This window comes from Thamnophis sirtalis, unplaced genomic scaffold (genome assembly GCF_051295495.1).
Source record: "Thamnophis sirtalis isolate CommonGarterSnake01/CBP01778 unplaced genomic scaffold, rThaSir2_p1.2 scaffold_14, whole genome shotgun sequence".
NCBI lineage: Eukaryota > Metazoa > Chordata > Lepidosauria > Squamata > Natricidae > Thamnophis > Thamnophis sirtalis.
In genome coordinates this window covers 41,065,096-41,126,425 of record NW_028261394.1, presented here as the reverse complement: position 1 = coordinate 41,126,425, position 61,330 = coordinate 41,065,096, and the positions used below count along the sequence as shown (strand labels likewise).

At 43.2% G+C, this 61,330-nt stretch overlaps 4 protein-coding genes across 4 annotated transcripts in view; 2 read left to right on the top strand and 2 right to left on the bottom strand.

Moving 5' to 3' along the window:
• Positions 1–606: 606 nt before the first annotated feature.
• On the bottom strand, positions 607–10,742 carry ORC6 (origin recognition complex subunit 6). Its single transcript, XM_087728586.1, has 7 exons — positions 10,641–10,742; positions 8,804–8,933; positions 7,936–8,099; positions 6,437–6,526; positions 4,122–4,234; positions 2,292–2,366; positions 607–1,142 (listed from the first exon to the last, which is right to left on the bottom strand). Exons 1-7 carry the CDS (start codon positions 10,703–10,705, stop codon positions 1,021–1,023), a joined length of 759 nt encoding a protein of 252 aa, XP_087584712.1. The 5' UTR covers positions 10,706–10,742; the 3' UTR covers positions 607–1,020.
• Positions 10,743–11,083: 341 nt separating this feature from the next.
• VPS35 (VPS35 retromer complex component) lies at positions 11,084–32,427 on the top strand. Its single transcript, XM_014073751.2, has 17 exons — positions 11,084–11,137; positions 15,314–15,415; positions 15,958–16,054; positions 16,423–16,546; positions 17,747–17,929; positions 18,736–18,949; positions 19,956–20,039; positions 20,558–20,667; positions 22,590–22,686; positions 24,206–24,354; positions 25,592–25,799; positions 26,811–26,966; positions 27,597–27,719; positions 28,684–28,863; positions 29,125–29,364; positions 29,952–30,095; positions 31,377–32,427. Exons 1-17 carry the CDS (start codon positions 11,135–11,137, stop codon positions 31,554–31,556), a joined length of 2,394 nt encoding a protein of 797 aa, XP_013929226.2. The 5' UTR covers positions 11,084–11,134; the 3' UTR covers positions 31,557–32,427.
• Positions 32,428–33,991: 1,564 nt separating this feature from the next.
• LOC106554989 (histamine H3 receptor) lies at positions 33,992–41,735 on the bottom strand. The gene is made up of 4 exons (XM_087729320.1): positions 41,664–41,735; positions 41,029–41,304; positions 36,858–37,024; positions 33,992–35,000 (listed from the first exon to the last, which is right to left on the bottom strand). Exons 1-4 carry the CDS (start codon positions 41,677–41,679, stop codon positions 34,119–34,121), a joined length of 1,341 nt encoding a protein of 446 aa, XP_087585446.1. The 5' UTR covers positions 41,680–41,735; the 3' UTR covers positions 33,992–34,118.
• Positions 41,736–61,305: 19,570 nt separating this feature from the next.
• The window catches only part of SHCBP1 (SHC binding and spindle associated 1), a 45,014-nt gene continuing 44,989 nt past the window's right edge, over positions 61,306–61,330 (top strand). Inside the window, exon 1 of the mRNA XM_087728571.1 lies at positions 61,306–61,330. This exon is cut by the window's right edge and continues 193 nt beyond it. The gene's annotated coding sequence lies outside the window, so the exon portion shown is untranslated.

Genomic DNA, 61,330 nt, shown 5'->3' with positions numbered 1-61,330 from the left:
CTTGGCACAGAGTCTCTTATAGTTACAAACAGAACTTTCCACACTTGAACCAACCAAATGTATACGAATTGTTTCCTGCAAAAGCCCCCTCCCCATTCGCTCCTCTTTTGAGAGGGGCCAATCACCTCCGAGGTGTGGCTTTACTCCTAAGTCAGCCCTGCTTTCTTGCAACTTGATTTGGAAATGCTTGGATCCGACTGGACAGTTTGATGCTGGCCGAATCCTTGTCTTGACTTCAGTTTGAGATCTTGTTGCATTTTTCTTTCACCATCTAAATCCGTGTTTCTCAACCGTGGCCATTTTAAGTTGTGGACTTCAACTCCCAGAATTCTCCCAGCCAGTCATACTTAAATGGTTAACCAATTGCCTGCTCCGCTCACTTATGATTAGGATATCATTATGGAGGCGACAAAGCTGTAATAGCCGTTCTATTCTAATAATCCGGAAGCTGGTATTTGGATTTATAGAATGAAACCACAAAGAAGACCGTTGCATAAATAAGTTTATTGATGCTTCCAGAGAGGAATTAACACTGGTTATGGTTACAAAATTAAATAATCAAAGGGACCAATCTTAAAAAGAGATAATGGGACGTTCTGTATGGTTGATTATGTCATTCCCATTAATTACACAAAGGGAGATAAAAAGCAGGCATCTTAGATTAACATATATTCTTAATTTATGCAGCTTATAAAGGTGTTAGATTTTATTTTACTGCTGCATTAAGCGTGTGCTATAACTGACGTGGAAATATCTTGCTGCCCAAAATCAGAGCCAAATCACGAAATTATCGGAAGTATAGTTGTATCAACCCCAAAACACGACTCACATTTTGCTGAAGTTATTAATGAGCTGAACACATTTAAAAGCAGGTCAATCTAGGCCTCAAGGTGGCCTTATCAAGGAATTCAAGTTTTCGGGGTGGTGGTGGTGGTTCCTCCCTCTCCCAACAGACTAGTTCTCCAGACAATGGCCAACAGACCAGCCTGATGTTTGCGCTCACTGGGAGAACAACTCCACTCACACACTGTTGCTTTGCAATTTTGCAGCATTTTCTAAGATTCGTCGTTTCCATTCTTCATAATCTTCCTTGGGCTCAATTTCATTTTTGGGACGTTTGCGGGAGACTTTTGCTTCCAGAACTAACAGGGAAAAAAATAAGATATTTGTGTGTGTCTGTCTGTCTGTCTGTGTGTAGGGACAAACACAAACCCACAGTTTTAAGAATCAGGTTTTTCTTAGGACGTCAGAATTAGTGGAGCCCTCTTGCTTGTTAAGAATTTGTTTGTGGCACCTTCTAGCTGGTATTTAAATATGCTTTTTGGAATCGATTCAGACGAACGACTTGGGCATTAAACCAGCTTGGTGGTTATGAGAATTCTGGGGTTCGGTTTACAGAATTTCCAACTAGGATGGAATACCGTGTTCCAGCTATGAAAGCTGGGAATTATTTGAGGGCAGCAGGATGAGGATATTTCCTAGCTGAGGAACCTGCCCATAAATAGGTCCATCTTACAGCAGGGGTCACCAATCTTTCGGACCTCGGGGACCACTAAATTCATAATTTTAAATTCCGCAGACCACTAATATGATCTGTCTAATGACTAGCTGGGTGGGCGTGGCAAAGTGGTCATGTGACTGGGTGGGTATGTCCAACTCAATGTCACTCATGTTGAGGGGCGCCTTGCTAGCCTCTACTCACCACTCCTTGACTGCCTGCCCGGGCTCCTTAGGGCCCCAACAGGAAACAGTTGTGGGAGCTAAGCAGCCACCAGGAGAAAGAGTTGGCAAAACAGCTCAGTTCAAATTGGATCTGACTGAGAAGGAGGCTCAACAGAAGCACCTCACTGAGGACTAGGAGCATAGGCTTTCCAAGCAGAGGGAAGACCTGCGGGAGTGCAAGGCCAGGTGTCAGCGACTGGAGGCTCAGCGGGCTGAGATGGTTAGCCACTTCCAGGCCAAGATGCAGTCCCACTGGAACGAGGCCCTCCGGCTCTTTGCCACCAGCAGTGCTTCCCTCCAGCCTTTGCCCAAAGCCCCCCACCAGGAGGCCAAAGCAGACCCCAAGTCGGAATTTCAGCCCCACTCCGACCCCACAAAAAGACCCCAAAGGGGAAGATTCTCTGCAGCAACACAAGCGTTCATTGCAAGTATCCATCCCAGGGGCCGTAGTTTGAGAACCCCTGATTTAGTGCAATATAAAAAATGCAAATAATGTTGCTCCGGACCACCAAAATTTTCTTGCGGATCACCAGTTGGTGGCCACTGTCTTATAGCATGGTTGCCCTTACCTTCTTCCTTTGCAAGATCTTCCAGGAAGGATTTTTGAGGTTCTTCAAGCTTCATTGACAATGAATCACCTTCTCCTTGAAAAGAAGAAGAAACTATTGTCACGTTGGGGCAACATTTGAATGCACAACAATGGCTACATTCAGTTGAATAAGCCACAAGAGATAAAACTGAACTAAGGAACTGGTTTGTAGGAAACAGGACCCTGAAGTCCAGAACATTATCAACTTAAGGTGGTGAGCATAGCTAATACCTGCCACCTATTTTCCCCACCGCAACCTTTGGAGGTGGGTTGGGATGACAAAAAGGGACTGGCCCACCTATCCAGGTATTAGCCGAGGTGGCGCAGTGGTTAAATGCAGCACTGCAGGCTACTTCAGCTGACTGCAGTTCTGCAGTTCGGCTGTTCAAATCTCACTGGCTCAGGGTTGACTCAGCCTTCCATCCTTCCGAGGTGGGTAAAATGAGGACCTGGATTGTTGTTGCGGGCAATATGCTGACTCTGTAAACTGCTTAGAGAGGGCTGAAAGCCCTATGAAGCGGTATATAAGTCTAACTGCTATTGCTATTTCTGTCCACAACTGAAACTAGCCGTAAATAGTTGATTCAAACTGATTATCTCACGTTGATAATTCAGGTAATAACTGCAGCTAGGATGGCATTTGCACAAAATTGGAAAAAAATGAAGATATGGATGAAAACGTAGTTTGGAAAATATTAGAATCTGCAGAAATGAATAGGTGAACACTTGGAATTAAAGAGAAGGAGCAATCTGATTATTATACCATGTGGGAATTATTTTATCAATGGTTAAGAGAATAAATATGAAAACTGGAAAAAAGCAAGACGAGTGAAATAGAGAAAATGTTTTAACCACGTTAAATAGGTAAAGAAGAGGATTGTTATAGTACATGTGATGGCGAACACAGGTGGCACTCGGAGCCATTTGTTAGGGCACGCGAGCCGTTGCCCTGTCAGCTCAAGTATACATGCGTGCGCTAGCCAGTTGACTTCGCCCTTCTTTCGAGGCCGTTTTTCGCCCTCCGGAGTCTTCCTTGAAAACCTTGAAGTTTTTGCCAAAGGGCAAAAACCAGCCCTATGAGCAAGTGGCCTCCGCTTTGTCTGGAGGGCCGTTTTTTGCCCTCCGGAGCCTTCAGCGAAACCTCCTGAAGGCTCCAGAGGTCGAAAATTGGCCCTACGGACAAACCGGAAGTCACCATTCCTGAAATTCTGGGTTCCCTGTAGGTCTGTTTTTGCCCTCTGGAGGCTTCAGGGGAGCTCCTGAAGCGTCCGTAGGGCCTCCGGGAGGGGGGTATTTTCACCCTCCCCAGGCTCTGGAGCCTGAGGAGGGCAAAAAACCCACACCAAACGTGGCGGGGGGAGGGGGAGGCTGCTGGTCGCACGGGAGCCAAAAAAGGTTAGCCATCACTGTTATAGTAGGTTCACCGACAAAAGGGCGAACGACAAAAGCGCGGTGACAAAACCGCAAGTTCTAAAGCGCGCCGACGAATGAGCGCTGAAGCGCGCCGACAACAGCACGCTGATAGAAGCGCGCTATAAACCTAAACCTAACCTTAACTTAAATCGCGCTGTTGTCGCCACTTTGATGACGTCGTGTTGATGACGTCGTGTTGATGACATCGTGGTTTTAGCACCACGGTTTTGCCGGCGCGCTTTTGTCGCGCGCACATATGTCGCGTCACGGTTATAATATTAGCAGTGGTGTGTTCCTACCAGTTTGGCTTACAAAAAAGTGGAGGTGAGGTTTTTTTTTTACAAGTTGCAAGAAGCGAAAACAAGACAAAAAAAAAAAAGCACAAAGAAAATCATACGGTTGATTTGTTGGCTAATCTTCTCTAACTGGGCGTGGAGACGGTCGAAGATGGTTTTCTTAACCCCCGATACGGACACCATTTTCGTTTTATCCACTTTAAGCTTCAAGGTTCTGCAATGGGAAAAGATTGGATTCATGAAAAGAGCCCAGTGTTTTAAACTTACACCATAAACAGTTGCTGCTGCTATCAAATCTCTCAATTAGAGGCTCCCAGTTCGAATTTACATCCCACCAGCTTCTCATCATTAACAAGCGGCAAGGGCGTGAAATCTAGCAGGCATTTGGTTTTAAAAAATCGGGCTAGCTAGATATTCTTCTAACGAAAAGCATCTCTTTTATATATTAAAAAAAAATAACTTTGGGTTCTTTTGCATCATTCTAGAAATGTTCTTTTTTGGGGGGTGGGGGTTCAAAAGTTTTATTTCTTTTAAAACAAACATTTCATCATTCCTCAATCAGTGAAACATCGAAGTACATTTTTTTGTGTGTCAAAATAGTTCTAGTTTACCACCAAATTCTTGTCTAGCCTAATGTATACCCCTCCCTCCCCCCTCCTCCTTCCCCCCCCCCCCGACTTCCCAGAACCCATACCCGGTATGGATTTTTAACAAACACAGTCTAAAATCTATTGAGAGAAAAAAAGAAATAAAGAAATTAATGACATCTCTACATTGATCTTAGCTTCTTCTTGCTGAACTAACTTTAAACAATTTAAATCATTTCTGATCTTAAGCATAGGCTAACTGGAATTTCTTGGTCCCGTATTTATTTTGTGTATAGTCAATCCATTTTTTCCAGTCTCGTTTATATCTCTCATTTGAGTGATCTTTAAGATATGCCGATATTTTAGCCATCTCGGCTAAGTTTGTAACTTTCAGTGTCCATTCTTGAGTTGTAGGCAAGTCTTCCTTCTTCTTCCAGTCTTGCGCCACCAACAGTCTTGCTGCCGTTATTAGGTGCAGAATCAAGTTAGTCTCTACCACTGTAAAGTCAGTACATATACCTAGTAAGAATAACTGAGGAGTAAACTTTATCCTTCTTTTAAAGATATTTTCCATAATCCACCATATTTTTATCCAGAATGCCTTAACCTTTTGGCAGGTCCACCATATATATGTTCTTTTTTTTTTAAAAGAGTCTGTTTTTTCGACAAACAAGAGCAGACCGTGAATCGACAATCCTTGGTAGACAAAAAGTATTTTAAAACCAAACCACATCTTTAAACTATAGCTGAGCCCCTTCACTGCCTCCCTAAATATTCCCAGGATGTGATATTTGGAGGAAGAGCTCCTCCCTGTGGAAGGACGGGTTAGAAGCTAGCATCAAACAATGGACCTTAGGAGGACCAGATAGCTTAGGAGTGCTACAACTAGCAGGTTCTACCATATCATACCATACTATAGGTTCCCTGGGGGAAGAATATTAAGCAGACTTAAGTGGATGGGGTGTTTCATCGTACCTAAGGCTATTTAATTCTGTACTCTCTTCCCCTTGGAGAAGAAAACATGACAATATTTGCAAAACAGAGATGGACTTTTGCAGGACATTCAGTTCATTTTCTAGGTTCTACCATACCCCAAGACCTAAAATGGACACAACATCAAAAACGTCATCAAAAAAGCACAACAAAGGATGTTCTTTCTGTGCCAACTCAGGAAGCTCAAACTGCACAAGGAGCTGCTGATTCAATTCTACAGAGGAATCATTTGAGTCTGTCATCTGCACCTCTATAATTGTCTGGTTTGGTTCTGCAACCCAACAAGACAGACACAGACTTTGATGGATAATTAGAACTGCAGAAAAAAACAATTGCTGCCAACCTGCTTTCCATTGAGAACCTGCATACTGCAGGAGTCAAAAAGAGGGCTGTGAAAATATCTACAGAGCCCTCACATCCTGGACATAAATTGTTTCAACTCCTACCCTCAAAACGAGGCTATAGAGCATTGCACACCAGAACAACTAGACACAAGGAGAGTTTTTGACAGCTGACTTGGGAGTAAGGCCACAGGTGGACGATGAATGGTCCCTCCCAGAGGGAATAAAAGAGGAGGGAAAGGGGAGTGGAGTTTGCAGGAGACCATTAGTTCGCTTAATTGGTTCGTGACTCTCTGAAACTCCTTGCCAAGTTTTGCAGATATCAGCCTGGCAGCTCTCCAAGCCAGATAAGATCTGTGACTGTAAATCCTCCCTGGAAAGACTTTGCTGGATGTGAATGAGCAGAATTCACAGTAAATTAATAAAAAAACGAGTTTTTGTCGGGACTAGAAGTTTGTTTCATGCTCTTGGGAAGCCTCGGTCAGAACACTTTACCTGCAAGCAGTAAACAATGCCACAGTGGTGAACAAGGGTTTCGACAAATCGAGAGCCACCTGTTGAATTTCTGGCAGGCTGGATTCGTACCTGAAAGGACAAACCTGTTTACTGAAGCCCCCAACAATTTTAATTCCATCCGAGATTCGGTTCATCTTTACCTATGAAACCTTGCTATGCGTAAACCCGTACGCTCTTAAAATATTCAGGAAAATCCTTCTACTGACTGTGTTGCTTATCCTTTCCTAATTTTAAATATGGCAGATGGAACAAACTACCCAAACAGCTTTGTATTTTTTTTTTCAGTATATTACAGTTTAGATTATTGGCCGAGGATTGTCAACTCCAAAAACCATCCACTTTGTACGTCTAGACCAGGAGTCAGCAACCTGTGGCTCTGGAGCTGCATGTGGCTATTTCATCCCTCCGCTGTGGCTCCCTGTCGCCAGTCAGCACCACAATTTTGATAGGCACTTCCAGTTGGATGGGGGGGGGGGAGAGCAGGGTGTGCCAGGAGGAGATTATATGGCAAGGGGCTGGTTTTTTGGTCAGCTCCACAATTGATGGGGCTTTTGGTTAGGACAGGTAAAGGAAAAAGGATGCCGCACTAGGAGGAGACTCTATGGTGGGGAAACCGGACTTCCGGTTGGCTCCAGAATTGAATGGAGAGCTTCCGGTTAGGACCTTTGTGCCTCTTTGAGTGTTTAAGGTTGTCTAGACCAGGGGTCTCCAAGCCTCCAATCTTGGCAACTTTTAAGACTTCTGAACTTCAACTCCCATGATTCCCCAGCTTTAATTCTCCACACGTCTTAAGGTCGCAAAGTTTGGAGACACCCCCCCCCCCCGGTCTAAGATACAATCTTCAAATTCTTGCCTGTAATGGATGAATTCCCTCCAAATTACAGCACAGGAGCATCTGAGACAGCAATATCTTTTAGCCCACTGGTGATTATTTCCCAAGAGCTGTTCCCGATCTTGTTTGCACCGAGGATGATGAAGGATTTAAACTAGGGGTTGGCAGCTTTAAACACTCAAAGAGTCATTTGGACCCATTTCCCACACAAAAAGAAAACGCCGGGAGCCACAAAACTCTTTCCCTGCCTATTTTCTGAGTGCCCACAAAACTAGCATATGTATTTGAATTAAAGGTTCTGTTTCCTTCCGAAACTTTTTCTTCTCTTGCATTTATCCATGGTTGGCCTACTGGGGGCTCAAAAAGCTAAATCAATCGCGTGCTGGCGGGTGTGACACATATTTTGAGCGACAGGGAGCTGCAGCAGAGGGATGGAAGAGCCACATGCAGCTCCAGAGCCACATGCAGCTCCAGAGCCACAGGTTGCTGACCCTTGACTTAACCAAACATATTCTGTAAAACGTCTTAAAAGTTGCTAAGGTTGAGAGACCCCTCGACCTGAGGGTTTTGGAGAAGCAGCACCATACAAATCCCCATTAACATTTTTAACCGGAAGCAGAAACGGTCTTTCAAAACGTCTTCCTACCTCTGCAGGATTTTGGATGCCAGCTTTTCAGCTTCCAAGCAGGAGAACTGAACTGCCACCTCTCTGATGCCAACATTTGATTGCAGAGCAAGGAGGCTTTCAAAGGATCTCAGGTAGCGCTGGTAAGTGGCTCTGTTCAAGCCGGAGAGTTTCACAAAATAACCCTTCAAAAGAAAAAGGACAACGAAGCCATAAAGTATTTTCCAAACCTATTGTCAGGCCTGCAATTATATTCCTTTTAGAATTTTGGCCTGCCACACTTTCTCTTATTTCATTATGCTGTTTCATTAGTATAGCTGATGGGAGGGGGGAATAGACAGGAGTAGGATTGTGGAATGTATTGTTTTCATTCTTTACTAGAAGCCAAAGTCATCTTTTGTTCTCCGTACTTTTACACCTGACCGGAAGCAGCTGGGTGGAGCCGGAAGCAGCTGGGTGGGGACACCAGCGTGGAAGAAGAAGATTGGACCATGTGATGGATTGTGGGTGTGGGGACAAGATCATGAACTTTTAACTGGGTGGAATTCTGATGTAATTTCCAGAATTGGGATTAACACAGATGTGGGAGAGGGGAGTGGTAGAGGGGGAGGGGAAGTAGGATAGAGGGGAATGATGGAGGGAAGATGGAAAGTTGGAGGGGGGCGAAAGAAAGGGTGTATGGAGGGCCGAAGAGTTACATTGGGTCTCTATTTTGGGGGGTTTTGTTGACAAGAGGAATGGCTGTGTTTATTGTTTAATGTTATATGACCCCGGTTATGCACAGTATATATGTGACTGTACGAAAATGAAAATGGAAAATAAAAAAACACATTTACAAAAAATTTTTTTTAAAAAAATAAAGAAATTATACTAAAAAAAGATATTTTACTTTGTCCACTGGATTTCTTGTGAAGGTAGCAGCCAAGTCCAGGCAGATGATGGCACTGCTTGTGGGGCTCATCTGGGCTAGCAGGGGGCCACACTTCACTTGAGAAAGTCGGAGGTATTCCTCTGCTTTTCTGCAGAATGACAAAAAAGATTATTCCTCAGTAGGAAAGGCAACAGAAGAGACGACATTAATTTCCTAGCACTTACATCCACAGCTATATAATTGCAACACCTAACCTTTAGCAATTAGATAATCTTTCCTACACAGAAGCCTGTGATAATATGAACGAATATGAGATGATACGGAAGATCTTAGAATGCACAGAGATGGATAAATTGCCGAAGGTAATTCAAGGAAAGGACAAAACAGAGTACTCTTTAATTAGGGGGAAACGGTATAAGTGGTTAGAGGATAGAAATAGGAAATAAAGAGTTTTGGAAAATGTAGCTTGTATTATAGAAGGGGGTAGGAATTAGCGATAAGAATGTAGGAAAAGTAGGACTTACAAAAGTAGGAAAACTTATATATTAGTAGAACAACAACAAAAACTGTCTAATATAAATAATCAAACATAGACTGATAAGCCAAAGAGCAAGAAATAATAGGATCATGTGTAAAATTAGAATGTATTGAGAGGGAAATAGTGTTTGTAAAGATACACCGATGGATATCTGCTGTAAGAAGGAACATGTAGCTCCGATGTTATTTGTAAGTGTGGTGTATGTCTTTGTCAATGTGTATAAGTGTTTATAATAAATGTTACATTTTTTTAAAAAAAAAGAAGTCTGTAGAGATTCTCAGTTATCCAGGTCATGGTTGTCCCAAAGGTGCTGGAGGCAACTGGACTTTTGTTAAATGCAGTTTTGCCTCGTGTTTACAAACTTGCTCTGTTTGTTCAATGAAGCATTGCAGTTGCTGAGTTAGTAGTACAGCCATTAAGGGACTCTGGCTTCCCCATTGACTATGCTGGTTAGAAGGTCGCAAAAGGGGATCGGCATGATCCCAGGACAGGGGCAACCGTCATAAATATGAATCAGTTGCAGAGGCATCTGAATTTTTGGTCACGTGACTCCATGGGGATGCCACAACGGTCGTAAGTGTGAAAAAAAGTCACATTTTCTTTCTTTTTTTAAATAAAATTTTTATTTTATTTTAAAATATATAAAAATTCCATTTTTATCTAAGCAGTGTGTTGTCTGGGCACAGATATTTTTAGGAAACAATAATCGAAATGTTTACAACAATATTCATTGTATTGGTACAATAATAATAATAATAATAATACGCTTATCCATTTTAATAAACCTCCCTTATATCATTAGTCCTTTTATAATAATAATAATAATAATAATAATAATAATAATAATAATAATAATAAAAATAAACATATGCTTATCCATTTTAATAAACCTCCCTTGTATCATTAGTCCTTTTATAATATCTACAAGTTTCTAACTTCTGTTTTTATTAGTTAGCCATTGATAAAATAAGTCCCATGTCAAAAAATATTCAGTTTCTTCCTTTTCCGCCATCGGTCATTTATTATTCACTCAACCCAGCTAAAAGTAGAACCTCCATAGCCAGAGGCAGTCTACGTCTCATCCTAAACCCTTTCAAAATCTTCTGCTGGGGCCAGAGGCGAAGTAGGAGCGGATAAGGACACTGTTTCCCCCCACCCCGCCCCGATATGCTAAGTCTTCCAAGGGCGATGGACTACACGGCCCATAATCCCCGGCCAGCAAAAATAAATAAATAAATGGGGCTACTCCTTGGGGGGGGGAGAGAAGATTACGGTCCAGCAACATCCAACTACAACCCCTCGCCCCCCCCCCATTACCTGATAACTCCGGGCGTGGAGACCCCCAACTTGGCCGCCCAGCGCTGCAGAACCTCCCGCTCCATTCTCCTCCGCGCGGCTTTCTTTTCCCGCGCTGCCGGAAACCCATTCAGAAAAACCCCTCCCTCGGCCACGCCCCTTTCCAACGTCGTTCTTCCTCCTCCCCCGACGTTCTCAGCCCCGCCCTCCTTCCTTTTCTATGACGCGCTAAAAAAGAAAGGGCGGGGGTAGAGAGGACTCGAAGTCCGAAGGGGGAAAAAAAAAAAGGAAGCAGGGTTTGGCTTCCGATTGGTCCGTGGCGCCCTACACCTCAGCCGTTCCGCTGTCAGCCGAGCCAATGGGGAAGGCGAAGGGAAAGAGTGGCGGGCGAAGGCGCGCCTAGGAGGGAAGAGGGGGCGGGCGCAGCGGGCGATCACATGACACTAAGGGAGGAGGGGGGGGAAACCGAGGTGCAGGGCGTGCAGGCGGTGCGGCCGGGCGAAGGAGGTGCCACCATGGTGAGTGGAGGGAGGAAGGGGGCGACCGGTGGTACGGCCTGTGAGGGGGGGGGGGGGTTGTCAGAAAAAAACCCCGGGATAGGATGGAGACGTCCGGGCATCACGGCTCCCGAGCGGGGAAGGCTGACGGGCCTGCCCGGCGCGGCTCCTTTGCCTCATGAGGGGGGAAAAAAAGAAAAGAGAGAGAATTTCTCCTCAGGAACGGCTCCCTTAACGCCAACGCCGCCGCACAGGAGGCCATTCCACTCCCATAGACCATGGTTCCCATCATCCCCAGCCGGCAGGGTCGGCAAGGGCAGGAGCAGGGATTTCCTGACAGGGAAAGCCGAGTCACGCGCACGTGAGAAGCCCTACACGCGTGTAATACGGGGAAGAACGGGATGTGTGTGGCGGGGAGGAATGCCAATGGATGGTGGGGCCTGGCTGGGCCCCGTCTGAGGCGGGTGGGGGCAAAGGCCGTTGAGGGGGGTTCCTTTTTAGAGGTTTCTATGAAGGGGGGTGTTGTTTGCAGGATATGTTGTGTGTGTGGGGGGGCAAAGAGGCGAGTAGTCCTCGACTTACGACCACAACGGAGGTCAATGGGAGGCTGTTGCAAGAAAACCTTTTATCTCCCTGAATGAAAGGCTAATCTAAGGGGTTGTGATTATGTTGTTAGTAGTGAAGTAGTGTCCAACCCATCGTGACCCCATGGACAATGTTCCTCCAAGCTGTGATGATGTTGTTAGTTGTGAAGTCGTGTCCGACCCATCGCGACCCCATGGACAGCATTCCTCCAGGCCTTCCTGTCTTCTACCATCCTCTGGAGTCCATTTAAACTCATGCCGACTGCTTCGGTGACTCCATCCAGTCACCTCATTCTCTGACATCCCCTTCTTCTTTCCCAGCATTAGGCTCTTCTCCAGGGAGTCCTTCCTTCTCAGGCCAAAGTATCTGAGTTTCCTCTTCAGGATCTGGCCTTCTAAAGAGCAGTCAGGGTTGATCTCCTCTAGGACTGACTGGTTGGATCGCCTTGCAGTCCAAGGAACTCGCAGGAGTCTTCTCCAGCACCAGAGTTCAAGGGCCTCCATTCTTTGGCACTTAGCCTTCTCCAGCACCATTCTTTATGGCATCCCCTCAAATATTGGAAGACTGCTATCATGTCACCCCTCATCCTTTTTTTCATTAGACTAGACATACCAGTAAAGGAGAATACTTATAGCTCACGGTTGAAACGAGGTCCTGGTCCAGCATGAGGCTCTTCTACAGTGAGTCCTTCCTTCTCATTAGGTGGCCAAAGTCTTTGAGTTTCCTCTTCAGGATCTGGCCTTCTAAAGAGCAGTCAGGGTTGATCTCCTCTAAGACCGGTTGGATGGCCTTGCAGTCCAAGGGACTCGCAGGAGTCTTCTCCAGCACCAGAGTTCAAAGGCCTCCATTCTTTGGCGCTCAGCCTTTCTCATGATCCAACCTTCACAGCCATCCATTGCCACTGGGAAAACCATCGCCCTGAGTAGATGCACTTTTGTTGGCAACCTTGCAACACGATAAACCAATTCGGAGACGATCCCTTAGCTTGGCCAAGTTAAGATGTAACATTTCTGTCGCTCAGCGAGACGTTGGTCAAGGGAGTTTTGCCCCATTTTCCTTGCCACAGTTGTTAAGGGAATCACCGCAGGGGATAAATCACTAACCCAGTGAAACCAGTTTCCCCATCGACTTCGCTGGTCGGAAGGTCGCCCAAAAAACGGATCACGTGACCACCACCACCCCCGGGACGCTGCAACGGTTATAAATAAGAACCTGTTGCTAAACTTTCTGATTTTTGATCCCATGATGATAGGGATACTGCCAAGGTTGTAATTCTGAAAAGTGGTCATAAGTCACTTTTTTTCAGTTCCATTGTCACTTGAAACAGTCACTAAATGAACTGCTGTAAGGTGAGGACTACCTGTATGGATACGACCACAAGTGAGCCCAATGTTTCTGTTGTTAAGTGTAACATTGGTTAAGGGAGTTTTGCTCCATTTTGCAACCTTCCTTAACTTCCCATGATAGTGAATCGCTGCCATGGTTAAGTTAGTGAAACGGTTGTTCGGTGAATCTGACTTCCCCATTGATGTTGCTTGTTTGAAGGTCACAAAAGGGGATAATGTGAGCCTGAGACACTGCAACCATCATGAGTCGCCAAATGTCTGAATTTTGATCAGCCAACAATGGAGGATGGTGCAACGGTCAAAAATGGGAATAATGGTCCCAAGTTCTTTTTTTCAGGGCTGTTGCAACTTTGAGTGGTCACTAAATGAACTAAGTTGAGGACTACCTGTAAAGATGCCCCCCTCCCAACTCTTGACAGCTCACTGAATTCTTCAACCCCCCCCCATTCAAACATTTTATATGAAAATTTAATACATACTACTTTAACAATGCTACCAATAATAATAACAATAATGGATAGTGCTATTGACCCTTGAAGGGTTATGTTGACCACTTTGAGGAATCTTTCCTTAGACAATATAGTCATTGAGAGCTGACAAGCATTGGACTCTATCCACATTTAATCAATAGTTACATTATTTTTTTAGCTTGCACATGTTGGGGGGTCCTCAAGTTACAGCCACAGTTGGGGACAGAATTTCTGTTGTTAAGCAAGTCAATTGCCCCTGAATGTATGACCTTTTTTAGCCATGGTTATTAAGCGGATCACTGCAATTGTTAAATGCGTCCTGCAATTGTTAAGCATATCCCGTTTCCTCCATTGACTCTGCTTGTTGGAAGTGGGCTGGGAAGATCACAAATGTTGATAACATGTCCCCCGCATGCTGCAGTTGTAAATGTATGCTGGTTGTCAAGTGCCCAAATTTTGACCACATGATCACGGGGATGTTGCAGTGGTCATCAGTGTGAAGACCATAGCACTTCCTGACCTATGTTTTAGAATAAAAATTGATTGGTGTGCCTTCAAGCTGGTGTCAGCTCTTAATTATATAAATCAATATTCCCCATGATGAATTGCCTCTAAACTGATCTTCCAGTGGTGCACCCATCATTGCTCTAACTGGGTCCATCCACTTGGCTGCTAGTCATCCCTTTAGTTTCCCAGCATTACAGCCTTCTCCAAAAAGCGAGGTCTTCACATAATATGCGTCCAAAGTAGGATAATTTGAGCCTGGTCATTTGTGCTTGAGTGAAAATGCTGACTTGATCTAGTTGATTCATTTGTTTGTTTTCTTGGCTGTCCCTGATAATTCCCAGAAGTCTCCTCCAACACAGAATAATCATTTGTTGTTTTTTTGTTCATATTGGTATTTATATATTGTTCTTCTCCAAAGCTGCTCTGACTGGCATACAACCAGAATAAAGATTTTAAAAACATCAAAGCAGCAGCTTGTATTTTTGCTTCTATATTTTTGGTTTTTGACCATAAAATTTTAAGCAGTACCATTGGGAAGAAATTTAGGATTTTTAATATAAGAACTGATATATAAGCCTGTTTAATGATCCAGTAATAGATATACAAAATTAATAAGTCACAGCAACTTTAAACCAACATCAAAAGAATCATTTTAATATTTCTTTCTTCTAAACCAGAGAGAGAAAAGCATGGAAAACTCAAGTCCTTTTCACGTTCACTATATTTTATGTATCTCTGCCTCAATTGTGTCCCTGATAGATAGATAGATAGATAGATAGATAGATAGATAGATAGATAGATAGATAGATAGATAGATAGATACTTTATTTGTATGCCGCCCTTTTCCCTGAGGGGACTCAGGACGGCTCACAATTTAGGGGGAGGGAAGGACAAACAAGTTACAAACATGAAGACAATACATCATTAAAAAAGCACAACAGTCATACTATTCGAGTGGGGTTGGAGTCTTTAGCCCCAGGCCTGTCGGGACAGCCAGGACTTAAGGGCTACACGGAAGGTCTGGAGGGTGGTGAGGGTCCGAATCTCCACGGGGAGTTCGTTCCAGAGGGTCGGAGCAGCCACCGAGAAGGCTCTCCTCCGGGTAGTTGCCAGTCGACATTGGCCGGCAGATGGAATTCAGAGGAGGCCGATAGAACAAGTTGCTCACTTGTGTTTTTAATACAACTGGTGAGGAGGAATATGGTGTGGGCTGCATGACTCCTTGGCGCCTTTTGCACAGGCTGGCCCTGATAGTCTTATCAGAAAACATTCCTCTCCTTGTTTTCCAGCCAACTACTAGCCAGCAGTCTCCGCAAGATGAGCAAGAGAAGCTTCTGGATGAGGCCATACAGGCTGTTAAGGTGCAGTCTTTCCAAATGAAGCGCTGCTTGGTAAGATTTCTTCTTTTCTTTCCCCTCACAATGATTAACTCTGTCAATCCGGTAAAGCAGCAACATAGTTTTGTAGTCTTGTGTGTATTTGTCTGAGCATAAGCCACATTGAATGAAGTTTTTTTCTTCTCAGCAAACATCCATTGAGCTGCTCTCTATAACTCATAAATATGCCAGTTGTACAATTGTTTATTACTTAAAAACTTGCTTCCAAAACCTTTTAAATGTAAAATGTTCAATAATGTTTATGTTTAAGTTTAAAAAAAATATGGCTATAGCAACAATCCAAACTCTCAATTCCCCCAAATTTGGGATAGAAATTTTTATAAATTTACAAACATATTTCCAGCTTTGTTTTAACGGCTTGAATATTTCAAGAAGTCTAGTAGCAATAATAATCTGAATATCTTTTTTCAGTTGCTCCTTAAAGGGGCTATAATCCTGGTCTCTGTGATTTGTTTGGAAAATAAATTTCTAATTGATAAAGAGAATATGCATATTTCACGTCAGAAAATCGCATATTGTTGTTATTGTTTTGATAGGACAAAAACAAGCTAATGGATGCCCTGAAACATGCCTCGAACATGCTTGGTGAGCTGAGGACTTCAATGTTGTCTCCAAAGAGTTATTATGAATTGTGTATCCTCTTTAATTGGGTCTGGGGCTCATTTAGTTGATAATGCTTCTTAGTGTCTGTGGATGTCTCTCTGGTTGTGGGAAAGTTGCGATGGGAGCTTCACGCATATGTCAAGACCAGCAACCTTTTTTTTTTCTTTTTGATCTGTGACTTGCTCATGTTTCTCCATTTGCAGCCGCTGCTTCTGATCCAAACTCCAGCCTTGTCCAACCTGATTCTCGTGTTCTTTAATTAGGTTGGGCATTAGCTCCATTGTTTCCTTCACATCTCCTCCTTTAGGTTCTAAGCGATGGGTTTTTTCCTTGGTATTGAACAAACAATGATCAAAGTTGTGTTGCGTTAATCTGTGATCCTTAATTGCAAGGAAAAGATATGGCCATCTCTGATGAGCTCCACTACCTGGAGGTGTACTTGACGGATGAGTTTGCTAAGGGAAGGAAGGTGGCTGATCTGTATGAGCTGGTTCAGTACGCTGGAAACATCATCCCACGGCTGTAAGTCCATTAAGAATCTCCTGGTCAGACATTCAGTTCTGATGGTTGGCTTTGGCTTTGTGTGTGTGTGTCTGTGTGTGTGTGTGTGTGTGTGTTTTATTGAATTGAACAAAATGCTTCCAAACATGGATTCCTGTCCACTTCTGCCTATTGGCATTAACCCACAAGATATTATAGGTAGTCCTTGACTTATGACTGGTCACTTAACTGCGCAGAGTAGTAATGGACTTCCCCAGGAGTACTTACAAGCCAATTCCAAAGTTAAGACACCCCACCCCCACCTTTACAGCCAATTGCAGTGTCCTACAGCTACGTGACCACATTTAACAACAGTTTTGCAAAACAAGCCCACAGTGAACTTTTTTTTTTTTTTTTTTTTTGCTGATCAACCTTCGCAAAAATGGTTGTGAAATCAGGTTGGGTCACGTGGGTGATCCATTTTACAGCCATCGCAACTTATGACTATGATGAGCAGACTGCACTGTGGTCCTAAATCAAGGACTACCTGTGTGCTGCCTTGTAATCCTTGAAGAAAAGAGAACATTTAAATGACTGTTCAGTCCTTCAGTCAGTTTTAAAAGGGTTAGGGTTATGATGGACTTTTGCTGTAACAGAACTGCTTCTTTGTAGCAGTGATGGCAATATGAATAAAAAATGAAATTGGAAAAAAAACATAGGAAAATAGGTATTTTATTAATATATTTAATACACACATGCTTTCTTCTTAGCAAATTCTAGGTGGCTATTGCTTCAAAAGGGGAAAACATGGAGACAGGAGTTAAAGAAATGAGCCAAAGTTGTGAAATAAACCTCCCTTTGGAGATGAGACTGAGCTCCACTTCACAATTTTTTCAACAACTTTTAAAATCTTAGTTGTTTTGTGAAGTTTTTCCTTGCTTTGATGTTGCCATCTGTTTTAATTTTCTGCTTTTATGATATTCTGCTTTTCTTTAATATTGTCCAGCTCAGGGCTGTTGGGTTTTTCGATTGATTTCTGTATACTTTAACCGTATTCTTTATGTAAACTGCCAAGAGCCTTCCCTGAATGGTGGTGAGATGACAATACTATTAATAAAATAAATAAGCAAATAAGAAAACCCTTAATCGAACGGAGTGTTGGAATGGAAATTAGCAGCCTGTTTTTACACTAGCCCACTTGTGGGAAGTGAGTCTCGTAATACTGTCTCCCTTATTTCTCAGCTATTTACTAATAACTGTTGGGGTGGTCTACGTGAAGTCTTTCCCTCAATCTCGAAAGGACATCTTAAAAGACTTGGTGGAAATGTGTCGTGGGGTCCAGCATCCTTTAAGAGGCCTGTTCCTTCGCAACTATCTTCTTCAATGCACCCGGAACATTTTGCCTGATGATGGAGAGCAGATAGAGTAAGAGCTTTGAAAGATTGAATATGTGTTAATGCTTTCATCTGTGAGAAACATGTCTCTAATGAGGGGTGGACAGATAGGGCAAACTAGTGGCTCAGTTTGAAGGCCTGGAACAAAGTCACCTGCTGAAGAGTTAGAGGCTCTGTGCCTTCAAGAGGGATGGTTTTGGAATTTGAACATTACAAGATATTTCAAATCCAAACCCTTGAACTTGAAACGCCCTGTTTTGAATTTGAAACGGGGCTTTCTGGAAATCTTTTGAGTGTTGGGAAAATGTGAAACCAGTTGGAAGAAAACAATAGTTCTAAGAACCTAAATGGATGTAATTACGAGTAGATTATAAATGTGTCGAGTTGTGAGTAGGATTAATATGAACATTAAAATAAAATTAAAAAGAGTGAACTAGGTGACCAGTGCTTTTCAGAATTTAAGCAACCTGAGATGGTGGAAATGTATTTTAACTTTCATAACTGATTGAAGTGCAGCTAACTGAATCTTCGCAATTGTGAAAAAGTTGCGGTGGCTCAGCTCAGGTTGCAGTTTTGTTTCCATGGAAAGGACAAAGAGCCCTTCAGCCTGAAAACAATATATTACATACTTTTTTTCCTAATGCAGAATTGGTGTCGGGCTGGATTAATTCCGAGACGATATAAAATCTGAGGTTCAAATCCTGTCCCCAAAGAGAATTATTTTCATGATCCTTTCTCTCTACGGTCGCAAATGCATGCTGTCCCTTGGTTCAAAGACATCCCATCCACTTCCTGGAAATGCGTATTCTTGACATGACTCCCTTTGTTGGCCCACAGTGAAGAAACCACCGGGGACATCAGTGACTCCATGGACTTTGTGCTGTTGAACTTTGCTGAGATGAATAAACTCTGGGTGCGAATGCAGCACCAAGGGCACAGTCGAGATCGGGAGAAGAGGGAGCGTGAGAGGCAGGAGCTGAGGATCCTGGTGGGAACCAACTTGGTCCGGCTCAGCCAGCTGGAAGGCGTCAACGTAGAGAGATACAAACAGGTGAAATTACCCCCCTCTCTTCTCAATTAGTGCATCTTACTTTACTGCACCTCAGTTAGTTTAATTGCTCAATTAATTACTCAATAATTGCATCTGAATTAGTTTAGCTTATCACTTCTCTAGAAAAAGGCATGTTTAGGTGAGGAAGAAATTCCAGAGTTTGTATTACATGATGAATGACTGTAGGAAGAATGCAGATAACAAACAGTCCTTAACTTAAACAGCTCTGTCAGGGTTCCAAGTAACATACCCATAGCAAACAAAACTCTTAGGCAGCCAAATTCCTCAAAGAATAGGTTTATTGGATATGTCATATTGGCACAAGCTGGTGAAAGTCGGCTCTGAATATTTCCCATGGTTTTCATTAATTAAAAGGGGGGAAAAAACCACTTTCTTAAAACAGTCACATGGTCCAATCAGGAGGCTATCCAGTTGCTAGATGACTCCAGTTCCCTCCTCCTGAGCACCTGCAGGAATGTCCTTGGTTCCCACGAGAAAATGTTTTGTTTTGGCTACAACCCCCCAACTCTCTATTTCCCCCTCCCTATCCCCCTTCCCTGCTGTGTCAGCTCTGAAATATCAAAATTGCTTCAGTCAGGCCAGCTTCAGGGTTGACAGATTCATTTAGTGACCGTTCAAAGTTACAACAGCACTGAAAAAGGTGACTTGTGTCCATTTTTCACACTTATGACCTTTGTAGCATCCCTCTGATCATGTGACCAAGATTCAGATGCTTGGCAAGTGGTTCATACTTACCACCCTTGCTGTGTCCCAAGGTTATTGTGATGGTCTTTTGAGACCTTCAGAAAAGCTGCATCAATGGAGAAGCCAGATTCACTTAAAACCAGGTTACTAACTAATCAACTGCAGTGATTCATCTTAACAACTGTAGCAAGAAAGATCATAAAATGGGGCAAAACTCACTTAACAAACGTCTCATTTAGCAACAGAAATTTTAGGCTCAGTTGTGGTTGTAAATCTCATTTTCCCCCCCTCTGTTTTCCAGATTGTCTTACCTGGCATATTGGAACAAGTAGTTAACTGCAGGGATGCGCTAGCTCAAGAATACCTAATGGAATGCATCATACAGGTAACATGGCTTAAGGGAAGGTTAATTGGCAGGTCAGTACGGAGGATCTGATAGGCTGGAAAAGAAAGCCAATCATGAGAAGGCCACAGTGCCGTTCTTGAGCTAGCAGAATCAGTACAAGAATGGACGTGTTTGGCTTTTTTTTTTTTAGATCTAAATGAGCTTCCAAAAACCTTTGTGTATGGATCGTGTTCAACAACATGGTGTATGGTTTTTTTATGTTGTTTATTTAAATGTTACGATGACCATATTTTATGTCAGTTGGTTATTTGGTTTTAGAGACAGGGAATCTGTTGTTTTAGCTTTAGTTTTTATTATTTTAACCTTCCTGCAATCTTGACAGCTGGGGGACTATATAAATAACAAATAAGCAGAAATTGGCTGAGTTTATACAAGTTACTAAGTTGAAATGGAGCAAATATTCTACCATGCTTTAGCACAATGATCAAAGGTCTGTTTACTAAACAACCTAGAATAATAATTGATCTAATTCTCCATCATGTCCTCCCGTGTCTTAGGTTTTCCCAGATGAATTTCACCTCCAGACTTTGAATCCTTTCCTTCGAGCGTGTGCGGAATTACACCAAAATGTGAATGTCAAAAATATTATAATTGCATTAATTGACAGGTACGTAATGAAGCAAACATTATAAACACTGTGCTGGAGCAAAGGAGAGGGGGAATCTTAGGCCCTCATCCAGAAGGTTTAGAATATCTATCTTTCTATGTATCTGTCTGTCTGTCTGTCTGTCTATCTATATATGTAGAGAGAGAGAGAGAGAGAGAGAGAGAGAGAGAGAGAGAGAGAGAGAGAGAGAGAGAGAGAGAGAGAGAGAGTGTGAGTGTGAGTTTGGATAGGAAAACTGAAGGAAAAATTAATAGAGATTGAACAGAAGAAGTGATAGTGTTAGTAGGTCCACATAGGAGGAAAAGATGAATTAGTAAATACAAAATGTAAATTCAAAAAGTGTTACATTCTGAGGTGTCCCATGCTTGAAATAGAAATGTCAAACTACTTTTGACCAGTTTCAAATTCAGTATGTTTCATATTGCCTTACGGCAAAGAAGCAAAATATGCATTTTTGGGGAATAACTTGAGAATTTGAAATTGGAAGCAGCTAATTGCCTCCAAAATGAACAGACAAGGATATTCTCAAGGATGCAGGTTGTGAACCATGAGGACTAGTAACATGATTAAGGTAGATATGTGGAGCTTTGGTGTGAAATACAGAGGCTTGATTTCACACTGATTTGTACTGGATGCCAACTAAGTCCTTTCCTATAGATTTTTGGGCACAGCTCTTGTCTCCCATCATATTTTTGGAGACATGTGAACAAATATTTTGTATCGCCAACATTTTCCTTCCTCCCACCTTCCTTGTGATATTGGTTTTTTCTTCTTCCAAATAGTAATTTATGCCGGCATATGTTCAGAAAACTACAATATTTGCATATACTTGGTATATGTATGTTTATAAATGTACATTTTAAAATAAACATTTGTAGAAGCTAGTTGTTCACTGTCTGTACGAGAGATGTATGTAAATCAGCTTTCTGGAATGAGCTTAAAGTGCCATTTTTGTTTGTATAGAGCTGTGAATAGAGGATTTCTCTGAAATGTAGTTTTAGGTAGTTTTCAAAGCTTGTTATATCATGTAGAGCAAGCATTTTTTTTTATCCTTCTCCCCACCGTTACATTTGACGTATTTTTCACAGCACTAAATAGTGAAAGATGTGGGTGCTGATAGGATCCCCCCCCCTTTGTTTAGCTACTTTATACTATGGGCAGACTGATTACGCAAATTAGCTGTGATTCATTTCATCAGTTTGGACCGTGAAATCATTTCAGAGAATGTGTCCAAAATCTTTTCTGAATTGTCCTATCAATTCGAAGGGCATTTGATGATTTGATTTAAAGTGTCATTTGCAAAGGATTTGATTTGGACATTAAGTCAAATTGTCTTCAAACAGAATCCTTGAATTAGACGTTTGTCCAACTCTTATGATGACTAGGAATCCCCCTCCTCCTCTTCCTCCTCCTCTCGCCCGCCTAGCTCATATTTAATTCTTATCTGGTGGTAACCATCTGCTGGTGAAAAGCTGTTCCATCTGTTTGTGATTTCCAGAAAAAACAATCCTTATTAATTTGCCTTTCCTAATTGCTTTCCCGGTTTTTGGAAGAGATTTGGGAGCATCATAAGGGAAAGGTGGCATTAGCCATTGTGTTAATAAAAGCCAATTTGGATCAAATAATAGTTTATTATGTTTGTCTGGCTTCTTGGGCACACTCTGTGGTCAAGGAATGTGAGTGTGATGGTGTGTGTGGGATGAAATGTATTTAGCCAGGGAGGGATTTCATGCATGCCAACCTGAATTCCATGATGGGAGAAGAGCAGGGTGTGGATCTGATGGGTAAGGAGATTGGGGACATGTCCCATTTTTCTCCCAAGAGAAATCAAACACTGACTGCAAATATCTTGATTTGGACAGCATAATTGCCTGTTAGACAAGTTTGCAAGCTGCATCTCATATGTCTTGTTCTATCTACAGACTTGCACTCTTTGCCCACCGAGAGGATGGACCAGGGATTCCAGCGGATATTAAACTCTTCGACATTTTCTCCCAGCAGGTGGCTACAGTCATACAGGTAACTGGAAAATGATTGAACTTTATCTCGTGTTGCTTATCATAAATGTGTTTGCTGGGTTATGTCCTTGAATCTGATCACCTGGCTATCCAAGAGAAAAAATATTGTTTGTTACAGGCCCTGCGAAGTAGCAGAAAAACCTGGCTGACATAGAGTGCCGACACACACACACCCTTTCATGTTGCCTTAATCTCTAGAAAAAAATGGAGAAGTATAGGTTGTAATAATATGCTTCAATTTTTTTTCAATCAGAAGTGCAGGGTATTAACAGGGACATATGTTTGCAGTGAAAGTCTTGGAGCATTTTCTAATTCTGGGTTATAAATTAAAAGAAGACCAGGGTGTTCATTGCCTAAAGAATCTGTTAGAAAGTCACATAGTAATAGCAATAGCACTTAGATTTATGTATCGCTTTACAGCCCCCTCTAAGCCATTTACAGAGTCAGCCTCTTGCCCCCAACAATCTGGGTCCTCATTTTACCAACCTTGGAAGGATGGAAGGCTGAGTCAACCCTGGTGGGATTCAAACTGCCAAATTGCAGGCAGGCAGCAGAAGTAGCCCACAGTCCTGCACTCTAACCACTGCGCCACAACGGCTCATAGCTATTCATTTCTTAGCTGTGACTTTGTATGCTGACAGAACTGCCTTCACAAACTGCTTATTATTTCCATCGCCTCTGCAATCAACAGACTTTCAAGAAGTAGAGAGATTTCAACTTGCCTGGGATTTGAATTTTAATTGAGTATATCATCTTTGGCAAAGTTAGCATGCCGCTAAAGCCTTGACCCATTGGAAATTGGTTTATCTCAATACTGTGAGCATTGCAGATCGGCAATTTCAGGATTTTAGGCTGGAGTTTTTCCCCAGTCATGCCTTTAAATGTTAAAAGTTTGAACGTGAGATCTTTTGTATGCAAAGGAAGCATTTACTCCCACTGTAAAATAAGAGCGAAGGTGAATCTTCTAGAAACCCAGTCTAGCTAAAACTAAGTGCTTCTTTGACTGTTTCAGGTCAAGATAAGTGACTACTGGTAGTCCTCGACTTAAACAATTCTTTATTGATTGTTCAAAGTTACAACATTACTGAAAATGACCATTTTTCACACTTACAACCATTGCAGCATCGCCATGATCATTTGATCAAAATTCAGACTCTTGTCAACTGCCTCACATTTATGACCGTTGGGATCCCCTTTTGTGACCTTTCTAACAAGCAAAAGTCAATCGATAAACCAAATTCGCTTAACAACTCTGTCACTAACTTAACAACTGCAATGATTCACTTAACCGCTGTGACAAGAAAAGTTGTAAAATGAGGCAAAATTCACTGGGCAAATGTCTCGCTTAGCAACATAAATTTTGGGTTCAATTGGTGTAAGTCAAGGACCACCTGTACTTGAGTTTGGTCGTGGGCCATAAAAAGCAAAATGCGATGTTCATAATTAGAAATATCCTTCCTGTTACCTCTAATTCCCAAATGCTCTTCTTTCGCTTCCATTGTTGACCATCCAACCTTCAGTCGAGACAAGATATGCCTTCGGAGGACGTAGTGTCATTACAAGTCTCGCTCATTAACTTGGCCATGAAGTGCTACCCAGACCGCGTGGACTACGTGGACAAAGTGCTGGAGACAACAGTGGAGATTTTCAACAAGCTTAACCTGGAGCAGTAAGTTGATGTGAATTTCTTGGCCTTGTGTGGAAAAAAACCCCCTCTTGGATGGAGAAACAAATTCCTGCATTGTTTGATACTCCAAATTTTGAATTTGAATTTGAATTTTAATAGATTTCTATGCCGCCCAATCCCGAAGGACTCTGGGCGGCTTACATAAAAACAATTAAAAGATTAAAAAGTTTAAAAACACAAAACAATACAATTTAAAACAGGAAAACACAACTCGCACTCAGTTATAATGGGGCTGAAGTTCAGTCAAGCTCAACAGCCCCAGGCCTGCCGAAACAGCCAGGTCTTAACAGACTTACGGAAGGCCAGGAGAGTGGGGAGGGTCTGGCTCTCAGGGGGTAGCTCGTTCCAAAGGGCCGGGGCAGCAACAGAGAAGGCTCTCCCCCGGGGAGCCGCCAGACGGCATTGTGTAGCTGACGGTACCCGGAGAAGGCCCGCCGTGTGCGATCTTATTGGGCGCTGGGAGGTATGTTGCAGGAGGCGGTCACAGAGATATCCAGGTCCTATGAAGTGCCTTTACCTGGTCTATGACAGAATTGAAGGGGCCTGGCTTTGGGGTGATGGAGATTGATTTCTGCCAGTTCTGACTTTTTTAGAGATTTTTCCCGTAAATATTGTGGCCTGCGGAGCTGGCAGCAGATTCAGACAGTGAAGAGGTTGGGGAGGAACATGGGCCAGTCCTGGAGTCTGGGGAAAGCTCTGATGAGGGAGATGGAGATGGGGCCAGGGCCATCCGACAGATAACAGCTGCCTTCAGAGTCAGACATCAGTGGGGCAGACGAACAGCTGGAGCCTGTTCCCAGTGTGCGCATGCGCAGAGTTGCCAGGCGAAGGGAACAGCTAAAGAACAGGGGTCGACTTGGGATTAAGGCCACAGGTGGTCAATGATTGGCCCCTCCCAGAGGGAATAAAAGAGGAGCAAAAGGGGAGTGGAGTTTGCAGGAGACAATTTGTTCACTTAATTGATTCATGACTCTCCGAGACTCCTTGCCAAGTTTGGCAGATATCAGCCTGGTAGCTCTCCAAGCCAGATAAGGTCTGTGACTGCAAATCTTTCCCTGAAAGACTTTGCTGGATGCGAATGAGCAGAATTTACAGTAAATGAATAAAAGGGGTTTTTGTTGAGACAAGGAGTTTGCTACATTCTCTTGGGAAGCCTCGGTCAGAACAGTAAATTAAGAAGCTGGAGACCCTCATGCATCACCCGCTCTCGTCCTTTCAGCATTGCAACCAGCAGCGCAGTTTCCAAGGAGCTGATGAGACTCTTGAAGATCCCTGTTGATACCTACAACAACGTCCTCACTGTCCTGAAACTGAAGCATTTCCATCCTTTGTTCGAGTACTTCGACTATGAGTCCAGAAAGACCATGAGTTGCTACGTGCTTAGCAACGTGCTGGATTACAACACAGAAATTATCTCCCAAGACCAGGTAGGGCAATCACAGGAACGAGCGTCCATCTCAGCGTTCCAAATAGCATCCTCCATAAAATAAGAGTCCGAGGCTAGAGTTTCCTCAAATTCCAATTTATTAGAAGAGCCATGTTGGCACATCTGGGAAAACCCGAATTCTGAAAGCTTCCAGGTTTTCCCCACCCAGTTGAAAGTTCAAAACCCTGTCCCAGCACCCACATGTCCATCACATGGCCCAATCAGACAGTATCACGAAGGAAGATTCCTCCCATCCAAGTCGGTCCAGATGCAGGGGCAAAACGACCTTGACTCTCTGAGGAAGAATGTTATTTTGGCTACATATCTCCCATACGCCATACAATCCCCTCTCCCAGTTTCCCACAGTAGAATATGTTTGAATATGTGGCAGGCTTGAGGCCCACTGTAAAAGATTGCTTTGAGGCCTGACAGTCCATTTGTATGATTTAAGGGAAAAGGGATGGGGATGGTTATGGTTCTCAAAGGAAGCTAGAAGGGAATGCAACAGCATGCTGAAAAACGGTCATCAATAAAACAAATTAGCAATAGCAATAACACTTAGACTTATATACTGGTCCATAGGGTTTTACGGCACCCTCTGGGCAGTTTACAAATGTCCGCCTATTGCCCCCAACACTCTGGGTCCTCATTTTACCAACCTTGAACGGTTGGAAGGCTGAGTCAACCTTGAGCCCTGTCAGGATCGAATTCCTGGCTGTGGGCAGAGTTTGCCTGCAATGCTCATCCTAACCACAGCTCCTAACAAATTGCTGTAAAGCAACAGCTCAAAACAGAGTTCATTGAAATAGGGTTGGAAGTTCTTCTGAATTCTAAAAATTGCCTTTCCAAGCCTGTTGCCCAGAATTCATTGCAGCTGCAGTCCCTGGAGTGGTTGGCATGACAGGAAACGGAATGAGTAAATGGAGGCCTGCTAGCAGTTCCTAGCCATACCGGCATGAGTTCCTTTTCTTTAAGAGACATCCTTGACCTGGATGTGGTTTGCCTTCTGTAGGTAGATGCCATCATGAATCTGGTTTCAACGCTAATTCAGGACCAGCCAGACCAGCCGGCAGAAGATCCAGACCCTGAAGACATGGCTGACGAACAGGGTCTTGTAGGCAGGTTTATCCACCTGCTTCGTTCAGACGATCCCAATCAGCAGTATCTGGTATGGAGGCCTTCCGAGGCATTTGGGTCTTCCTTCCACAACTGAATGGTTACCACAGGGGCTAGAATTCCTTTTATTTCATCTCTGGCCATTAAGATAGTTGGAATCCAGCACACCGAAGTGAATCAAGTTTGAGGTAGCCAGAATGAAATTCAGTACATTGAGTGACCATATGCGATTGTTGGTCTTCTTCCATCTTTGGTACTAAGTCATTATTTGTTTTAACCAGAATTTGTAGGCCCAGCCTTAACTAGATGAACTTATCTAACAGCGTACATTACAAATCTTGAATTGTTTTGTCCAAGCTTTTGTCCTACCTAGGAACTCTAGGTAGGTAGGTATTTATTATCCTCAACCCCCCACCCAGCAAAATCCATCCATCTAATTCATTCACTGCCCATTTCAGGTAACTGTTCACAGCTTCTGAGACCATGTTGGTTTGTGCATACCCCCCCCAAAAGGTTGAAAAGTGTGAAACTGGACACTTGATCTCCCTTTTCTAGTGATTTGTAGTCAATTCCCCCCCCCCCTTTAAAAGACAGTTTTCTAATTTGTAAGTTAGGTTGTTCCTTCGTGATATGTTATGATATTCAGCGCATATATCAACATGGGAATCTTTGCATATTTTAGATTTTAAATACCGCGCGGAAGCACTTCGGTGCTGGTGGGAACCAGCGCATCCGTTACACGTTGCCGCCATTGGTGTTTGCTGCGTATCAACTTGCATTTCGCTATAAGGAGAATGAGAAAGTGGTGAGTGCATCTGCACGTGATACGTTTTGCTTCAATGGCAACTTAAGCTAAAAGGGATTGGTTGGAAATTGCAGAATAGAAAAGAAAGAAATGGCAAATTTTATGAATCTGGGGCTGTTAGAAAGTTTTGACCAATGAGAGGGAATAAATTAAGTCCAGGCCCTTAAATTTGGAATACGCAATAAGGAATAAATTGGCTGAAAGTAATCTCTAAGGCCATGGTGATAAACCTATGCCATGTGGGCCAGAAGCAGCACACAGAGGCATCCTGTGCAGGACGCGCGGCCTTGCTGGCTCTTGTTCCACATTCCTATGCACATATGTGCGTCAGTCAGATGGCCTTCACATGCGTGGAAGCATCGGAAGAGCAGTATTCCGACATGCTTGCGTGCGCTGGTGCCCAAACCTCTGGGTTTCCATTGTGCAGATGCGCAACGGCCAGCTGTTCATCGGGCGTGCACCTGAAACCAGAGGTTCGGGTGCCGGTGCGCATATGTGTCAGAACGCTGCTCTTCTGGGTTTTAGCGCTGCTGCGCGTGCAAAGGCTAGCGAGGCTGCATGGTCCAGGCGAGATGGTTTTGTATGCCATTTCCGACACACGGTGACATAAAAGGTTAGCCATCACCGCTCTAAGCCATTGTTTGCCAATCTTGTCAACTTCAAACTGTGTGGACTTCAACTCTCAAAATTTTCCAGGCAGGAAATTCTGGGAATTGAAGTCACCCATCTTAAATGGATTGGCAAATACTTATTTGGATCTGGCTGGATTGGATAGTATAAAACCTTAAACTGTATATTGGGAAAAAGAAAGAGGTTATTTATTAAATGACATTTTTAGTTTTACATGGTCACACACCTGTTTTTTCAGATCTAGATAGAGTTTGATATGAAATTCTACATAGAAGAATGCAGATTTTGTTCTTTCCTATCTGGGGTGACTTCTGATTTGTTCCCTTTCCCCTAGGATGACAAATGGGAAAAGAAATGCCAGAAGATCTTCACTTTTGCTCACCAGACCATCAGCGCTTTGATTAAAGCCGAGCTGGCGGAACTTCCTCTCCGTCTCTTCCTTCAGGGAGCTTTAGCCGCTGGAGAAATTGGCTTTGAGAACCATGAAACTGTGGCGTATGAATTCATGTCTCAGGTGAGGTCCAGAAGACCTTTTTCTTTCTTGAGGCCCCCTCCCCTCCTTTATTTCTCCTTGAAATATTTCTGATCGCCATCGAGAGAACAGCAAAAATACCCTTGTTACAACAATCGAGATGATTTCTACTAGTTGCTGAAATTCTTGTTTTTTAAAACTTTCAGAGGAATAAAAAACACAGTGCATAACACTTCTGTTTTTCTGTCTGTCTGTCTGTCTCTCTCTCCTGTTTCCTCTGCCCGTATTTCTTGTCTGAATCAGGCATTTTCTCTCTATGAAGATGAAATCAGTGATTCAAAAGCCCAGCTGGCTGCAATCACGCTGATAATTGGGACATTTGAGCGGATGAAGTGCTTTGGCGAGGAGAACCACGAACCTTTGAGAACTCAGTGCGCACTGGCGGCTTCAAAATTGCTGAAGAAGCCAGATCAGTGCCGAGCCGTGAGCACCTGCGCCCATCTTTTCTGGTCTGGCCGGAACACAGACAAGAATGGAGAAGAGGTAAGGCCAGTCCAAGACTTGAGGAAATGGTCTTCTGTAACGGGCTGTGAGAATAACCTTGAGAGATGGAGGAAACAGACAACAGATAAGAGTTATCTTAGCCCACATAAGGCATTGAGGTGGGGAAAGTATCTCAGGAAGGACCCTCCCTAGTTCTTTGGAAAGTAAAGGCAGGGGAAGGGGGTAAGTACTTTCAGCCTGGAAACATGATGTTCCTGTATTATCACAATCAAGGTAGAATTTGATTCTTGGTTTTGATTTTCTAGTCTGGACTATTTTGGAGGGAATGCTGGCTGGGGAATTATGGAATTTAAAGTCCACATATCTTGGTAAATTTGGAAAACACTGTTTAATGAGAAATTCAGCCTTGGCATATCTTGGCAGGGTTCTGGAGGGATTCCAGATTCTGCTTGGTGTATCAGAGGTGCAAATGGATTGAATTTTCTTAGGAGTTTTGTGAATTCATCCTTCCTAAATTGGCTAAATGGACATGTTAGCCATGCAGCTTTCATTTGGGGAAAACCATTAGGTAATTGTGCTGATGTGGGGAGTGCTAATCCCCTCTTTTTCCTTGTCTTGTCTCTCAGCTCCATGGAGGCAAGAGGGTCATGGAATGCTTGAAAAAGGCGCTGAAGATAGCCAACCAATGCATGGATCCCTCCCTGCAAGTGCAGCTCTTCATAGAAATTTTAAACAGATATATCTACTTTTATGAAAAAGAGAACGAGACGGTAAGGAGCAGCCCGTTGTGTTTCGTGCGGAGGTGCAAAATCTGCCTCCCTTCCATCACCCTCACGATCTCTCCAAAATTTCCATCAAAATGAGAGCTTTAATGAGACCAAAAAGAAGGAACCACCTTCTCCATTCTCCATCCAACCACAAAAGGAGGCAATCCTTTCTGACTTGAATTAAAATTACTGGTAGTCCTCGACTTACAACAATTCATTTAGTGATCGTACGAAGTTGCAACAGCACTGAAAAAAGTGACTTGTGATTTTTCATACTTACAACCATTGTGGCATCCCCATGGTCATGTGATCAAAATTCAGGTGCTTGGCCACTGACTCATACTTATGACGGTTGCACTGTCTCGAGGGGGGGGCATGCGGTTACTTTTTGCAACCTTCTTGAGAAGCAGAAGTCAATGGGATTCACGTAAAAACTGCAATGATTTAATAAATATGGCATGAAATGTCATAAAATGAGGCAAAACTCACTTAACTAATGTCTCACTTAGCAACAAAAATTGTGGGCTCAATTATGGTCATACGTCAAGGACTACCTATAATTTTCTAATGATCTCTTACAATGTAAGAGTGCTCGACAGAGGCTAAATTCAGATTTGGAGCTTCCTTCGGAGAATCCCTTCTTTGTCTGAAGCCCAGTTGTTTTGCACAGCAGCGCATCCTTGTCTTAAGATGTCAGACTACATGTTACACTTAGTCTGTGGTCCTTTACTTCTCTGCAGAGCACTGGGAAATAGCAGGGAGGGAGGCCGAGCATCTCATTTCCCAACAGCTTTTCTACCATCGGAGTGCGCCCAATATACAGTGCATAACTGAAGTTGAACGAGAAAAAAGAGAGCATAGGTTAGCTAATGTGAAAGAGATTAAGCAAGTTACAAAGTGGTGGAGCATCATTATGGCCTCAGGTGCCTTGTTTTCTTGAATCTTCACAACCATCTTGAGATCTTCTCTGCTTTCCTCTCTACAATTAAATTGCTAAACTCTGATCTGAGATCAGCCATTGGGTGAGTGGGGCACTGAAAAATTCTGCCAACTTCTAGTTTCAAGGGTTGCAGTCCCACATTTCGTTGCCACCGTATGATTTGCTTCTTTCTCAGTTGTTGCTCAGCAACAACTCCCTGCAGCCTCAGTCAGCGTGGAAAAGGATGAGGGATGATGGGAGATGTTGTCCAGCAACGTCACGGTGGCCTTGGCAACAAACCAGATCATGCATTGTGTAAACTTGGTCTGTTTGACACTCTTCTCTCTTCTCTTTTTTAAACCTAGGTGACAATTCAGGTGTTGAATCAGCTCATTCAAAAAATCCGGGAAGACCTTCCTAATCTCGAATCGACCGAGGAGACAGAACAGATCAACAAACATTTTCAGAACACACTGGAGCATTTGCGTTTGAGGAGGGAATCCCCCGAATGTGAGGGGCCAATTTATGAAGGGCTGGTCATTTAAACAAAAGACACCCGCACTCACCCACCCACCCACCCACCCACCCATCCCGGTCCCATTCTGTGGGCGCTTGTCCTCTGTCTTTCCATGTACAACACACATGGCATTTTGTTGTTCATTATCATTCTTCTTGCATTAGAGATCATAGACTTTTGTGCCTTTTGGGAGTGCCAACAATAGGCTTTCGGTTCACTCTTCTTCTCTTGTGCGTGCGTGTGAATGTGTGAATATGTTCCAGGCTGCTGCTTCCAAGCATTTGGGATTTAAGTATTCCTGTCAGAATTTCCAAGGTATGGACTAGCAGACCAATAGAAAATTAGCATGACTGAATCCGTTCTTCTAAAAATTCCACATGGTTGTACATCCCTCCCCCTCCCCCCTTGTCTTCTTTTTCTCTCCTGCTCTTCTGTCCTCACATTTCCGCCCAAAAGCCATATAATCTCTAATCCACCTTTTCATCTGCAAGTGTTACTAAGGCTGTGGACTATTTTTTTTTTAAAATAATGTTTCATTTTCTTGTCTGTCAGATTCCGCTTTCTCTCTCCCTTTTTTTTCCATATTTGTCAGAGTTCTGTCAGATTCCCCCCAGCCCAAATATCTTCATGCATGTATTTGGAGTTATAAAGCACCATTCTTTTAAAAAAAAGGAAAGAAATTAAACCAAGAAAGTTATATTTTGCATATGGGGACTCAAGTGACATACAGTGAGGGTTCAGTATAGTACACAGGGCATATTTATCAAGATAATAGTAAGAAAATTCAAATCAGACGGTGGTCTATAGAGTATATAACCTTCAGTACTGTCAAATTAGGGGGAAATGCAATCTGTATCCTTAATTTGTGCCAGTATAACAATAAAGTTGCTATTAATGGATATGGCCTCAACTATCTCCTGTTGCATTTAATGATCATTCTAGCTCTTTTTTAAAAAGACATTGCAATTGATGATTGTATTAAGAGCGCTGGTTGTTGTGGTCCGCCAGTGGCCAGCAGAGCTGGCAGCAGATTCGGACACTGAGGAGGTTGAGGAGGAACATGTGCCAGTCCCGGAATCTGGGGAAGGCTCTGATGAGGGCTCTGGGTTGGAGGCAGAGAGGGAGCCAGGGCCGTGTGACAGTTATCAGCTGCCTTCAGAGTCAGACATCAGCGAAGCAGACTAAAAACTGGAGCCTTATCCCAGTGTGCACATGTGCAGAGTTGCCAGAAGAAGGGAACAACTAAAGAACAGGGATCGGCTTGGGAGAAAGGCCACAGATAGACGATGAATGGCCCCTCCCAGAGGGAATAAAAGAGGAGCGAAAGGGGAGTGGAGTTTGCAGGAGAGAATTAGTTCGCTTAATTGGTTCATGACTCTCCGAGACTCCTTGCCAAGTTTTGCAGATATCAGCTTGGCAGCTCTCCAAGCCAGATAAGATCTGTGACTGTAAATCCTCCCTTGAAAGATTTTGCTGGATGTGAATAAGCAGAATTCACAGTAAATTAATAAAATAGTTTTTTGTCGGGACGAAGAGTTTGCTTCATGCTTTCGGGAAGCCTCGGTCAGAACACCACAGCTGTTTTCAAATGGGTGAAGCTATGCATTCAATTGTTACGGCTTGGTGTATTGACTGGAGATTGCCTGATGAAGCCCGTCTTACTTTTTGACCCAACTTTTGCAGAAGGTTTGTTTACAAGTAGGACGGTGTGTTGCCTCAGCAGTTAAGACGCTGGGCTTGTAGGCTGGAAAGCCGGCAGCCCACATTCGAGACTCAAGCTCTATGTGACGGGGTGAGCGCCCATCCTCGCCTCCGCTCCTGCCAACCTAGCAGTTCGAAAGCATGCAAATGCGAGTAGATAAATAGGTACCACTTTAGTGGGAAGCAACCGCTCTCTGCGATGTCACGCTGGCCACATGGCCATGAAATGTCTTCGGACAGTGCTGACTCAATGGCCTTAAAATGGAGATGAGCATGAATAAAGTCCGCAGTGGCACCTGTACCTTTTACCTTTGCTTATGAGTGGCATTTTGCCAAGTGGAATTGGAATAATTCCTTGGAACTGAGTAATCCTTGGGAAAACACCACTGCTCATGAGCAAGACCACAGACTAGTACATCTAGCAAGAGATGCTCCATTGCACTGTGTTTTCTGCAATATAAAGTGGACAAGTAATTCTTTAAAAAAATCCACATCAGTGCAAAACGAAACTCCCTTTTTAAAAAATTTGCAATTACTTCAACACAAGTGTACAAATGTCCTCTAGTTAAATTGCTTTATCAGAATTACATTGTTTCTTAAGAATGAGGACTCGGTTGGGAATTTACAAAGCGTGTTGAGCTTAGGTAACGGAGAATAAATTAGTCCTCATTTGCATACACAAGCACTGCAAAATACTGCAAATTTCTTGCATTTTCTGAAATCAAGGTTGAGCTTTCTCTAATTCATTTTTGCCCACAAAAGATGTAGAAGTCTAAATCTCTTGGGATCGAACATTTGAATTTGCCTTTCCTACTTGGAAGGAGAAGTTCGTGTTCAGTGATTCTATGTCAAAGGTACCTATGCAGAAACGTCTCCTCAGTATTGTCTCTCACATAAAAACATTTGGGTGGATTTTTGCCTTGGCCGGGCAGAGCAATTTCAGAAAGGCTTTTCTGAAACTGATGTGGCACAAAGGATATAATACGGGATTAATAGCTGAATTCAACCACAGCAGCCAAAACGATACTTCATAGAGGTCATGGTGGATGCATCTCCCGTGACAAACTGCTCTGATGATCATTAGAAGAGTGTAGGGTGCCCAACATACAGCAAAGATGCAGACGACAATGGCTAAAGATTTGGCTATTTTCTTATCTCGGGAAAGCCTAAACTGGCTAGCTGCAGTATTGGCCACCTCTGCTTCCCGCGTGGTGCCAGATAGGTTCTCCAGAGCTTTGTAGACACCGTCCCACGGTGATTTGGTTTGGATGTCTACCTGCCAAGGTGGAAAGTCTTGATTGATGTTAAGCTCCACTGAGGGAGTCTGGAGGTCATGGGTGCCGAGCTTCCCCACCGCAGGTTTGCTACGGGTCAAGCTGCTTACCTTTTCGTTCCTCTTGTTCTCTCTTTTTGTGAAAGCTACGACGTGCTCTCGTTTCTTCCTGCAGCAAAAACGTTCGCAGTCCTTTCGGGCTTCTGAGGAGCTCTCGCTTCTGACCGATGTCCGCTTGCGAATGTTGAAATAGATGCGCAAGTTGAAATAGGTGACACTGATGAACGGCGTGAAGAACTCAATGGTGGAGGCGATCATGAGGAAGTACCAGTTGTAGTGGAACTCGGCATAGCACTTGTTCTCAGGGATGATGCTCTGCTGGGCTATATACTCCCAGCTGATAATGGCTGGACCATAGAGGAGAAATGCTGCAATCCACACCATAACCATCTTCGCCGCTGTGCTTTTGGTCATCCCTTTCTGAACTCTGTAGCTCACCTAGAAGAAAATGTAGATTTCAAGCTCAGGAAAACAGGAGCCCAAGCAATTCAAATGAATATACCGGTTTATTGTACGCGAATGCTCTCTACAAGTATCTGAACTACTAATGGTCAAGTCAAATTGGCAGTAGATAAAGAGTCAACAGAATTCAAGGTGGACTTAGATCTCTTGTGGACGTGAAGGGGCTTGAGGTGGCATGTTTGACTCCCTCAGGCTCATCTTGGTCATCTACAACAGGTAAAAATCTGATTTATTATGAAAAGCTTGTTTATCAGATGGAAAACTCTAAGGAACAACTGTTTCCATGGCTGGTGGCCAAGCACAAGCTTTCACTCTTGGACTTTCACAGTTACACCTCCTCCTCCTGTGTTGGATCATCATGCTAAGTTGTAAACTTAGTTTCACATCGTCTATACCAAGCTATGCTTTGCTTTGCCACACTTGTTCAATAAAGCACAATTACCATTGTTTTCGTCACATGCTACCCTAAAACAGAGATTTACGTAGCTGGTTTTCCACAATTTAGGAAATTGTGCCAAGAAATCCAATCTTTAGTGTGATGTGTGAATACAGCGTGCTGTTGACAGCTGTAGTTTTTGAGACTATGCCATGCGTCTTATTCTGAATGCGTTGCGTGTATCTATGGAGTTGGAGTGGATTTAAAAAGCCATTGTTAAGCAGATGCTGTATGGCTTCACGTGTAGAAAAGTTCAATGTTTCCCTTTAGTGTGATGTTGAGGAAAGTTTCGACTAGTGTACGGGTGTTCCAAGCTTGGCAACTTTTAAGACATGTGGACCAACTCCCATGTGGAGAATTTCCCACCCATCAAGGATTGATCCTCCTAAAATTGGTATTGAGGTTTCAGAATATTAGTTTTACACTTCAAAGAAGGAAAAGATGGCAGTTTCCATGTCCTTGTTCACATAAAGGAAAAGAATTGTGTGATGATGTCAGAAAAAGAATGAGTCAGAACATGTTGGGAGACTGAACAAGTCTCTTCAATCTGCTAAGGCAGAGAGACGGGTGGCTATAGTTGAGCCGATCAAACAGGTCAGTCCTAGAGCAGATCAATCCTGACTGCTTTTTAGAAGGCCAGATCCTCAAGATGAAACTCAAATACTTTGGCCACCTAATGAGAAGGAAGGACTCCCTGGAGAAGAGCCTCATGCTGGGAACGATGGAGGGCAAAAGAAGAAGGGGATGATAGAGAATGAGGTGGCTAGATGGAGTCACTGAAGCAATAGGTGTGAGCTTAAATGGACTCTAGGGGATGGTAGAGGACAGGAAGGCCTGGAGGAACGTTTTCCATGGGATTGCAATAGCAATAGCAATAGCAGTTAGACTTATATACCGCTTCATAGGGCTTTCAGCCCTCTCTAAGCGGTTTACAGAGTCAGCATATTGCCCCCAACAACAATCTGGGTCCTCATTTTACCCACCTCGGAAGGATGGAAGGCTGAGTCAACCCTGAGCCGGTGAGATTTGAACAGCCGAACTGCAGAACTGCAGTCAGCTGAAGTAGCCTGCAGTGCTGCATTTAGCCACTGTGCCACCTCGGCTCAGTGCAATGGGTCAGACACGACTTCACAACTAACAACAACAAGAAGAAGAAGTTATAATTCATGGTAGTATTTCCTAAGCATCTGGAAGCCATCAATTAACTAACGGAGGCCCTCGGTTACCTAATGAAATTTCATAGCAGTTTGACTTATTTAGTTGCAATTGGTTGGTTGCCCAGCAGAATGTGTGGCTTTGTGTTACCTGCCTAGAGTTGGCGCAATTGGCACTCGAATTCTTAGAAGATGCCCCTGGCTGGAGGTAATCAGAAACCCATGGAAAGCGATTTTTCTTACCGCCCTCGTTACAGAGATGAATCGGTCAAAACTGATCAAGACAATGTTGAATCCGGAGGCGGTGCAGACTAGGTAATCGACCACCAGCCAGAGCTTACACAGGCCTCTTCCAAATTTCCATTCATCAGTCAGAATGTACGGGATGTATAGGGGAATACAGAATCCACCTGGGAGCAAAGGAAACAACGTTGGTGAGACAGCCATAAGCTGAGGCCAAATTGTAGGCAACTTTAACGACAAGCAGTGATTCCACCACACCCTCAACCTTTCACTCTCTGGACATTTGAAGTGGTACAGTCGCATGGAAATCAGGCATGACTTCATAGAAATGAAGACTTGAAAAGGAATGCAGAGATGATCCCATTCAAACCACCTGCAATGTGTGGGAAAACTAAGCAGAGTTGGCTGTGCAGTGTCTTCTTAAAAAACACACCAAGAGATGGAGCACTCACAATCTCACTAGGGCACTGTTTCTGAACCTTAGCAACACCCCTCCCTATTGCTTCCTTCCTTCTTTCCTTCCTTCCTTCCTTCCTTCCCTCTTTCCCTCCCTTTCCCTCCCCCAGCCCTCCTCCTATCCTCCCTTCCCTCCCTCTTTCCATCCGTCCATCCCCCTCCCTCTCTTTCCTTCCCTTCTGCCAGCCCTCCTCCTATCCTATCCTATCCTATCTTTAATTAATTAATTAATTTTAATTTTTAATTTAATTTAATTTCCTTATTTCCTTTATTTCCTTTATTTATTTCCTTTCCTCCCTCCCTGCTTTTCTTCCATCCCTTCCCTCTTTCCCTTCCTCCCCCTCCCTTCCCTTCTCCAGCCCTCCTCCTATCCTATCCTACCCTATCCTTTACCCTATCCTATCCTATCATATCCTATTTTCCTTCCCTCCCTCCCTGCTTTCCTTCCATCCATTCCCTCCCTCTTTTCCTTCCTCCCCCTCCCTTCCCTTCCCTTCTCCAGCCCTCCTCCTATCCTACCCTATCTTCTATCCTATCCTATCCTATCCTCTTATCCTATCCTATCCTATCCTATCTTCCTTTCCTCCCTCCCTGCTTTCCTTCCATCCCTTCCCTCCCTCTTTCCCTTCCTCCCCCTCCCTTCCCTTCTCCAGCCCTCCTCCTATCCTACCCTATCCTTTACCCTATCCTATCCTATCCTATCCTATCTTCCTTCCCTCCCTCTCTGCTTTCCTTCCATCCCTTCCCACCCTCTTTCCATCCCCCCTCTCTTCCCTTCCCTTCTTCAGCCCTCCTCCTATCCTATCCTATCCTATCCTATCTTCCTTTCCTCCCTCCCTGCTTTCCTTCCATCCCTTCCCTCCCTCTATCCCTTCCTCCCCCTCCCTTCCCTTCTCCAGCCCTCCTCCTATCCTACCCTATCCTTTATCCTATCCTATCCTATCATATCTTCCTTCCCTCCCTCCCTGCTTTCCTTCCATCCCTTCCCTCCCTCTTTCCATCCCCCCTCTCTTCCCTTCCCTTCTCCAGCCCTCCTCCTATCCTATCCTATCCTTTATCCTATCCTATCTTCCTTCCCTCCCTCCCTGCTTTCTTTCCATCCCTTCCCTCCCTCTTTCCCTTCCTCTCCCTTCCCTTCCCTTCTGCTGCCTTCCTATCCTTCCCTCCTTCCCTCCCTCCCTTCCCGAGTTGAAAGTGTTAAGAGTGCACTGGAACCTCCCAGTCAAAGGCAAACCATGGAGGTTTTCAAGAGAAGCAGTGGGAATTTTCAGTCTCAGGTTTAATGAACAAATTCTGCCTCCTTTCAAATGTAAATAAGTTCTGTCTGCCTAGTTTGGGGACTCCGGATTAAAAGGGATGCCGGAGAGCAGTTGGGAATTGTAGCTGCCCCCTTCTCCACTTTAGATTCCACATGAAAAGCCACCTTCCAGCCCTCACTGGGAGGAAGAAAAATTAATGCCATTTGTACCTCTAAGCCAGGAGTTTGCCACTATGATATTAACTAAATTCTCATTTATAGCCCACATGCTTTTTTTCCTTTTCTTTGTGCACATTCTATCCCTGTGAAGTAAATTCCTTTTTTTAAAAATGAATACGAACTGAGCCAAAAAGTGATAAAACACTGCAGTTGCCATGTCACTAGAACTACACATTGTCTTCGCTGCAGTTATTCTTTGTATTCTAACCCAAGCGGCTTCCGTCTTTTGATTTTGCCTTCCTTACCACTTTCATTCATTTTTACACAGTATTTTTTTTTACATAGAACTGAGACTTCCCTCTGAAGAACACAGGCCCACTTGTGCACGGATCTCTCTGACTTCTTCCACAGGGACTTTGTACACACAACACATTTAACCAACTCACAAACCCAGGGGCTGCATCCACACAGCTTGTCAAGTTCGGGGCTTCCGTCTTTTGATTTTGCCTTCCTTACCACTTTCATTCATTTTTACACAGTATTTTTTTTTACACAGAACTGAGACTTCCCTCTGAAGAACACAGGCCCACTTGTGCACGGATCTCTCTGACTTCTTCCACAGGGACTTTGTACACACAACACATTTAACCAACTCACAAACCCAGGGGCTGCATCCACACAGCTTGTCAAGTTCGGGGCTTCCGTCTTTTGATTTTGCCTTCCTTACCACTTTTATTCATTTTTACACAGTATTTTTTTTACACAGAACTGAGACTTCCCTCTGAAGAACACAGGCCCACTTGTGCACGGATCTCTCTGACTTCTTCCACAGGGACTTTGTACACACAACACATTTAACCAACTCACAAACCCAGGGGCTGTATCCACACAGCTTGTCAAGTTGGGGGTAGTGGTTTGTGGTTGAGGTTGATTCGATTTATATGCCGCCCTTCTCCCAAGGACTCAGGGCGGCGTACAACATTAAAAGAAACACATAATACAAAAGTTGAAAAGAAATTAACCCAAACCCAATTAAAATTGACAATGACACATTTTTTTTAAAAGAATTAAAATTAACAGTAATCAATAATTTGATTTGTTTTGTTCAGGCCAGGCTGGCTTGCTGGAAAAGCCAACTTTTTAGGGCGCGTCGGAAGGACCGGAGGTTGGGGATTATACGAAGCTCCGGGGGCAGCTCATTCCAGAGGGAAGGCGCTCCCACAGAGAAGGCTCTCCCCCTGGGGCTCGCTAGCCGACACTGTCTGGCCGACGGCACCCTAGTGGGAACCTTGAGTAATTATTTTCTGACTTATTGTGCTCCGTAAATCCAGCTCATTTTTCCTTTGGTTTACAGTTCATTGTATTGTGTGAATAATCCACAAATGGGTTAATCCAACCATCTGGGCTGAACATATTGGATTAATGCAAAGTATCATCCCAACAAACCTATGTCAACTTTATTGTTGCCATTGAGACTTCGGATCACGTTCTCTAGCAGAAATTAATTCTGATCATTTCAAAAACCCATCACAACTGGGGGTTTGGTTTGGAGTCCTAAGTAAACCCAGCCCAGTCCATCCAACCACCGCACACTGGTGGCCCGGTGGTTAAAGTGCAGTACTGCAGGCAAACTCTGCCTACAGTCTGAAGTTCGATCCTGACAGGGCTCAAGGTTGACTCAACCGTCCATCCTTTCGAGGTTGATAAAACGAGGACCTAGATTGTTGGGGGCAATGTGCAAATAATGCTTTGACCTTGTAATCTGCCCAGAGAGTGCTATAAAGTGCTATGGGGTGGTACATAAATCTAAATGCTATTTCTACAGCTACTATAGCTTAGTCAACAACCAACTGGTTAAGGAATAGAAATAGAAATATAATAGAATATAGAATATAAAATAGGATTTGAAATAGAATGGAATCGAATGGAATAGAATAAAATAGAATAATTTATTGGCTAAGTGTGATTGGACACACAAGGAATTTGTCTTTGGTGCATATATGCTCAGTGTACATAAAAAGACAAGATACATTTGTCAGGAATCATAAGGTACAACACTTAATCATAGTCATAGGGTACAAATAAGTAAACACCAAGAAGTGTGAACACTGCTTATTACTCAGTTCAATCATACAGTGTTTGCTCTTGGGTTACAGTGAAGGAAGACCCCTTGGCTTGCCCTTAGAGGTGTTTTGAGTTCAGAGAAAAAAAATCAAACAACCCTCCATCCTACCCTGGCCCCCTTCCCATCTTTTACTTTCCCCTGGCTTGGCTCACGTCCCAGAGGGCTTCACTCACCCACTAAAAAATCTGCCAGGGCCAAGTTCAGGAAGAAGAAGTTCCCTTGGGTCCGTAGGCTTTTGTCCACCGCAAACGCCAAGATGACCAACGCGTTGCCCAAGACGGTGACCAACACTAGGAATCCCATGAGTATTGCCAGCAGGACAGTGACGGGTGCTGAGAACTGTCCATGGTGCTGAAAATAATGTTCTGCAGCAGTCACACATCCGTTGCCCAAGCAGACAAATTCCCAGGTAGACAAATTCAGTCCGACTTGAGTTCCTCCGGACAAAGCTGCAGGGCAAAGAGACAAAATGGATTAGCATTATTGTTATGCTACTGTGACTATAAACAACAGGCTGGAAAGTCTGATAGTTGTTATTACTACTGTTATTCATGTATAGATCATTCCTAAGCATGGGGGTATCAACTGTTGGAGAAAACATGAAGCTGCGGGCAGCTAGAGCATATAAATTGGATTGGTTCCTAGAAGCAGAGGACAGAAAATTAGCAGAAGGGACAAAAAATAGAATAAAAGGGAGCGTCAGAAAGAAAGAAAGAAACAGACACAAAGGCAAGGCGGATAATAACCATTGTTTCTCACAGGGAAGATTTCCACCGAGAGAAGGAGAAAAAAGGGGAGAGCAAATTACCAGCTTGGTGTTCCATTCTTTGGGTGCTCAAGCTAACGTCCTTTTTCAGAGTTTCCTATCCTTTTCTGCAGTCCCCATAGCTGTCTTTTGGACAAAGACGTTGCAAAGCAGGAGAATCAACTCCCTGGAGTCTGTTAAAGCACTGCCAGTTGCATTCCTTTTCTGTTTCAAACAAGTTTGGGTAGGAGTGTGTGCGTGTGTGTGTGTGTGCGAGCTTGTGTGTGTGTGCATGCGCAGGCATGTGTTAGAGAGGGGAGGGAGGACGGATGGAGGAAAAGGCTGCCCATGTGAACGGCAATGAAAAACCACATGCATTTCGAAACAGCATTTCAGACTAATCCAGCTGGCTAAATTACCAATAGATTTGGAGGCGTCTGGGTTGAAATGCATTTTTAATCAGGGACTTAGTTTTGTTCACCGAATTAAGCTCAAGCCCACATTTTTCATTAAAAAAATATATGTTCAGATAGATCCTGAGATAATGTTGTTTAGTATCATTAAAATGATTTAGTGTTATTTTAAACTCAGCACGATGAGGGTATTTTATGATTATGATCATGATTTATCACTTATGGCTTGCATGTACACTCAGAGCTTATGCACCAAAGACAAATTCCTTGCGTGTCCAATCATACTTGGCCAATAAAGAATTCTGTTCTGTTCTGTTCTGTTCCATTCCGTTCTGTTCCGTTCCACTCCACTGCACTGCACTCCACTCCACTCCACTCCACTCACATTCTGCATTCTTCTATCCTATTCCATGCCACTATTCTGTTCTGTTCTATTCCGTTCCGTCCCATTCTGAAGTTGCCCAGTTGAGATTGTATAGTGGTTTGGTTCTCTGGTCTGGAAAAAGTGGGGATGTGAAGTGTTGGTGTTAATATCTTTAATCTGTGACATTTCCTGCTTCATTGAGACTCAATACCTAAGGTGGTGTTCTCGAAAGCCACTATTCTGGCTGGGAACGAAGGAAGTTGTAGTCTATCTCATCTGAAGGACACCAGATAGAGTATTAGTTTGACCCCAGCTGTCAAAATACTCTCAGACTCTTTGTGCTGTGTGTGTGTGTGTGTGTGTGTTTCTAAGGTAGATTGTTAAGTCTTTTATTTATGATGGAGAAAAGGCATTGGAGTGAACCTGCAAAATGAAGAAATTGTGGATAAAAAAAGAATCTAATCCCACTTTTCTTTCCCATTCATCTTGTGAAGCAATTTAAGTAATATAAATCATCAGCAGTTTATGTAGCCAGTTGCTGAGTGCTTTCTTGAATGGAATGGAGCCGAGGTGGCACAGTGGTTAGAGTGCAGTACTGCAGGCTACTTCAGCTGACTGCTAGCTGCAGTTCAGCAGTTCAAATCTCACCAGGCTCAAGGTTGACTCAGCCTTCCATCCTTCCAAGGTGGGTAAAATGAGGAGCCAGATTGTTGGGGGCAATATGCTGACTCTACAAACTACTTACAGAGGGCGGTGAAGCATTGTGAAGTGGTATATAAGTCTAAGTGCTATTACTATTGCTAATAACATCCCACTGTTTTCTTTCTTTCAGCTTCAGTGCTTTATTTATAAAATAAAGTTGTACTGATTCATCTCATGCAGAATGCAAATGAGGTTCACCCATCACCTTGCAAAATGCAATGATTTCTATAGCATCTTTTCCAGATCCAAGTGATCCTCTGTAGAAGAGGACCTGGATATCTGAGAGACCGCCTCCTGCTACATACCTCCCAACGTCCGATAAGAACCCACAGGCTAGGCCTCCTCCGGGTGCCATCGACCGGACAATGCCAGCTGGTGACCACTCGTGGGAGAGCCTTTTCTGTAGCTGCTCTGGCTCTGTGGAACGAGCTACCAGCAGAGATCCAGACCCTTCCCACTCTCGTGGCCTTCCGAAAAGCCACCAAAACCTGGCTGTTCCGACAGGCCTGGGGTTGTTGATTTATAAATCAAGTCCAACCCCCAGCTAAGCCAAATGTATGTTGTGTTTTTTAAACTGTTTTTGTTTCTCTCCCCTATTTGTTATTTTATTTTATCTCGTATTTGTAAGCCACCCAGAGTCCTCCAGGATTGGGCGGCATATAAGCTCATTAAATTACGAATTAAGTCTTTCTGGAAGATTCCACCCTCCTAGACCTTTAAATATTCCTCAGTTTGTTCTTTCCAAGAAATAAAGAAGGCTCTCATCGACTAACTAGCTTTGCAAGGAGCTTTGTTTCAGGTTCCTGAAAGGATCATATCCAAGGCTTTATCAACTGGGAAAGAAACACGCTTTTATTAGTAACGTCTAAATTTAATTAAATGGCTGGAGAAAATCTATCACACTCATTTCCTATCTGCCTTCTTTGGACGGCATATGATAAATTAATCTTTGGCTCCCAAGTGGGTTTATTTATTGTAGTGCTGGCATCTCGGCTGCTCCTGTCATTTCTAGAAAACTCATTGACTGGAAGGGAGGAAATTTCTTGTGCTCCCCACCACCCCAGTAAAGTGTAAACCTGAGTGACAGATGACTGAATTGCATGCTTAAAAAAAAAAGAATCCAAACAGATGCCCTGGGAATGAGAAATGTTGGCAAGTGGAATTAATTATAGCCTGGGTATTTTACTCAATCAAGTCACGGAACCCTTCCTTTCTGGGAAAAAAAGAATTTCTGAAAATTACCACCAGACAAGCAGAGATTAAAACCAAGATTAATACTAGGCCAACAATCAAGCAATAAACCACCTTCCAATCAAGAAACTGTCAGCTCACTGACCTCGGAAGGACGGAAGGCTGAGTCAGCCTTCAGCCGGTCAGGATCGAACTGCCGAACTGCTGGCAGCTAGCGATCAGCAGAAGTAGCCTGCAGTACTGCATTCTAACCACTGTGCCACCATGGCTAGATACCACCAGAACAGCTGAAGCAATCAGATGAGAAGGCACAGCCTCCCCAATACCAACCTTCTGACTTGGAAGTAGAGTGGAGAGGAGACCAAATATACTCAATGAGGCTCCTTGCCAAGCAAGGGAGAAACTACCTTAACTGAAAATAGCTGGCTGGAGCCTAATTTAAGAGGCAGCCTTGACCCCCATTTCTCCATTGGAAACAACTGTCTGACTTCTTGTTTTGGCATGTGAAACCTGCTCATAAACATCTGACCTTGGTCTGGCTGACAAACCTGACTTGGCTCTCTGAACTTCGGGCTGAATTTTGACTGTTCACTTGTGAGTTTTGATTGAAAACGAGCCCAAGCTTTCTTTTTAGGAGACTTTGTAAATTTACACTCCTTTCCTTGTCTGTTGCTATCTGCTCAGTCTTGAGAGTTTTGCTATTCTCACCTAACTGTTGTGTGTGTGAGTTTGAAGCCTAAAATGGGAAAGCCAGCTTCCCTAAATTGGCTAGCCAATCAGATCCCTAGGATTTCCTGTCTTATAATCCTCAACGTTTATAAAAACATTTGTTTTTTCAGTACGGGGGAGCCCTCCTTCTGTCAAGCAGGTACCCAGTGATCATTATATTTTTTCTTTCTTTTAAAAATGTTGTAATCCTTTGTATCAAGATGGAGTCAGGGTGACTGAATGGAAATTGAGCATTTACTGGCCGGATGCCCTTCCTGATGCATACGTGGAGTTCACAGCAGATATTTTCTCTTAGTGCCCAGAGAGAGAAAGATGTCTGCCACTAGCTAAGATTGAACTCACAGCCTCCTGATTGTGAGGCGAGAACTCCACCTCTAAGCTACCATGCAATCACAATAAATGTGATTCCCCTCCCCTGTATTGTACGCCTTATTTTAGCAATATTCCCCAAATGTAGAGATAATTTCAAAATCTGGTGTGTCGCTAACAGATTTTGACTGATGTGAAGACTGCAATGAATCTCCTAAACTTCACATGAATCACATTTCTCCCTAGAGAAACTTAACCTCTCTACTCTTGAACATTTCATTTTCTTAAAACATCTAATTGCTTGAAATCAACAGCCTGAAAATATATATCTATATCTCTTCCTTTCAAGCACGAATGATGTGATTTCTAATTTTTCTTGAGCACTTGGGATTAATTACTACTTTGCTAGCAGAACAAAATGTATTGACGTGGATGAATTCCTATTTGTCAAATTATTAAAGGGATTGGAAATGTAAGGACTTTTCAAAGATGTGTTTAAATGTTCACTAGAACAAGACAGCTTCTGCTTTATTCTTTTTTGAAATATATATATATAAATATTTCACGCATTTCACATCAGAGTCTCGTTTAAGAATTCTGCTACAGTGCGTGTGTGATCTACATTGTTACTTGAACCAATAAAAGGTAAAGGTTCCCCTCGCACATATGTGCTAGTCGTTCCCGACTCTAGGGAGCAGTGCTCATCTCTGTTTCAAAGTTGAAGAGCCAGCGCTGTCCGAAGACGTCTCCGTGGTCATGTGGCCAGCATGACTAAATGCCAAAGGCACATGGAACACTGTTACCTTCCCACTAAAGGTGGTTCCTATTTTTCTACTTGCATTTTTACCTGCTTTTGAACTGCTAGGTTGGCAACTGGGACAAGTAATGGGAGCTCACTCCATTACACGGCACTAGGAATTCGCACCGCCGAACTGCCAACCTTTCTGATTGATAAGCTCAGCGTCTTAGCCACTGAGTCACCGCATCCCAATTTGAACCGGTAGCTTTTAACAAACCCGCGGATGAGCTTGGTTGATCATTAAAAGGCTAAGCAGGGTGAGAACCTGACTGATGCCTGGATATGAGAGAACAGGGACTCTCAACCTACAGTTGAGCCCAAAAATTTATGTTGCTAAGCGAGTCAGTTGTTAAGTGAATGCTAGGGCTGAGAGAAAGTGACTGGCCCATGGTCACCCAGCAATAAGGAAAGTCAATGGTGGATGCCATATTTGTTTAATAACAGCACAATTCACTTAATCAATGAGTGACTCAACCTTCCATCCTTCCGAGGTTGGTAAAATGAGGACCCAGATTGTAGGGGGCAATAGGCTGATTCTATAAGTTGCCCATGTCTATGACGCAGTGGTGGGTTTCAAAAAATTTTTGAACCTACTCTGTGGGTGCGGCCTCCTTTGTGGGAGTGGCTTGCTGACCATGTGATCTGGTGGGAGTGGCTTGCCGGCCATGTGTTTTCTTTCTTTCTTTCTTTCTTTCTTTCTTTCTTTCTTTCTTTCTTTCTTTCTTTCTTTCTTTCTTTCTTTCTCTCTCTCTCTCTCTCTCTCTCTCTTTCCTTCCTTTTGTCTCTGTCCCTTTTTCCTTTTTCCTTTCATCTCTCTCTCTCTTTTCTTTTTTTTCTTTATTTCTTTCTTCTTTTCTCTCTCTCTCTCTCTCTCTCTCTCTCTCTCTCTCTCTCTCTCTCTCTCTCTCTCTGTCAGTGATGGGTTTCAAAAATTTTTGGAACCTCTTCTGTAGGTGTGGCCTGCTTTCTGGTGGAACCTCTTCTAACCGGTTCGGTAGATTTTACGAACCGGTTCTACCGAACTGGTGAGAACTGGTAGGAACCCACCTCTGCTATGACGTGGTATATAAATGGTATTGCCCATCCATCCATCCATCCATCCATCCATCCATCCATCCATCCATCCATCCATCCATCCATCCATCCATCCATCCATCCATCCATCCATCCATGATACACAGAAGTTAAAGTGCAGTATTGCAGGCTGACTCTGCCCAGTGCCAGAAGTTCGATTCTCATTGGCTCATAGTGGGGACAATATGCTGAAACTGTGAACCACAGAGAGGGATGTAAAGCACTGTAAAGTGGCATATACATTTAAGTGCTATTACTATTGCAGGCTAACTCTGCTCACTGCCAGGAGTTTGATCCTGATGGGGCTCAAGGTTGGCTCAGTCTTCTATCCTTCTGAGGTCGGTCAAATGAGGACCCAGATTGTTGGGTGCAAGATGCTGACTCTCTAAACTGCTTAGAGAGGGCTATAAAGCACTGTGAAGTGGTATATAACTCTAAGTACTATTGCTATTTGCTTAACAACTGTGGCACAACAGTCGTAAATTTGGGCATAATTCATTTAACCACCTTGCTTAGTGGTTATGGTCGCTTGTTGAGACTTACCGAGCCGAGGTGGCGCAGTGGATAGAGTGCAGTACTGCAGGCCACTTCAGCTGACTGCTAGTTCAGCAGTTCAGCGGTTCAAATCTCACCGGCTCAGGGTTGACTCAGCCTTCTATCCTTCCGAGGTGGGTAAAATGAGGACCCAGATTGTTGGGGGCGATAGGCTGACTCTGTAAACCGCTTAGGGAGGGCTGAAAGCTGCTATTGCTATTGCTATTGCTATTACCTGTATGAAATTGGGGCAACGTTGGGGATCAAATTAAAATGAATAATTAAGGCCCACCTTGAGAAATGATTCATCTCTTTGTTGAGCAGAATGCATTGGGCAAAAAAAGATACCGTAAGCTTTCATCTCCAACCCATATATATCTGTCCATATTTTTTTGCAAAAAAAAAGGAAAAGAGAATCACAGGCATATATTTAAAATGTGGGTGAGCAGAGAGGATGAATAAAGCATGAAAAGAAATGTCTGGATAAAAGATTTAAAGAAACTATTTTGCTGAATAAAATATAACCTAGCATATATATATTTGATGCAACCTCAGTAGAAGTAAAATTCAAACCTAACTAGTAATTGGGAGAATGGAAGGAAGCAGGAAAAACCCTGATAATGTGAAAAAATGAAAGTGATGTTTGAGATGGGCTCTCAAGCACAACCAAATTCAGGATATAGATTCAAATTCTTTTTCTTTTTTTAATTTATTTTCTCCCACTCTTCCTCTCATTGGTATTTCCGCTTCTGAGCAAACTCCAATCTATGTTGATAATATTTATACTTCCATAACAATATACTTAATATTGCATTTAACCACTGCGCCAAGGTGGCGCAGTGGTTAAATGCAGCACTGCAGGCTACTGCTAGATCAGCAGGTCAGCGGTTCAAATCTCACCGGCTCAGGGTTGACTCAGCCTTCCATCCTTCCGAGGTGGGTAAAATGAGGACCCAGATTGTTGGGGGCAATATGCTGACTCTCTGTAAACCGCTTAGAGAGGCCTGAAAGGCCTATGAAGCGGTATATAAGTCCACTGCTATATCCTAGTTTTAAAGAAAAAATAAGAAAAAACAGTATACATGTGCAATCATATTACATTAAAATCTAACACCCCTCGTCAAACCTCCCTTCCTCCCCACCTCCTCCCCAACCCCCCCAACCCCCCCCAGCCTTCCCTCCCCCGACTTCCCAGAACCCATACACGGTATAAATCTTTAACAAAAACAGTCTAAAATATATTGGAAAAAAGAATAGAAAATTGGTAACTTCTTTACATTGAGCTTAGCTCCTCCTTGCTAAGCTAACTTTAGACAAATTATATCATTCCTGATCTTAATCATAAGCTATCTGGAATTTCTTAATCCCGTATTCATTTTGAATATAATCAATCCATTTTTCCCCCGTCTCGTTTGTCCATATTTATTTTGTATATAATCAATCCATTTTTCTCCAGTCTCATTTATATCTCTCGTTTAAGTGGTGCTTAAGATATGCAGATATTTTAGCCATCTCGGCTAAATTTATGACTTTCAGTGTCCATTCTTTTTTTATATATATAAATGTGTTTTTATTTTTTTCCATTTTCATTTCGTACAGTCACATATATACTGTGCATAACCGGGGCCATATAACATTGAACAATAAACACAGCCATTCCTCTTGTCAACAATACCCCCCAAAATAGAAACCCAATGTACCTCTTCGACCCTCCATACACCCTTTCTTTCGCCCCCCTCCAACTTTCCATGTTCCCTCCAACATTCCGCTCTACCCTACTTCCCCTCCCCCTCTATCACTCCTCTCTCCCAGTACACTCCCTCCCTTCCTTCTCACCCTCCCCCATCCTCTCTCCCACCCTCTCTACCCCTCTTTCTTCTATCCCTCTACTCCTGCCTTTGGTGTATTTCTACTATCTGTTAATATATTCAGCTTGTCCTATTTTTACAGTGAAATTAAAGAGCAACAGTATACAAGTGCAGTCACGTTACTTTAAAATCTAACACATACTATATATCCCCCCTCTCCCCTAACACCCCACCTCCCTTCCTCCCCCCCCCCGACTTCCCAGAGCCCGTACATGGTATAGGTTTTTAACAAATACAGTCTAAAATATATTAAGACAAAGGAAATAAAAAAAAAAGAAGTTAATAACATCTCTGCATTAAACTCAGCTTCTTCCTGTTGCACTAACTTTAAGCAGTTTAGATTATTCCTAATCTTAAACATAGGCTATCTGTAATTTCTTAGTCCCGTATTTGTTTTGTATATAGTCAATCCATTTTTTCCATTCTTGAATTATAGGCAAGTCTTCCTTCTTCCAGTATTGCGCCACCAACAATCTAACTACAGTTATTAAGTGCAAAGTCAAATTAATCTCTACAGCTGTACATTCAGTAATTATACCTTACAAAAATAACTGAGGAGTAAATTCTTGTTTCCAAACCATTTGGTCATTGTTCCCAAAACCTGCTAGGAAATTCACACCAACTCAGCATACATTTTCTTTATTAAACAATCACAATTGGCTAGGTTTACGTCTCGCACAGAACTTTATCAATGGCAGTTTACTAAATAAAAGTGGCTGGATTCACAGCACCCAGAAACAAGCAAGACCGTTTCGTGGTTTAGCGTAATGTGTGAACGATGCTCAATGAAGCTTTTTTATGTGTTTGAAAAACAGCGAAAGAGTGCAGTGACGATAACGGAATAATTTCATCTGGGTAACTTTTCAATTTTCTTCTTTTCTACTTGAGAGCCTTCTACAGATCGCTTCTTTTAAAGAGCAGATTTAAAATATTATTATTATCATTACTATTATGAGACGTGATCCTTTGTTCGCAAAGCTTGCAATAAGTATCAAAGGGAGGTCTCAATTCCGGGCCGACCTAAGTACACACTGCGGCATCGCAAGAACCCACAATAGAAAGACGCAATATGTTATTTTTTGTGATGGTGGGATGGAAAATTGAATGATTCTGAGAGAGCTTTATGGAACGTGGCAATCAACTGGTGGGAGCTGTTGAACCGAAATGAAAGAGCAGGGCAAGTTAATTATTAACTGAAACAATAGAATGCAAATGCAACATTATCTAATATCCATTTTTATTGTTAGGTAATGCTTCCCTCTTCCCCTTTCTAGCATTACATGGATGCAAATATATTGAGTTTTTTTGACAGCATTATACAACTAAATAATGTTCATCTTTCCTTTGGAATTTAAAATTGCCTTATGTCCATCTGGGTTACTTATAGCACGGGATCCAACCCCCAGTCTGAGGCCCGGGCCACAGCCTGGTCAGCCTGGGGTCCTGGAAGTGGTGAGTGAGCAGGTGCATGCATGCACATGCAACATTTCATTTTAATGTATGCTGGTTAGTGTACATTTAAAGTGACAATAAAGTTCTATTCCTATTCCTATTCTATACTATTCCATTCCACTCTATGATTCTATTCTATTCTATTCTATTCTATTCTAATTGCATTCCATTCAATTCTACTCTACCCTACCCTACCTTACTCTACTCTATGATTCTATTCTACTCTACTCTTACAATTCTATACTATTCCATTCCATTCCACTCTACTCTATGATTTTATTCTATTCTATTCCTATTCCTATTCCTATTCTATACTATTCCATTCCACTCTACTCTATGATTCTATTCTATTCTATTCTATTCTATTCTAATTGCATTCCATTCCATTCTACTCTACCCTATCTTACTCTACTCTACTCTATGATTCTACTCTACTCTACTCTACTCTACTCTACTCTACAATTCTATACTATTCCATTCCATTCCACTCTACTCTATGATTTTATTCTATTCTATTCCTATTCTATACTATTCCATTCCACTCTACTCTATGATTCTATTCTATTCTATTCTAATTGCATTCCATTCCATTCTACTCTACCCTACCCTATCTTACTCTACTCTACTCTATGATTCTACTCTACTCTACTCTACTCTACAATTCTATACTATTCCATTCCATTCTACTCTACTCTATGATTTTATTCTATTCTATTCCTATTCCTATTCCTATTCCTATTCTATACTATTCCATTCCACTCTACTCTATGATTCTATTCTATTCTATTCTAATTGCATTCCATTCCATTCTACTCTACCCTACCCTATCTTACTCTACTCTACTCTATGATTCTACTCTACTCTACTCTACTCTACTCTACTCTACTCTACTCTACTCTACAATTCTATACTATTCCATTCCACTCTACACTATGATTCTATTCTATTCTATTCCTATTCCTATTCTATACTATTCCATTCCACTCTACTCTATGATTCTATTCTATTCTATTCTATTCTATTCTATTCTATTCTATTCTATTCTATTCTATTCTATTCTATTCTATTCTATTCTATTCTATTCTATTCTATTCTATTCCTATTCTATTCCTATTCCTATTCCTATTCCATTCTATTCTCATGCATATTCAGGGACTCTCGCTTCATTTGTTTCACTGCTGTTGACTACCCAGAATCTTTGTTTACGGACGTCATTTCTAACTGGTCTTATGCTTTCGACCTTGAATGCTTCCATCCTTCATCATTTCTTGGTACTTAAACGCTGTATAGAATGTGCGTGTCTGAGTGTTGTGTTATATACATTTGTTCTGAGTTGTTGCAATGCCTTTTGATGAGAATGCCCCTGTTGGTCTCCTCGTGGTCCACAATATTTGAGTCTCCATGGAAATGTGACCCTTCATTTCCTGCTTCTTGGGCAACGAACAATTGACATAATTGTTCCTGTAGCCTGATTCACATGTCCCGTTCGTCTGCTTTCTTTTCATACAGCTCTGCCAATCAGACAGATGCATCGTATAGTTTTGCTTCCTACCCCACAGTTGTATACGCTATTCTACTCTCAATTGGATCTGCGTCTGTGTGGAATCAGGCCTGCTCAAACCCTGCTGAAGGCATGCGGTGTTAGGCATAACTACCTTGTCCTATTCAATTGGGTCACATATACACACCATCCTGTATGTATCTGGTTAGAAATAGGTCCTATCATTGTGATGGGGCTTATTCCCAGGGAAGTAACTCCTTACTCCTTGCGGGGTGGAGTCTGGGCAATTGAATGAAGCTGAATGTTTATGAGCCAGATGCCCTTCATGTCGCCAATACGGAGTTTTGTTCGGCAAATATATTCTCAGTGTGCTCAAAGAGAGAGAAATATCTGCCTCTACCTAGGATCGAGCTCACAGCCCCCTGATTGTGAGGCGAGAGCTCCACCTCTAGGCCACTGCACCACGCCCCCAGAGACCCCCAGAGAATGGCAGAACAGAATGAGTATTTACCTTTTGAGTTTGCTCCTCAGACTTTCTGCATCTTGCCTCTTTGCAACAAAATCTAAGATCACCCTCCTCCTGAACATTTTTCACCCTAGTCTTATTTCAGCCTAAGTTCCCTTTGATTATTGTTAGTGTCTGCCTTGTTGTCATTGAGTCTGGGGGCTTTTTCCCAGCTGCCAGTTGGAAATTTACTCACCCGAGACCCATCGCGTGGGAAGCATAACAGCTCACACATTTTCCTGGGGAAAGCTAGCTTCATCACAGCAGGACCACAGTGGGAAAGAGGGAGGATGAGTCACTGGGCTCTTCTGCCAAATATTATCTTGGAGTGGGAAGAGAGAAACAGGAGATATCTTAAATTTATTATTTGCATATATTCAGAGCTGGAAGGTGAACTGTTCCCTTGCTTTGGGAAGTCACAGCTACATTCAGGAGGGATCCATTGTCCCCTGCAGAATATTCACAGGCAAGGATACAACTAACTAATGGGTTTAACGTTTTTATTGGGTTATAATCAGTGGTGGGTTTCAAAAATTGTTCAAACCTACTCTGTGGGTGTGGCCTCCTTTGTGGGAGTGGCTTGCCACCCATGTGACCGGATATGAAGATGAACGAATTAAAAAAAAGGGACACAACATGCACGCGTTCTTAATGGGGCTGAAGGTCAATCAAGATCAGCAGCCCCAGGCCTGCCGGAACAGCCAAGTCTTAACAGACTTTCGGAAGGCCGAGAGAGTGGGGAGGGCCCGGATCTCAGGGGGTAGATCGTTCCAGAGGGCCGGGGCAGCTACAGAGAAGGCCCTCCCCTGAGGAGCCACCAGATGACATTGTGCAGTCGATGGCACCCGGAGAAGGCCCACCAAAGAGTTTCTTTGACAACATCAATGGGCCCAAGTCATGACTCATGATGACCACAGGATGTTCAACTAACAAACCTCTTCCCTTCCATGAATTGCCACACTTCCCCCCTTTAATGTATCCAAACTAGCAGGCCTTGCATCACGCAACTAATCCTTAGAGCTGTCTCAAGCTGCCTTCGACGGGATTGTTTCTTTCTAGAGCCCATCTGTTCAGCGCCGGCTACCAGCGCTTTTGAGACGCCTTAATTATTCAGCGCATTCAATGATGTGCCAGGATGAGGAGAACAAAACAAAGCTGACACACCAAGAGAGCTGGCAACGGATGTTCCTAGATGCCTCTAAATTCTCAGACACTGATTTAACATCCAGCTAAAAAAAAAAAAAAAAAAAAAAAAGGAGAATGTTGCTGATTTGTAAGACAAGACATTCGTGCGCCGTACGTGTTTTTCCCAGGGATGCATAGGCTTTGACCTCTGCTACTCCAGAGAGAAGCATTAGTGTGAGATATTGTTCCTTTTGTTGGAAGGAAAGTCCTACTGGGTTCAGTTCCAAGTGGGGAAAAACTGGAAACATGTAGGCTATTTGGAAAGATGGCTTGATGGTGGACAGGACCACATGGTTTGGGGTCCTGGGCAATAAAGCACCTGGGAGAGAGAGGGGGGGGAGGGAAGAGGGAAAAGAGAGAGAGATGAGAGAAAAGAGAGAGAGAAGAGATGAGAGATAAAAGAGAGTACATACACACACACACATACGCACATATATACATAAACACTTTCTCTTGGGCTTTGAATTTGAGCTTCCTGTTCCTGTGGCAAGGGCATGTATTCTAATTGGTTGTCAGACTCCCATGGGACCATGAAAGGATAACTTTGTATGTTATCTTGAGTCCTAGGCTTGGTTGAATCGTGCTGGGTGATGTAATGAAGGGGCTTTGGGCAATTCCCCTTATGGCTTAATGGCTTTGTCCTGGTTTGGCTCTTGAGTGAGGGTATTTGCTTATGAATAGACCTACCCAACTCTTTATCTCTTAAATGCTGACATCTGCTGTGGGCTATAGAGGAGGGATAGGGGCTATTAAGAGTGAGTCTGCTTCCTGCCTTAAAATCCCCACCATGTTTCTTCATTTCTCATCCAGGGAAATATAATATTCCGCTTTTTTTGTAGGAGAAGGTGCTAACTCCCAACACTTTGAAATCTATTGCTTTCCTTCTTCTCTCCTATGACATGAAAAAGGAAGCCAGCGGCCTCCTGATTTGGGGGTAGGTGTTTCATCGTTGAAAAGTTGTTTCAGACAATATTGAGAAGAGGCTGCTTCTCCCCCCCCCCCCGAGAGTGTTAAATCTCCAAGCTGCATGGAGAGTGGGGACAGCTCACTCTTGTAAACAAACATTTCTAAGAACAAACACTCATCCCAAGCAAGGGAGCAAGGGTATGGCACCAAATCCAAAAAACCAAGTTCTGAGTGGTCTCTACAAAAATGTAGTAAGTTGCAGGGAGTTGGACAGCAAATAACTTTAAATAATAATTGTAGCAAGTAAGTTTTGGGGAACTGTCTTCCTGAATTTAATGGGGATATTGGTAGTCAAGGTGATGGCCATAACCCTATAGAGCCGAGGTGGCACAGTGGTTAAATGCATCACTGCAGGCTACTTCAGCTGACTACAGTTCTGCAGTTCGGCTGTTCAAATCTCACCGGCTCAGGGTTGACTCAGCCTTCCATCCTTCCGAGGTGGGTAAAATGAGGACCCGGATTGTTGTTGGGGGCAATATGCTGACTCTGTAAACTGCTTAGAGAGGGCTGAAAGCCCTATGAAGCGGTATATAAGTCTAACTGCTGCTATAACTGCTAGTTAAAGCCCTGCTTTTCATGTATGTTGAGTCTCCTTGAACTTGAGCAGAGGTGTTAAACTCATGTCATCATGGAGGCGTCGCGTGACGTATCAGGACTTTTCCCCTTAGCTAAACTGAATGTGGGCATGTCCAGTGCATGCTGCATAAGGCCTGCAGGCTGGGAGTTTGACATCCCTGGTCTAGAGAATTCCCAGAATTCCTTGCAAGCATGGCCAACAGTACTTTGCCTGGCCTTTCTCTTGTGTTCTGAGGAGAATCCAAGGAAAGGGTTGACTCTGCCTTTCTGCTCTGAGACTGGGTCTTGTCAATCGTCTGTAGCCATGCCTCTCTTGCCTGTATGTTCAAGGTTCAAGGTTCATTTTATTTATATGCCGCCTTATTCCCGGCGGGACTCAGGGTGGTGCACAAACCCAAAGGTGGGGAAGGGAAACACAAGAACTACAGCAAAAAGTACAGGGAATTTAAAACAACCAACAGCCACACGGTTCGAGAGGGGAAGGGAACTCAACGACCCCAGGCCTGCCGACACAGCCAGGTTTTAACGGCTTTTTGGAAGGCCTAGAGAGAGGTGAGGGTCTGAATCTCTGCGGGGAGCTCGTTCCAAAGGGCCGGAGCCGCCACAGAGAAGGCCCTCCCCCGGGTAGTAGCCAGATGACATTGGCTAGTAGACAGAACCCGGAGGAGGCCTAATCTGTGTGATCTAATGGGTCTTTGGGAGGTAATTGGCAGCAGGCGGTCTCTAAAGTACCCCAGTTGTCCCCAGTTTTTACTCAGTCTTGGCTCAGAGAGACGTTTGGAAGATCGCTCTTCTGAGATTCAGAAATTAGAACAAAAAGACAGAGTTCATTCCTTGGATTCTTGCTCATCTTCACAGAAAGGTGTTTTGGCATCCCCGTAAAACCTTTGCAAAACAGCGAACGGCTTGGCTGGCTCCCTGGTTCATCTGGCACAGCCGCCTCACTCCAAACGGTTTGGCTGACTCCCCGGTCCAACATCAAGTTGGAGAACCTTGCTTTGCATAAATGGTTACCAAGGGAAAAATAATAAGAGAAAACAAAACCTCTATAGAGGATATCAAGATTGATTGGAAACCAACAAATTTATCACATTATTCCACCTCAGGAAGGAATTTACGCCTTAATGGTTTAAAGACAATGACTTTTGCATTTGTTTAATGAGCCGGTCGTTCTGTTCTGACAATTAGAGAGTGATTTTCTGGTGATCAGTCTTGCTCAATGAAAAGCATATTATCTGGCAAAAATTGAAGTGTCTAAACAAGTCAGCTGTTTCTAAGACAGGAAAAACATAATGAATAGATTGGGTTTCCTCTCTCTCTCTCTCAAGAATAGTCAAATGACTTGCAAGTTATATATAAATGAATAAATGCCTTCTGATTATAAGAAATTATAAGATTATAATTTCTGATTATAAGAACCACAAGAAAGGCTGAGCGCAAAAGAATGGAGGCCTTTGAACTATGGTATTGGAGAAGACTCCTGCGAGTCCCTTGGACTGCAAGGTGATCAGAGGAGATCAACCCTGATTGCTCTTTAGAAGGCCAGATCCTGAAGAGGAAACTCAAATCCTTTGGCCACCTGATGAGAAGGAAGGACTCCCTGGAGAAGAGCCTCATGCTGGGAAAGATGGAGGGCAAAAGAAGAAAGGGACGAAAGAGAATGAGGTGGATGGATGGAGTCACTGAAGCAGTCGGTGTGAGCTTAAATAGACTCCAGAGGATGGTAGAAGACAGGAAGGCCTGGAGGGATGTTGTCCATGGGGTCGCGATGGGTCGGACACGACTTTGCAACTAACAGCAACAACTTCTGATTATCTGCTCCCTGGACTAATTTAGAGAAAATAGTTGGGTGATACATATTGGCTAAACCATGTTTTTTTTTTTTAACAAGCCACAGTGGGTACTTTCATCCACTAAAGGGTAACATTAGTTTATAACTTACAAGAGCTGGATTCATGCATGCAACATATTAAATCCAAAAAACTGAACCTACCCCAGGTTCTTGAGTTTTGGGATTTAACGTCCAAAGTATGAATGGCAGAGCATGGGCTTCCTTCTAACTTTGAAGAGCCGAGGTGGCGCAGTGGTTAGGGTGCAGCACTGCAGGCCACTTCAGTTGACTGCTATCTGCAGTTCAGCGGTTCAAATCTCACTGGCTCAAGGTTGACTCAGCCTTCCATCCTTCCGAGGTGGGTGAAATGAGGACCCAGACTGTGGGGGCGATATGCTGACTCTGTAAACCGCTTAGAGAGGGCTGAAAGCTCTATGAAGCGGTATATAAGTCTAACTGCTATTGCTATTGAAAAGTTATCCTCAATTTATAACCACAACTGACCTGAACTTCTGTTGCTAAGTGAGACAATTGTTAAACCAGTTGTGCCCAATTTTGTGACCTTTTTTTTTGTTGCTGCGATTAAGACAACATATAGTTGTTAAGTGAAGCAGGTTTTCCTACTGATTTTGTTATCAGAAGCAATCGGCAATTGCAACCCTCGTATAAATACATGCCAGTTGCTATTTGCCCAAATTTTGATGATGTAACTGTAGGGATGCTTGTAAAAGTTTTAAGTATGTCACTTCTCCCCATCCCCCATTTATGGAATGACAAGAGTTGGAAGGGATCTTGGAGATCTTCTAGTCCAACCCCATGCTCAAGCAGGAGACAATGTTTTTTTTGTCTGTTGACTTTGTTTTTCGTTGAAGACATTTTGCTTCTCATCCAAGAAGCTGCTTCAACTCTGACTGGATGGTGGAGAATGGAAGGGTTCATACTCCTTGCAGACAGCTGGTCATTTGCATCCTTTTAGAGGGTCGCTGAGGCCACTTGGAGGTTTATCTGTGTCCTCAGGGTCACCTGAGTAGTGGAAATGCGCGTGAAGCCTTCTTGGGACGGCCGAAAGGACTGTGATGTGCAGCTGTATTGTCTGCAGCATGTTTTCTGCCTGTCTCTCTTCACTGTTGAATACAGGCGCAAGCTGTTGGGAATGAGTCTGTATTGTCTCCATCTCAAACTGAAATGCAAAGGCCTCCTGTAGCCTTTAATTTGAAATGTTACATGGCCCCCTTGTGGCTAGAGTAATTTGATGGCACAATAACAGTTTTTTTTTTTTAAATTCCTTCATTCTTGGAAAGTCAAGGAATATATTTGGGCTGAGTGCTTCACGGAGCTGGTATTCAGCTGGTTCTGACCAGTTCCGGAACCGGTAGTGGAAATTTTGAGCAGTTGGGAGAACTGGTAAATACCATCTCTGACTGGCTACGCTCCAGTGGTGGGTTTCAAAAATTGTTGGAACCTACTCTATGGGTGTGGCCTCCTTTGTGGGAGTGGCTTGCCACCCATGTGACTGGATGGGAGTGGCTTGCTACCCATGTGACCGGATGGGAGTGGCTTGCCGCCCATGTGACTGGATATGAAATTATGAATTAGTACTTAGGTCGGTCCAAGTAACTATTCAGAAGTTAGTGGTTAGAAGCAATCGTAAAGCAAGGTATGGAATTAAAACCAAGAAATATTTTGTTGGCTATTTGAAAGGGAGTATAATATATATTTAATTTTACACATGTTAGCAGCTGCTGGAATTGTGTTTCCACAACAGTGGAAAAACAGAGATATGTAAATGAATAAATATTACATTGTGCAGGAATAAATAAATTGACAATTAAAATCAAGAAGGCTTTGAATACTTTTTCACGTGGGATTGGTTTTAGCAATTGCCAACTAATGGAAACAGAAATTAGAAATCCAAAACATGAAAGAAAACACCAATTATGTAAGGAAAGGTCCCTAAAATGTATAAGGAAATATTAGTAGATCATTATTAATGCGTAGATAACTGCGGGACATTACACATCCACCAGTGGTGGGTTTCAAAAATTTTTGGAACCTCTTTTGTAGGTGTGGCCTGCTTTCCGGGTCCACTGGTGGAACCTCTTCTAACTGGTTCGGTAGATTTGATGAACCGGTTCTACCGAATAGGTGCGAACTGGTAGGAACCCACCTCTGCTCCGCCCCCATCTATTCTCTGCCTCCCCTAAAGGGGGGAGGAAATGGAGATTTTACAGTATCCTTCCCCTGCCACGCCCACTAAGCCACGCCCTGAGAACCCTTAGTAAAAAAAAAAAATTGAATCCCACTACTGGTGCACACAGTACCGTACAACACGCTAAGCTAAATTGCGTGTTGCCTGATTTAATTGGTTGTATGTACAAACCTGGATAATTTAGTCCAGTGGCCCAAGCTTCAGTTAACCATCGATTAACTAACATGTACAAACACGGTGGCTTTGTTCTTAACCAAGACACAAAACAGTTCAGTCTATTTTCGGAAGAGTAGTTCGGTAATTTTCAAAACTATTTTATTACTAGGAATATTTTTTTAAAAATCCAAAAAATGCTAAAAGAAACCAACTACCCCCCCCCAAATTAACACAAGATATAATGAATGATAAAGAAAAAATGCAATTAATTTAAGCATTTTGCCTCTACTTTAAATACATTTTGACCATTGGATCTTCCGTTATTTGCAAACAATATTTTTCTTTTGTGCTGAACTTTTAGGATATTTTCCCACGTTTTTAAGGGGAAAATTCAGGCTTAGACACAGATCAACCATCATAGTCAGTTGAACTAATGGGCTGCATTCAAACCATACTCCACCCACAGATAAAGCTCTGTGGGTCGAAGGTCCTAGGACCTAGGTGAACCCACTTTTTGGCTACACAACATTTCTTAGTCCATTGTATAAAAGGTAAAGGTTCCCCTCGCACAGATGTGCTAGTCATTCCCGACTCTAGGGGGCAGTGCTCATCTCCGTTTCAAAGCCGAAGAGCCAGCACTGTCCAAAGACATCTCCGTGGTCATGTGGTCGGCACAACTAAACGCCGAAGGCGCACGGAACACTCTTACCTTCCCACTAAAGGTAAGGTGGTTCCTATTTTTCTACTTGCATTTTTACGTGCTTTCGAACTGCTGGGTTGGCAGAAGCTGGGACAAGTAACGGGAGCTCACTCCATTAAGCGGAGCTAGGGATTCGAACGCAGAACCTCTGACCTCCTGATTGACAAGCTCACCGTCTTAGCCACTGAGCCACCACGTCTCTTAGTCCCTTGTTTAAACCCAGCCAAAATTGCGACCTGCAGCTTAGAAAAAGGGGACTTCTGCAACCAGGCGCCCTCCACAACTGCTGGACTACAATTCCCATCATCCTCCAGCTGGTTGAAAGAACAAGGAAAGCCTCTTCCCGGGCACCAGCCTCCCCCTCCATCCCGTTCACATTCTTCCACTGCTACCCCTTCCTTCCGTCCTCAGTTTCCTTTTCCCAAGTTCAAAGTTGCCGCCTCTCCCCTTTCATCTCCCTCAAGCTCCGCCCCTATGGAACTGGGCAACCCCTCTCAATAACCCCCTTTTGCTGCCTGCCGATTGGCTCCGACGCTTCCGGAGTTTCCCCTCCTTCGGGCCAATCGCAGCCGCCCCGAGAGTGACGTCGGGGCGCGAAGTTTGAAATTTACAACGAAGGTTCGCTGGGCGGCGGCGATGGAAGAGCCGAGTGGAGGGGAGTCAGCC

What these genes read in the sequence shown, in the direction of transcription:
- ORC6 (XM_087728586.1), bottom strand. Translation starts at nt 10,705, where the DNA reads ATGGAGCGGGAGGTTCTGCAGCGCTGGGCGGCCAAGTTGGGGGTCTCC. An exon ending in CAAGAAATCCAGTGGACAAA is followed by an intron (nt 8,100 to 8,803) that starts GTAAAATATCTT and finishes TTTCTTTTGAAG; the next exon opens with GGTTATTTTGTGAAACTCTC. An exon ending in GATTAGCCAACAAATCAACC is followed by an intron (nt 2,367 to 4,121) that starts GTATGATTTTCT and finishes CTTCTTTTCAAG; the next exon opens with GAGAAGGTGATTCATTGTCA.
- VPS35 (XM_014073751.2), top strand. An exon ending in TAATGGAATGCATCATACAG is followed by an intron (nt 20,040 to 20,557) that starts GTAACATGGCTT and finishes CCCGTGTCTTAG; the next exon opens with GTTTTCCCAGATGAATTTCA. An exon ending in ATAAGGAGAATGAGAAAGTG is followed by an intron (nt 27,720 to 28,683) that starts GTGAGTGCATCT and finishes CCTTTCCCCTAG; the next exon opens with GATGACAAATGGGAAAAGAA.
- LOC106554989 (XM_087729320.1), bottom strand. An exon ending in CCTGGCAGATTTTTTAGTGG is followed by an intron (nt 37,025 to 41,028) that starts GTGAGTGAAGCC and finishes CTTTGCTCCCAG; the next exon opens with GTGGATTCTGTATTCCCCTA. An exon ending in TCATCTCTGTAACGAGGGCG is followed by an intron (nt 35,001 to 36,857) that starts GTAAGAAAAATC and finishes ATTTTCTTCTAG; the next exon opens with GTGAGCTACAGAGTTCAGAA.